The sequence below is a fragment of the Myotis yumanensis genome, unplaced genomic scaffold (genome assembly GCF_028538775.1).
Source record: "Myotis yumanensis isolate MYYU_CA2020_CCGP unplaced genomic scaffold, mMyoYum1.0.hap1 SCAF_11, whole genome shotgun sequence".
In the NCBI taxonomy this organism is placed as follows: Eukaryota; Metazoa; Chordata; class Mammalia; order Chiroptera; family Vespertilionidae; genus Myotis; species Myotis yumanensis.
In genome coordinates, this window is record NW_027223762.1 from 6,802,350 (window position 1) to 6,874,438 (window position 72,089).

The window sequence follows — 72,089 nt, forward strand, 5'->3', positions numbered from 1 at the left end:
AATCCTAGTTCTTTCCTGCTCCTGTGAGCCTTTTACCTGGGTGTCTCCCTTCTAATCACACTCTCACACAGAACACCACACTTCTGATACTTTTGGCAAGTAAAGAGGGAGTAAAATGATCAGGGAAGATGAGAATGGACAAGTCGCACTAACATTTCAGGAAAGAAAAGGGAGGGATGAGGGAATAATTTGTTGTCATTTAAGTGCAGAATGAATGCCAATGGAAGCCAAGAGAGGAAGTGGCATGAAGAGGGTGGGAGAGACCAGCAGGGGGCAGATTTTGCCGGTTCTTGTCGGCCCTGATAAACTATGGATTTCGTTTCTATTTAGAAGGATACGTGATGGAAGATTTGTAAGTGGAAAAGTGACATGATATAATTTATGTTTTAAATAAAGTACTCTGGCTATGATTTAAGATGATTGTGGAGGCAAGAGGCCAGTTAAGAGGCTATCAGGGTAGAGAGCTCATGTTGGCAGGGGCTCGGGTGACAGTGATAGTGATGGAGTTTTGAGCTTTGGGGATGTCATCAGAAGGGCTTGCTAACGGATAGACATGTGGAATGGAAGAAAGCCTTTCCTCCTCATTCATCAAGTATTCAGTGCCCTAGTCTTCCAATACACCATTTCTCCTAGGTTTCCTTCTAGATTACAGATTTCTTTCTCTTTCTCTCATTCTTCTATTATACCAGAATACCTTCTTGTACTCCTTACCTCTCTCTATTCCTTTGTACTAAGTGCTTGATGCTGTTTTCTCTTCCTTCTACATATCCCCCCGAGTTTTTGAAACAGAAGTCATACTTTTTTCACTACTTCATCCCCAAATTTGTATCTTTAGCTCAGACTCCTCTCCTGACAACAGATCGAATTACCTACTAGATATCACTGCTTGAATGGCCCACAAGTGCTTCAAACTCAACATGCGCTACAGTGAACTCAGTCCACTCCTAAGCCTTCTCCGGAATGTCCTTCACTGTTTAATAGCATAACTATGTTTCATAACCCAAGCCAAAAACCTGGGGGATATCCTAAACATGGTTTTCTCAGCTCTCAATATCAGTTGCAATGTCCTATCAATTGTATACCTTAGTACCGGGGCATATCTTTTCCAAGTATCCATCATAATTTTTTCCATCCCTATATTTAATTGCTTAATTCAGACATTCATCTTCTCTATACAGATTGTTTCAAATATTCCCACAGATTTCTCTCTCTCAGTTCTGTCTGTTCAAATCCAGACTCCACCCGGCCTATGACATCTTTGAGTGGTCTATATATTACTCAGTCCATTCCTATTATTCCTTTGCTTAAAGCCTCCGTTAGTTCCATTGCCTCTGGGATAAATACAAGTTGTTGCTTACATGGCATACCGGACCATCTGTGATCTGTACCCCACTTATAGTACTTACTTCACCTCCCACTATTTCTCAATTCACATTGTATGCTACAGTTACAATGAATTATTTAAGTTCTCCAAATTTTCCATATTGTTCTATGCCTGAAAAGCCAAGTATTCCCTCTTCTGAGAAGTTTTCTCTAATCCTCACAGATGTGATCAATTTCTTCCTCATTTCCAAATTTTGCTTTGGACATTTCTTCTTCATACCACTAGTTTTACACTGTACAACTACTAATGGTTTGATCACTGTCTTGAGCCTCTTTTATTCCCATTCTTCAGCTCTTATTCTTCATGCTTTCTCCCAGAGGCACTCATGTGTTTGTATGTGCTCTGACAAAATATAAGTCTTATTGTTTTGTATTGATGTAGTTTTAATTCATGGAAATGGTATTGTGTTATATATCTCATTAAAAAATAACTCTACGTCTTTACAATGCATCCACGTTGCTTTGTTGCAGCTAGTATGTTGCTTCTAACAGGTTCCTCCTAATATCCCAAGAATACACCTACCACCTTTTACCCATATATTCTACAGGTGACACACAAGCAGAATGCCGTCAGCTCCTTCTCATAACTGAGGTGGCGGTGAACATACACATCAATGTCTCTCTCTTCTGTACATAGACTGTAATTTGTCCTGCTAAGAGTACATACACACCAGAGAGACTGATAAAACAGCTTCATTTTTCAAGTCATATCTGCCATCTTTTCCTTCCTGCTGACTAATAAATCATGACCTGCCTGTTGCATCCATCTTTTTTAGGTTAGTTAACATGTTCAGTCTCCCAAGCTGATTAACTGGTTAACTCGTTTTTGCACCTGCACAGCAATGACCTTGCAAGACATCTGTTCTCTGTTTGACATCTCTTTAATTTTATTAGTGGCTTATGGACAAAATCACTTGACTGAAACTTTTTCAAGTTTAAGTTATTTGGATTCACAAGAGCATTTTTCTCCCTGTTATAAATCAATGAACCCAGGAAGATTAACTGCCTGCATGTGAGCTTCAAAAGAGCCTCTATGGCCAGACAGAGTTGAAAGAAACACATAATTCCCTAAAACACTAAATACAAGCTGATCAAAGTTATTGGGGCTGGTTACTTAATGCTGTACTTCCTTATTGTCACACAATCTAATTTGAAGTAGTTTGAATCTAAAGCCTATATTACTAGATCTCAAAAAGTCTTCATGGGGGGGGGGGGGGGAATCATAATTTCTATATCCTGACTGGTCCAAATGTGTGTTTAGACAGATATAAACTAAACTCTGGGCTAAAAATTCCTGAACCTAATTTGTGACAATCCATATGCTTTAGAAATTAAAATTAAAAGAAACCTAGTAATGAACCATTTCAAACAAGAATGATTCCCATACAGAATAATCATGGAATCCTGGAAGCAAACAGAATCATAAATCCTTAATATTTTTGTAGTAAGAGGGGGATTGTTCAAGCCCTTGGAATTCTAAAGAGATTCCAAGGCCAGTCATGTGAGAGTTGAGGAGACCCAAAGGGTGGGGGCTCACCAAAACAGCCTTCTTTTTATTTGTTATATATTTTTTTAATGTTGTGCTTTTATGTAAGAGGTGATTTGGGGGGGGAAAAGTTCCACTCCTTAAAAAATAAATTGAAAGTCATTGGTCTAGCCCAGTCTTGCACACAAATCAATTCCTTCTATGACATCCTTGACAGGCAGTAATTCAATATCTGCTTGAACACTGCTGTCATTGTGAGTTCATTATCCTGAAGCAGCTCATTTCCATATTGGATATCTCAAGTTCTTGGGAAGTTCCTCCCTCCTAGAGTGCCAAGTTTCACCTCCCTATAAATTCTAAGCCCCAGTTAAGTCCTCTGGGATAATACAGAATTTCTATTTGTTACCTCCCTCTTCCATGTCCCTTCAGAACTTAAAGGATGATATTTTTTTCATTCCACATTTTAAGACTAACTTTAATCTCCAAATCACATCTCCATATATCTATTTTCTTTTTTGTTGATTTCACTTAAGCTTAAATGCACAGTTTCTTCAACAAAGACTATAAGCACATATGTACCATGTCTGTTCTATGTTTTATGTAACACACAGAAACAGCTTTTTAAGAGAAATGCATTGACCCCACCCCCTGGGTATTTCATGATTATAAAGACAGGTATCCAAACAATCCTAGCCATATTCTTGATACTACTGGTAGTCAGCATCCATATTGTGTCAAAAATGAACAGGATTTGTGACAATATTCATTGTACCTAGTACTTTAGGCAATCTAAACTGTTGCTGTTTCATTGAGCAAGAAGGATTGAGCATAGCATGCTATTTGTTTTTCCTTCTTGAGATTTTGATTTTTCAGAAACACAGCCATCTGACACTTACTTCCATGTTTTCATCTTGTAAACCTGAATTCTATTTCAACTATTCCACATCTGTGCTTACTGACAGTGCCTTAACAAGGGGGAGGGGGGATTTATACATCATTTTCCCTTTCTGTTACCTAAAAACATAAGTATACATATATTGAACATATTCTTACAAATGCCTGGGTCATGTTTATCAGCTAGAATTCTTCTACTTAATGTGTAGGTATTCTTAGTCATGATAGTTAACCAAGACATTAACATGAATAGAAGGTTGTTGATTTAAGACAAACTTGAGATCCACTAAAATGCCTTGTATGTATGTTTGTCTGTCTGGTGACTATGGAAGCCTCATATGCTTTTTTTTTTTTTTTACTTTTGGGAATCATTATATATCTCAGCTCTTAAGTTAAAATTTAATGCTATTTGTCGGTTTGCTAATACTAGTATGTTCTGTGCATCTACCTTCCATTGGAATTACTTATTCCATTAATATCAATTTTTGTTGCAAATCTAACTGATGGAGGAGCTTCTGAGTATCTGGGTCCACATTCTACTTTCTGGCTATGTACCTTGTTTCCATAATTTGTCTGTGGAGATCCCCATCATTTCCTGTTAAATGAATTATTGATATGTCTATTTTGTACAAATTAGCCATGCCCAGTTCCTTAAAACACACAGCTCTTATAAGCTCTAGTGGAAAAATTTATTCTATTCATATTAGTTGCTCCTTTACCTTTATCATCATATCATCTTAGAGTTGGTCACTTTCTTTCATTTACTTCTACTAAATAAATATGCATCTTGGAGGCATGGATTACATCTTTCTTATTTTGGTATGCCCAGGGCATGAGCCCAGTAGATTATTCTAGGCATTCACCCTATATTGGTTAGTTTTAAATTCAAAACAAAATATATGTTTTCTAAAGTAGAACTGAAAGATGATAGGCAACAAAAACAGACCCTAAAATCTTAATCTTAGGCAAGCGTAACTGTCAGCCACAGCAAGAACCCTTGCCTTCCCAAACTTCACATTCTGGCCTTCAAAAATGCTACCTTTTTCTCATGTAGAAAAGCCAGGAAAACTACCCGAGGAAAATCATGAGAAAAGTACAATACAAAGCAAACCAAGGAAGTAAAAGTTCATGAAAATCTAGCAACTTCAATTACAATTCCAGTGGAAAGATGGAGACCTTTGCTAGTGCCCTCTCTAAGGAACATAATGTCTGGGCACCTTGGGGATGGAGTGCCAGGTGTTGTGCTGTGACCAGTAGACTGAGTTTAATAACCCAGAATCATGTGCCAAGGCAGGTGGGGAAATGAAAAGTAGGTGTTCAACTCCCAGTAAACTTGCTGGAAGAAGAAAAAGTACAACTGTCCAGTAACTGTGGGTGGTGAAATTATGAGAAAATTAGAAGTACAATTGGACTGTTTAAAGTCTCAAGCAGTAGGAAACCTTGCAGAAAAAGGTGTGAGTTTTGCAAACAGCCAAGAGTACAAGAGTCAGGTTATGCCCCAGAAAAAGACACTTCTCTCCCTCTGTTTTGAAAACGTTGGCAGACTAGAGCGTTAGAAAATGAAATACAAACTTAGTCCCTGGTACCTTTCCAAGCCTGGATTCACAGAATAAACCTGTACCCATATACACCACACACACACACACACACACACACACACACACTCCTGTTTAATTTGAAGAGAAGCCTGCCAGGACTGAATGACCTGAAGAAGAAGCTTCCATTGTGTGCCTGGGAACAATAAGCTTGATAGTAGAGGCAGAGCAAGACTATCAGCAGAAAGATGCCCTTTCATATCACTGATTTTCATTCACGTTTCTGGCTTCATCAGTGTTCGTGTCACCTATGTAGCAATGACAACCAAGTTTACGTGTTTAGCTATGACCTCTCCTCTGAGCTTTAGTCTCATGTATTCAAATGCTTACTCTTTGTCTACAGAGTGATGGCATAAGGACGCCTGAATATCAACATATGCAAAATGAACCTGTAATCTTTCCTTACACCTGGTACTCTACCAGGGTTCCTTATCCCGCAACCCAGCTGCCTCCTGCACACTCCACACTGGGAATCGAGCCCGCAACCCAGGCACCTTCACTATCCAATTGTACAAGCCCCAAACCCAAGAGACATTGCATCCCACCATCATATAAATATCCAACTGACTCTAAGTTCTATCAATTCTTACCAAGTTCTTCATTCTGTCCACCTCATTTTTTAGTCTTTCTTAGCTACCATCTTGACTACTGGTTTAGCCTCCTAACGGGTGTCCCACATCTACTCTTACCATTCCAAGCTGTCCTTCATACCAAGCTCTTCAAATTCTTTTATGTGTTCTGGTCATTCTCAGTCTAAGAATTCTTATCCTGGCCACAAAGTCTTTAATGGTCTGGTCCCTGCCTACCATCCTAATATCAGCAAGTATTACTCTACTTCTCATTTGAATGACACACTGCACAGTTTCTTCAACTCTTCAGAAAACCTTGCTTTCTCCTTTAACAGAGTTTTTTGCTCAAGCGACTGCTTCTGGTTGGAATCCTCATCTAGCTGACCTATCCTCACTCTTCAGGTCTTAGCTCAGATGTCCCTTCCTTAGGGAAGCCTTCCTGTACTCAGACTGATTGGTACCTTCCCTTATTAGCACTTACCACAGTGGTGATTTTATATTTGAATATGTGTCCTTTTGATTCACGTTTCTCTACCCTTATAGACTTTAGGTTCCCAAGGTACAGGAACCATTCCTGGTGTTGTCAGGACCTGATGCTGCTGCCTGATCTATGGGCATTCAGCCAACATTTTTAATGAATGAATGAATGAATGAATGAATGAAGACTAACACCTAAAAGCTCAGTGTGTGAGAAAAACCAATAGGCTGCTATCTTCTTATTCATTCATAACATCTAGTATTTGTATACTGAGCACTGAGTGACTGCTTGATTGTTTGGAGACTGATATATATATATATATATATATATATATATATATATATATATATATTATTGATTTCAGAGAGGAAGTGAGAGGAGAGAGAGAGAGAGAAACATCAATAATGAGAATCATTGATCAGCTGCCTCCTGCACACTCCACATTGGAATCGAGCCCGCAACCCAGGCATATGCCCTGACCGGGAATTGAACCATGATCTCCTGGTTCATAGGTCAATGCTCAACCACTGAGCAACACTGGCCAGGCAAGACCATTCTTGGTGGGCTGAGCCACGGTTTGATCTGTTGACATTAATTCTATACTCTAACCATTTAGACCATGGGGTACACTGACTAGTTGGTTAGTAATTTACCTTTATTCTGCATACTTTTCTAAAAATCCAGCTGAGGCAATGTGAGTGAGACAGAACCCTGGCTGACCTGTGGGCATGCATAAGCTTAGGGAGGTCATGGTGGCCTTGGCTTGGAGGGCAACTCTTCCTGGCCTCAACAGCCAGGATGATCACACCTGAGCCTCAGTGTGTCCATATTTACAAAGAAGTGAGGGAGAGACCTGGTCATGTGAGTCAGAAGTCAGCTTGGAGAGCTCACAAGCTCTAGTTGTACCAATGAGAGTGGGAGTCATGACTTCTCACTTGGCTCCCACATAAGAAGCCACCTCCTCAGTGAGGTTTTCTCCCTTCTACACCACAATAGGAAATTACTTCAACAACGTTGGCCACCGACTTTCTATTGTAAAGGAGCTTGGGCTAGTATAGTCTCAACAAATTCTTTAATTAAGTTGAATATAAATAGGTTCACCTGATAACTACATCATCTTGTACATGAGAAATATTTAAAGACTCAAGTGTCTAGGCTGGGCTGAGATAAGAACCCAGAAAATGCATGAAAAGGTCCAAATGACTAGTGTCTGCAAATATATCCCAAAAATATTTTTTATACTCTTTTGGTATGTCTAGTTCTGATCGAATCAAAGAAACCAGATGTTAAGAGAAAGAAAGAAAACACCACAAAACAATTTGTCTGACGATTTTACAAAAACAAAAATGAAATTAGATCATTCATTTCTCAAAATTCCAGCATGTCTACTGTGATCTTAAGTGGGTCTGCTTATCTGAAATTACACAATGATCATGGTTAATGCCAGTTCCCCTTTCCACAGAAGATATGGAGAGCTTTGTTTCATCTTTGTAATAATATTAACTAATATAGTGAAGCACTTTAGAATTTATAAATCATAGTTGCATGCACTGTATCACTAGGGTTTCAAAGCCTTGAGAGGTGTTGTGGGCCTACTTTATTACCATATTGATACTGTAATTGAGGACACTGGGGTTCAAATAAGTTCAGTAGGGACAGTAGATAATTTTCATGCCTGAGACTTAAAAGCCAAATTCAGTCTTTTTTCCATTATTCCATACCACTGGGGTTTTTTGTTTGTTTTTCATCCTACTATTTAAAAATTGCAATTTATTGAAAATTTTGATAATCTGTCAAGTAGGTACATTTGTGTTATGAAGAGAAACAGAGGTTATCTATTTTCCGCAATTTTTATTGTTCTATCATTTAGTGTGGATTTAGTCTACCTGGAGTTCATAGTAAAAATGATAACTCCTGCTAGAGAAATGCGAACTATGAAACCTAAATCTGGAATGCTTCTACTTCTGTGTGTTTGGGAGATAAGCTAGTAGTTCCTGGCCAGTGTAGTCCATTCCAAAAGGTCATGCCACTGTTTTCTTTTTGAGCTGAAATTTTGCATTTTTATTATTAAAAGTATTTTTATTTACCAAGCAATTGATCAAAAAAATGTTTACACTCAGTCCCCCTGCTGAAATCTGAGGCAGACATGGATGGATAAGATACAGTACACTCACCCATTTAGACTTGCTTGGGGAGCTGGGTACAGGGAAGGGAGAGGAAGAGTGGACAAGGATAGTCAGCAAAAGCTACATGAGATGGGAAGGAAAACTGAGGCTATTTGTGGAAGCTCAAATCTCAGTAACTTGCTGACCAGAGCAGAAGTGCACAGCATAAACAACAGAGCATAAAGCAGACTTGAGCGGGACTTGGGTCATCAGAACTGTTTTATCCTTGTAGCCACAGCTGCTCTATTTCTGTCCTATCTAAAAGATAGCTAAGGCTATAGAAAGTGTCCTTGGACATGATTTTTTAAAATTGGCTGATTATAAAACATTTCATTTTACACCTGTACATCCAAAATGCATAGATTTCAGTCTTCTCATTCATTCTTCCCATCAGCCTGAAAAGTGGGGCAAGGCAGGGTTAGTGTTCCCTCTCCTCAGCTGGAGAAGCTAAACTCCTGGGAATGCATCTGCATGTTGGTCATTGGGGCAACTGGCCCCTCTCCTAGCTTTCCGTCTACTCCAGGCTTCTGCTCCATTGCCCTGAGTGGTGTGTGTGTGTGTGTGTGTGTGTGTGTGTGTGTGTGTGTGAGACCTCATCATAATGCTCTGTCACTCTTCTGATTCATACTTTTACACAATGGGAATTGAGAACAAGAACTTGGACAAACCTCATAGAACAATGACCTTAAAATCTTGATACTCAGTACAAAAACCTCACAATTTCTCTCAGGTTTGCATGCAAAATTTACAATCTTTGTTCTTAACCACATGACCACCTTATCAAAAAAAAAATCTTAATTTTAGAGCAGTTCCAACACAGCTGGACTGTTTCTAGGCTGCAAAGAATTCCTAACAGTGCCTGTCATTGCTGGGTTTGGGGTAAGGTAAGTACATTGGCATCCGAAGTGGAGAGCTTCCCCGAGAGCCACACAGTTTCATGGGCTCCTTCAATCCAAATTTACCTCCAACCTAAATCCCTGCAACATCATTTGTTCTCTTATTGTCTCCAGCAAAGACACTCTTGGGTCATGCCTGGGGCAGTAAAGTGTGAACAGCACTTCCCACTTGGCTCCTTAGGAATTCCAGCCCAAGCAACAAGCTAGCCTGAGTGGAAGGGTATGATTTCCTGTCCAGACCCCCTTCCTTTCCATCAAACCCATTCATCTGAATCTCTTTTCCACCGCGAGAGGTTTTGTTTTCCAGCCGTGGGTCCTGGGCACCACAGACAATTGTCTTTACTTGGACACATAGTTGGCCACCCAAAGACCTCTGCTTCCAAGGGGAACACATTCTCTCCTCTACCTGGTGAAACTGCGCACCTTCCACTAGGGAACTGATGAAGGTCCTTACGTGGTAAACCTAGTCTCCTCCCTGTTTAAGCATTTGGGGAAAATCTCTATAAGAGTTTTGCTTTTATTGCTCCACAGTAAAGTAGGACGGCTTAGCCTCCCTTGCTTTTGCCCACTTGGTCTCTGCCACTTACTAGATGAGAGAGAAGCCCTCAGCATTGCAGATTTCGTTCCCCTCCATGGGGATTATCACACATCCTCCCTGAAAGAACTTGCTGTGTGAATTGGCAATTTGAAAACTTGGGTTTTCCTCATTTGAAGCCAGGAGATTGGACTTAGACTCGCACACTTCACCCTGGCTTCTAAGAACTGCCCTCTATGTCAAGAAGTCACTTCCACGATCTAGAAAACTCACTCTCCTTTTGAAGGAGATCCTGACTCCATTTCCTCAACCAGCTCCTGAAGCACACATTTGAATAATCTCCCGTTACCCATCCCTCCCAGGTGGCAGGCAGAGTCAAACTCACAATTTAAGCTTAACGTGCATCATGAGTTTGTGTGCTCAAGGGATTATCAAACTGTGGCTTTAAAATGGGTAAAACAACTTCTCTGAATCTCAGTTATCTCTCTCCCCCTCTCTCTGTGTTTCTCTCTCTCTCTCTCTTTCCACACACATGCAGTCATTCTAAGAGGAGGCTATTAGCTGGCTCAGTCCCACATTGATAAAGTCCAAATATCTTCATCAGAACTAATAGGTCCTACATGATCCAATTTCTGCTTACTTCCAGAATCAAATTCCCATGGTCTCTCCTTGAGGAAAGAAATCATGACTTCTTACTGTACCTGCCTGATACACAGCAGATAGTCAAGACACATTTATTGAATGAGGAAATAACTGAGTCAATTAATTAACCAACAGGTTTTATACAGAGAACCTGAGCAAAAAGCACTCTTCTTAGTCTTCTGTTACAATGTCTATTCTACATTTTAATCCCTGCTGGGATCATGCTGTCTTTGCAAGGATTTTTAATATTAGAGATGCTCAGCTCACCAAAGCATTGCATGTTTCCTTCGGGACAGAACAACATTCTTTTTATTTCTCTCATTTTCAGCTTTAACGGAGCTTTTTATTTATTTTAACATGTATAGCATGTAGTGATTATAAAACACAAAGGCTGACCCCAAAACTACAGACTTGCCTTTTTCAAGTTCACCATGTTTCTCTGTTGTACTTCCCTGCATTCTCATTTCATAGGTGAATACAATGGTGTTCTCCATCTTTGCTCTTTCATCTGATTCAGCTACATTTTCCTTCTCAGATCGCTAGTAATCTCTCCTCCTTGCATTTTCCTAAAGCCACCATTCTAGATGGGTTCGTAATAAGTCTTTAGATGGACATCCACAATTCATTGATTCAGTCATTTCTTATTTCAATAAACACTGACTACCTACTACATGCCAGAAAGCCACTGTACAAGCCCTCTACTTGCTTTCAGTTTTGGTCCTGTAACCACCAGGCAAACTCTCCCAGACCAAGCTACCCAAATACCAATTTCATGATATTCAACCCCTTCCAAGACATTATTGTGTCCATCTTTGGAAAATATGATCTGCCACAGTCTTAAAGCTTGAAAGTGGCAGAACCAGGCTGTTGCATATGTGTTAGTTTTTTCTCTCCTTTAGATAAAGTGTAATGTCTTTCAGAGATGAAATCATAGCTTAAGTTTCCCACAGAATAGGACAATAATTATAAGCCAGAATAAATGTTTTAATTATTTAAAATAAACCAGAAAGAGTGAAAGTCAGATGGTATGGGATATTTTTTAAGATGATGAAAATGTTCTAAAATTGACAGTGGTGACAGTTACATACATACATATATATACATATTCACAATGATTGACTTGTACACTTAAATGGGTAAGTTGTAGGATATTGGAACTATATCTCAATAAAAACATTTCAATAGAGAAGTAGAAATTAAGTCATTCCCATATAAACAAAAATGAAGAGAGTTTATTGCTAGCAGACGTGCTCTACAAGGGAATCTTTCCAACATCCTTTTATGCAGAAATAGACAAACTGATCTGAAAATTCATATGAAATTGCAAGAGATTCTGAGTAGTCAAAACAATCTTGAAAAAGAAAAACAAAGTTGGGTGACTCACATTTCCCAATTTCAAAACTTACTATCAAACTATAGTCGTTAAAAATATAGTATTGACTTAAGAATAGACATAGATCAATAGAATAGAATTAAGAGCCCAGAAGTAAACTCATGTACCTATGGCCAATTGATTTCAACCGAAACCATTCAATGGAGAAAGTATAGCCTTTTCAACAAGTGGTGCTGGAATAACTGGATATTCACATAAAAAAAGAATGAATTTGGACCACTATCTTATACCATATATAATATAAAAATTTACTCAAAGTGGATGAAAGGCCTAAATGTAAGCACTAAAGCCATTCATCTCTTAGAAGGAAATATAGTTATATACCTTTATGACCTTGGATTAGACGATAGTTTCATAAATATGACACCCAAATCACAAGGAACAAAAGAAAAAAAATTGATCTTGGTCAAAATTTAAAACTTTTAGGCAAAGGACAATATTAAGAAGGTGCAAAGGCGTTCTCAGAAGGAGAGACAATATCTGCAAATCATATATCTGGTAGGGTTCTCATACCCAGAAAAGTATTCTTATGGCCCAAAAACAAAAAGACAACCCAATTTTTAAAAAATAGGCAAATGACTTGAATAGGTATTTCTCTAAAGAAGATATAAAAATGGCCCCACAAAATGGCCAATGAGCAAATGAAAAGATGCTACATCATTAATCATTAGGGATGCAAATCAAAACCACAATGAGATACCACTTCACACCCACTAGCATGGCTCCAATGTTTAAAAATTACCAAAAAAACAAACAAAAACAAAAAAAAAACAGAAGTATCAAATGTCGGTGAGAATATGGAGAAATTGCAACCCTCCTACATTGCCAGTGAGAATGTCAAAATAGTGTAACCACTCTGAAAAACACTTTGGTAGTCCTTTAATAAAGTTAAACAGGATTACCATATGACTTAGAAATTCTATTCCTAGGTAAACCCAAGAGAATTGAAAACAAGCTAACAAAAATTCAAACAAAGACGTGTACATGAGTGTTCATAGCAGCATTATTCATCAATAGCCAAAAATGAAAAACAATCCAAATGTCCATCAACTAACAAATGGATAAATAAAATGTAGTATAAACATACAGTGAAATATTATTCAACCATAAAAAAGGAATTAAGTACTGATACATGCTACAACATGGATGAGCCTTGAATCCACTTTGCTGAGAGAAGCCATTCATAAAGGGCCACACAGTCTATGTTTTGTTATATGAAATGTCTAGAATTGGCAAATCCATAGAGACAGAAAGCTGATTAGTGGTTTCCAGAGGCTCTGGGGAGTGGGGAGAGTGCTTAATGGGTACAGAGTTCTTCAGGGTGATAAAAAAGCATGCTGGAATTAGATAGTGGCAGTGGTGCACAACATTGGGAATGTACGAAAATTCACTGAGTTGTAGGCTTTTAAATGGTTAAAATGGTGAGTTTCAACTAATCTCATTAATTATAAAAAGTAAAATAAAGACTGAAAAATCTTTATTTTATAGTACATTGCTTACTCATGTTCTCATTTGTTTTCATAGAAATAACCACATGTAAGGAAAACTATGCTTTGATTACGGATTTAGGCTGTGTGATGAGCTTAAAAAATACAGAGATTTCAGAGTTAGTTCTAGTTTTGATATTCAAGAACCACATGACCTTGGGGAAGTCCCTCCATTTCTCTGGGCTGCAGTTACCTCAGATGACATGCTGGTGTCTACCTGCCCAATGTATGGGCCAGGCCTGGTCTGGATCCAAGCACTACATAGAGAGGCCATGAGTCAGTGCTGAGCCTGACTCATCACGAGATGTGTTAATGGTAAAGTGGGAGGAGAGGGGAAACAATCCACAGTTTTTCCTAAGGTTTCCCTGAGTGATCCTCATTTGTGGGCAAAATGCTCAAGACTGCTATTTTTAAAGGGTGACGATATTTGGTTATAATGTTCTCAGAGGAAGGGGAGGTAAGGACTGGGAGAAGTTTGCCCAAACCACAGGGCCTCCGAACTGCAGTCCACATCACCAGCAACAGCCCTAATGAGCTCTGTGCTGGACTCTCCAAATTGAATTACATAATACATTTCCGTTTCATTTCATGAATCACAGCTTGGGATACAATGTTCCTGGGTTGCAGTTGATATATTTCAGAGATTACCAAAGATTTCAAAAAGAAAAATCTATTTTATTAAATTCATATGTAAAATGTCTGTATGTCAGCCAACTTATTTATTTTCAAATTTGGGATTTTCTTAAATGCCATAGTTAGAGCTCAATGTCAAGAGAGTTCCCGATAAACCCATTAATGAATGGTAAGACTGCAGTTGCCCCTGGATTTTTCATTTCTTTTGACAGCTTAGTTCCTGGTTGATGACGGTGGGTTTGATTTCAGCTGCCCCTGTTGGAGTCCCTTTGCGGGTAAGAGTAAGAAAGAAGCCGTAAAGCCTCAGAACATGGACCAGGGGGGAGTGAAACTCAGAGAGAGAACTAGGTAACAGTGAGTTTAGTTCCCTGGGACTCTCAACCCCAAATTCAAACATTAACCCCTTTGTGGATGGCAGTGCTCAATTCTCTTTGCTCAGTACAACAAGGAGTCAGAGCTCGGGTTCCAGAATTAGAAACCAGAGGTTCAAATCCTAGGTTGGCCATTGTTAACTATGCAACCTTAGGAAAGTTATTTGATCTAAGACTCAGTGTATTGACCTGTAATATGGGAGTAACAATAGCATGTTGTAGAGTTGTAAGGACTAATGGCCTGAGGTAAGTACACGATTAACATAGCGCCTACCCATAGGAAGTAGTTGATAAATATCAGCTGGGTATTATTGCTGCTATGCTAGCTTAGAAGCAGCGACTTTGAATTATAAATTGAGTTTGGGCGCATCCAGCATCTCCTGCATCATCACTTATTTTCGGGTTCCCTTTGGTGACAGTACATACTCTTTAAGATGTGACTTGGCTGTACATCATTAATTCATCCGTCATTTATTTAATATTTAGTGACCACCTTCTATGAGCGAGACAGAATGTAAAACATACAAATACAGTTTCTTCCCTCAAAATTTTAAGTGGGGCAAAGATGAGACTGAGATGAATCCAAGCTGGTTTGGTGAGTACTTAAGGCGATGAAGGTGGTGTGGGAGCAGAGAGATAGGGCCCCTGAGCCAGAGTGGCCGCTGGGAGAACGTGCCTTCCCTACCAGGCTGCTGCATGGGTGAGGCGGGAGCCGGTGTGGAAGTGGAAAGGGCTATGGGTGGATGGGGTGGGGGAGATGGAGACTAGTCACCACGAGGCAGCTGAGAACGGGTGCAGGGAACTGCATTATTCAATGTCTTCTCTAAGCCCAGAGTCTTTACAGTCCAACAAATGGAACCCCCATTGTTCAGAGGAGGAAATGGAGGCCCAGAGGGGCTCTGTACCTGGTCCAAGATCATACAGCCAGAAGGTAACAACAGAGACAAGAGTCAAGCCCAAATCTGTGTGGCTCTGTCCACAGGTTCACACCACTCCATTACTGTACCACACAGTCTGTAATCAAGACTAGGTCATTGGTCCTGATTAGACATCCAGAGATGCCTCCTTGGCCTTCTGGACTAACATACATTGCACCAATTAGCATTTAATAATATATAGATCATCTAATCACAATTTCTTTGGGAGCAATAGTGAGCAGCTGATAAGTCACTTGAGCACTGCCCACAATTCCTTTTGGCCTACATTCTCACACCCCAGCTTAGTTTTTTAAAAAATAGAATGCAGGTGTGATGGGGCCCTTTTCAACTTTTACTAGGGAAGACAAAACACAACCCTTAGTTTGTAAAAGAATATTGTAGCACTATTAAAATGGCTGATTTTTCTTCTTCTTAACCCCTAAACACCTATCAATAGAGTAAGACTTGTTATTTCTGCAAACCCATTGTTATTAACAACCATGATGATCTATCTTGCAAAGGACAGAGCTCACAGTGCTAAGGGTGGCTGTGTGTGCGTCTTGCAGGCTCAGTCCCTATGATATATTCTGGGTGACACCCCCACCTGACACATGCATGGCATTTGTAATTTGTAAAGCCCTGGGCTTCCTCTTTCTCCTTTGGTGATCATACCACTGCAGAAGCAAAACAGAACAGGTATTCCCACACTCATGGTGCAACAAGGGCCCGAGTCTCCCCCAGTTCTGTTCCCTACACCATCCTCTCTCCTAATTGCCCTGTTCATTTTGTACCCGTGAGGGTTAACTGGGAACACAGGAGTTCTGTTAAATATCACGGTAGTTAGTACATTTTAATCCTGATCCCCTAACCTACTGTAGCTGCTGTAAAATATATGGCAATAATTTCCTGAGGCAGGGTAATGTATAAGGAATGTCAGGCCAGCCTCTGGGCATATTTGCCTTAGCTCAGTTTTATTAAAGTGAAACTTTTATTAAGGCATGTGGTGAATTGAGCAATCGGCATGATTCATGCCGTTATAAACCCATTGCTACACTCACAATAAATCAATGAGCCATTGTCGTACATTTGCTGTGGAGTTGGTAGAAATGAGGAAAAAATCAATATGGGGATATTATTCAGACCATATGAAAGTATTAAAGTGTATTCTGTGTGTATTAAACCTGGCCAAACCATATTTCATGTGCACTTTTTCCCTGTAAATATCTCCGTTACTATCCTCTATCCCACACTATTTGCTAATCCATATGCTATTGTGAAATAATTATAGAAAATACTTCAAATTCCACATAGGTCTTTATAATTTTAAAAATTTACTTCATAAGGATAAATTTGCATAGCAAAATTATCCTGAGGAGAGAGCATTGACAATAAATGTAGAACAATGAGCCACTTCCTTTGCAAACACAGAGTAGCCGTTAACTTCATACAATTCAAAAAAAAGTCAACCAACTGGAGGAAGTGATTTGAATCACAGAAGGGGCACTTTTCATTATCTCCCAGCTTGATAGGGACAATCACTGAGCCAGCAGCAATCTCCACGTATCTGGAAACTATTACCATATCTCCGTTTACCTGGAACCATCACCAAATGTTGAAATATGGATCGGTGACAAACATTTCCCTATGGTGGCCGTGTGTGAGCACCTGCATCTCTGCAGTAGGAAGTTTCTGGTTCCTCTGGAGACTGATGTGAGTTGGTCACACACACAAAAAAGGTGCAGCCACATCTGGCTTCAAACATGGGCTGCAATACCACTGAGATCATTCTCTGTTTGAGGAAGTGGGGAGCTGGGCCATTTATTGCCATCAGAGTGACTTAAAAGGGGTTCCTGGGGCGCTCTAGTGCTCTCTGAAATGAAGGTTGGATTTCACAGAACACCTATGCAATGCCCATGGGGTTCAAGGCCCTCCGCTGTGCCTGAAGGGAAAGGCAGAAGTGAATGTGCCAAGGTGTGACATGCAGTAGGTCTAGACAAGTGCTCTAAGAAGAGATGGGGCCCAAGGGGAGGCGGGGACAGTTTCAACAGAAGGATCCAAGATTCCTGGAGGAGGTTTGGAGGATGGTTCTAACTTCAACAGGCTTAGTACATGAACCAAAAATATTTTCCTGTCCTTAAGTGGGTGGCTGTTTGTAGCTTGCCACCCAAGGGCTATCTTTTGAAGAAAGAAAATCGATTACTCCACATAATTGAAAGTCAATTGGGAAGCTATCTATGTGACGTCATTTTACATTTTCCAATTGAAAAAAGAGATCCAAATACATAATCCAGGCACCAGGGGCATCAGGGAGTTTTGAAATGACTCTAGTAAAGTTTAAAGTCTTTTGTGAGCAAAAGGATTATACTTATCCCCAGGTGGAAACCTTTCTGCCCTACTTTGTTCTGCTTTTCTGTGTGACAAATTTAATAAAACCAACATTCCTTATTTAACCATGTAAACTAGTTAAACTATGGGATTTATGATAAATTTAATAAAAATAATATTCCTTATTTATCTACTTAAACTATGGGATTTAACTTTTCTTGAATTTAAATGAAATAGGTGGGGGAGAGAGCAGAAATAAACAGGAAGGCTGAGTAAGAGATTTGACCCCCCCAGTATTGCGGGGTCGAGGAGGTGGGAACTAAGTTCACGAGTGTAGTAACTTCGCTGCTCCCAGGATGCAGCGTGAATGTGCTGGTCTCCTCCTGCCTTCCATGCTTCCATTTGGACCCCAACCTATTGATGCTAGGAGCTTCGATGGAGAGACCAGAGTGCTTGTGACATAATCTTTGGCTTTAGTATGGTATGTGTGTCTTTCAGGGCATATGGTCTGAGATGATCCATCATGGCCTATGATGTCAGATTATCCACCGAGACTGAGGTCTCTTTGCAGAAATGCAATTACATTCAGATAATGGTATTTCCAGTTGTTGTGATAGACAAGACCGATGCTGGGAAGAAGTGACTGGTAGAACACTGGATGATATACACCCGGCGCAGGCACAAGAACGAGGCCTCGCGATCCCAGCTGTCGGTGAGTTCTGCAGCCCTTTCCTGTACATTTCTCAGCAGTCAGCATTGGTTGCCATCCAACACCCCATGGTCAACCATTCCACAGAGCTCCGCCCAACAGCCCGGTGAAGTCCCAGGCCACTGCACTGATTACCCGCCTTCCTCCCGCCATGGATCCCTTCTCCCTCCGCTCCTCTCGCTTCATAAACCGAAAGGACCATTTAGAGGGCTGCTCTTTCCTCTTTGTGCTTAATTACCCCAATCATGCTACTTTTCCTCTAAATCTGGATTTTTGTTTTACTTTTCTACCTTTCATTGCTTCCCTTTTTAAAAGATTTTTCTAGCCTTTTTTCTGTAGCCTGCTTTGAACCTTCTGTCCTCCCAAACAATGACCTCCCAGCGATGAAGGAAGAAAAGCTGATCGTGTTGGTTGAGAGTATGTTTCAGGAAATGCGTGAATTGACTTTCTTCTCCCAAATGCCTATCTTAACAAGGGACATAATAAGACCAAAGTGCTCTTCAGACTCTAAGGAAGAGAGGATTCCTGGCAGATCTGCAGGCTGTATCCCATCTCAGGCCACGTAAATCAGAATCTCCAGGAAGTGGCATAGGAATCTGTTTTTAACAAGTATGTTATCATCAGGCAAGGTGGAAATCCTGATCTGAGTCATTGATAAAACCCTGATTGGGTATCCCCACATCTTAAAACAGTGTTGCATGAGGTAAGACGTGTAAATCAGGACATATGCCCTCAGGGAGCCTGTACTCTCCTTAGAGATTGTATATATGTATATATGTACACATATGTATATTTGTATATCTATGCATGTGGGTGTCTATACACATACACATATACAGCACTTTTGCTTATATGTCATTTGTAAAATGAGATGCAGGGTAGAGTTGGGGACATGAGGAGATGAAAAATGTGATCTCAGGCTGGGCAGCCACTTCCAAAAAACACTGTACACTCCAGTTGGGGAACACAAGTTTTAGTTGACCCCCTCAGCCACAGGGCCTTGATCAAATAAGGTCTTAATGCCAGGCGAGGTGTCAGGGTGTCACGGAGCAGGTGAGCTGGCCCTGGTAGGGTTTTGAGCAGGGGAATTTTGTCACCAAAGGTATACACTTTGGAAAGGTCAGTCTGGCAACAGCATGTCTCTGGAGGATGGGAACAATGTAGGAAGGGAGAACACTAGGAGACTATTGAAATAGTGCAGCTAAGAAGTGGGGGCCTGCTCTGCCAGCATGATTCAGTGGTTGAGCATTGACCTATGAACCAGGAGGTCATGTTTTGATTTCTGGTCAGGGCATGTGCCCAGGTTGTGGGCTTGATCCCCAGTGTGGGGACATGCAGGAGGCAGCCAATCAATGATTCTCTCTCATCACTGATGTCTGTATCTCTCTCTCCCTCTCCCTCCTCTCTGAAATAAAATATGTATTTTTAAAAAAGAAGAAGAAGAAATGGGGGCCTGAATGAGGATGGCAAGGAGGCAGAAAGAACACATGGAACAGGACTGAATACAGAACAGATGGAGCAGTTGGTCAGAAGGGGTGAGGCGGGGCCACATGAACACCAGTTTCCATACAGGAAGAAGCAGACATTCCGAACCCGCAGGGGGCCAGGCAGGTAGGAGGCTTTCTGTTCCTACATGACCGAAGAGGTATGAGCCTGTGCCTGCAATAAAGGGACAGGCCCCAGCACAGATCTTCGGCTCCATTTGGTTTGGATGAAGCCAAAAGAAACACATCAGATCCCGGGTTCCCGGGCAGACCTTTCCTGAATGTGTCTCACAGACAGTGTCGGCCCAGGCTTTCTTTGCACCTGGGCTGGGGAGCATCTGAGCCTCGAGAGCCTGCTGGTGCACTGTGGACCGGGCAGTTGCCAAAAGTGGCCGAAGGTGCCACTGGAGATCTGTTTTCACAGGTTCTGTTTGGGAACTCAGTGTGGGGCTTGGGGACAGCTGGGAGTTTCTGAGTAATTGCGTACCCAGGGGTGGAGAGAGGCCAAGTACAACAGCAGCCATTCCCCAGGCCCCAAGTGAGGGCAATGCAGGAAGTCAGGTGAGGCTGCAGGAGAGTCTGAGGCCCTCGCCTGCTCCCTAAGGATGAAGCACCCCCCAGAGGCAGACCGGGTAGCTCTGATGAGAACAAGCCGGGCACCCCTGAGTCCAAGTGGTCACTTTCCATATCAGGGGAGTTGGGGTGTTTGATGGACATACAAGTGGTATCTTTAAAGTAACAGATCTGTATAACCTGAGACTTAAATAGACAAGAGGATGATCCAACACAGCAGCAATGTGTTTCCCTTTAAGGCTCAGATCGAATATCAGCTTTGAAGCTTTCCTTGACCTTGTTGTTTTCCACACCCCAGGAAGATTGATCGCCCTTCCACTCCATACTCAGAGCAATTCTACCACCAACTTAACATTTAACCATCCATATTCGATCACCAACTGTCGTTTAAATACTTTCTGGAAGCTCAAGATTGTGGATATAACAGTGGAGAATCTTCAATCCTTGCCTCCTCTTTGGATCATGGGTCACCTCTGGGCTGGGATTGTCTTCCTGGTTTCTGACCATCTGCCTACCTCAGTGGTTCTTATTTAAGACGGACAGAATCAAAATGGTGCGCCAAAGTGTTCTGCACTCTCCAGTGGAAAGTTCCAGAGATGGACCAGAATAGCTCTGCTAGGATCAGACTAGCTGTGCTAGTACCTTTGAAATCAGCAATTTGATTCATTGCCCAGGAGGCGACCCTCCGATACAGATCTTGAGTGGAGTCAGCTACCATTGGAAGGGGGCCATAGCCTGCCTCGTTACATAAAGTGAGGTGTCGCTGCCGCATCATTTTATCACTTAGAGTCACTACTGCCAGGCAGTGTGAAAACCTTGCACTTCAGAGTGGCCTTAAGAGAATATAACAACTTGCCTGGCCAGTGTGGTTCAGTGGTTGAGCATTGACCCAGGAACCAGGAGGTCATGGTTCAATTCCAGGTCAGGGCACATGCCAGAATTGCAGGCTTGGTCCCCAGTAAGGGGCGTGCAGGAGGCAGCCACTCAATGATTCTCTCTCATCATTGATGTTTCTATCTCTCCCTCTCCCTTCCTTTCTGAAACCAACAAAAATATACTAAAAAAAGAGAATATAATAACTTGACCATTATCTGTGATATCACAGCATATGGTTTATTGATATGAATCCAAACTTTATTTCAGACATCACCCCCTTTCAATTCTTTAAGCAAAATCTTTTATAAGTGTAATTAAATATTTAAAAATCCATTTAAAAAAAGAAATGACTTGTTATCCAACAAGATGGAAGATTCCTGGTGCCAAGAAGCCTAAGCCTCAGTCCAGCCTTGAAGACAGAGCCCTGTGATCTGGAGTGGTTTCAACAACTCTTCCTGCTCTTCATTTTTTCGCTTCCTCCCCGATAAAATGAACACTTGCTGCCGAAACCGGTTTGGCTCAGTGGATAGAGCATTGGCCTGCGGACTGAAAGGTCCCAGGTTCGATTCCGGTCAAGGGCATGTACCTTGGTTTCGGGCACATCCCTAGTAGGGGGTGTGTAGGAGGCAGCTGATCGATGTTTCTCTCTCATCGATGTTTCTAACTCTCTATCTCTCTCCCTTCCTCTCTGTAAAAAATCAATAAAATATATTTTTTTAAAAAATAAAATAAAATGAACACTTGCTTCTCAAGTTCAAAAGCTCGCTTTTTCCCTAACACTAAGATCTTATCCTTGATCTGACTTTTGTTGTTTGATTTAACATTAAGTTCCTTCACAGTTTAGAACCTCTGTGCTTATTTTTATCATATTTTTAATCGAGGAATAAAAAGACAGCCTTTTAGACCAGACAGCCAAAATTCCCAGGTGGGCCCCTCTCTGAGAGAAGCACATATGTCTGTCAAGTTTCTGAAAAATGTATCCTCTTCAATGCCTGTGTTTTTCTTTAGAGGAAAATATATAGAAACCACAAACATATTTGTGCCGTTCCCACACGATGCCTTCATACTTGAAGGAAGGGTTGGATTTTCTTGTTCTTTGGCTCAAAAAGCAATGGGTGACATCAGTGAGCTAAAACTGCAAGTTCTACTGCCCTGTCCCTATTAAACTTGAATGTTTACTTCTCAAGAAATTGGCCAAGAAAAGTCCATTTGAGCTGGAACACAGCATATTTAGTCTCAGAATTAAGGTAATTTCTTTGGAGGAGTTTCAACCAAATCAATTTATTTCAGGGATGTTGGTGTTGGTTCCCTTTTTAAAATTCCAAAGTCCAAGGCCTTTTAACTGTACCTGCTCTGCAAACACAAGTCCATGCTGGCTGACACTCAGGGAGCCATCTACTCTGGGTAGCAGGGTTCAGTGATCAGGGCCTTGACTGCACCCAGAAAAGACTGTGGTTTTATAGGGTAGTACAGAGATATAGTCGCCTGGGCTCTCTGGAGGCTGAAGACTCACAGGCTTGAAGGATCCAGAGAAGATCCACCCCTCATAGCCATAAATTTTCTTCAACAATAAAACATTCATAGACATTTTTTCATTTCATCCTGAAAACAATTCTGTGATACAGAGTAGGTATCATATCTATCTTTATAAAGGTATGAGTAGTGCTCCTTCCACAAGGCTGTTCTATCTATCAAATCAGGAAGAATTGTAATAAAGAGCTGTTATGAAGTGCCTACCCTTGTAGACATCCCACTGGGAAGACAGGAGGTAGATGTCTAAGTGTGACTTGAAGACCATCTGCCTAAAATTATTTCCTCTACTTGCTTATCAATGATGTGAAACATTTTACCATTGAAGGGCCACTTCTTTCATAAAAGGACCAGAACTCTTAAAATACCCTGAGTTTTAACATGGTCCAAAACCAAGAGACATCAAAGAGCTAATGGCATCATCTAATATAGTGGTTCTCAACCTTGGCTGCACATTAGAATCACCTGGGAATCTTTTTAAAATCCTAATTTCTGGGCCTCATCCTCCAGAAATTCTGTTTCTTTGTTATGGGGTGGGGCCACAACATTAGTAACGAAGAAACAGAATTTCTGGAGGATGAGGCCCAGAAATCAGGATTTTAAAAAGATTCCCAGGTGATTCTAATGTGCAGCCAAGGTTGAGAACCACTGGTCTAATACTTCTTGAGCAACTTTTTATGATGGTGACATGAGTTTTCAGTCTTTCCTTGTCCCTGATAGGCATATTTTATCGTGTTAAGAAAGTAACTATTATCTCTATTTCACTAAAAGTTGCAAACATAACTCATTACTCTTAGCCAAACTGGCCTCTCCGCTGTCCCCACAATAGCTAATAACCATTACTCCAAGCATTACTCCATTATTCCAACCATTACTCCCTTGTTACTCCAAGTCTGTGCTCATTCTGATTGTTGCCTCAGAATCTCGTCTGCCCAGCTCCAGAGCTGGAGAGTTTATGGATTTGCTTAGAGATTATTGTTCTTTGTTTAACAGATGAGTAAGGAGGTTGTACCAGTTGCCAAGACCACATAGTGAACTTGTGTCTGAATGCTACAGCTTAAGACTTGATCTGTCAAATGTTATTTTTCTGATGCCACTTTCATGTGTCATATCGAAGTAGCAGCAGCAGCAGCAACAATAACAATAGCAACTTGGAGACTAGTCCATCGCTTCCTCTCCATTCCTTATTCATTTTTTAATTTTTTTGGTATCAAAACCCCTAGCACCCTTTACCATCGTATTAAAAAAAATCTATGAGGATTTATGCAACTGAAAACTGTCCAGCTCTGTGTAGATCAATTTCTCTGGAAGAGAAAATAATATCTAGCTTAAACTTTGCTGATATAAAGATCTACTGATTCAGATGTGAACCCCAACTCTGCCACTAACTAGTTGTGTAACATGGCAAACAACTATTTCTCTCTGCATCTCAGTTTTTTTCACCAACAAATTAGTAAGAATTATCAGTGACCATTTCAATTTTAAAACTCTACTACTCAACCATCTTAGAATATTGGACTCTCTGAATGGGTATTAAGAGCAGAAAATAGCAGGCATTATCTGAGAGGCCTTGGGAATGTTTTCATATCCTACTTGCTGGTGACCAAAATCCCTTTTCCCATGAATGAAGCTTTCCTTTCTCCAGTGAAATACCATACTCATCCACTAACTGACATTCACATAGAAGAGTAAATAATTGGTAGCTGATTCTTTCTTAGAAGTCAGGTATGGAATGGAGCAGCTGTAGACAAGTGGGCATCAGGTACCCAAAGGAGGGGGATGAGCAGAATTAAAGTCCAAGAAGAGGAAGGAGAGAACTCTAACGGTGGTCTTTGCTTTGGGGTGGCCCTGGCAGGTTAGAGGGCAAAGGCAAGCCTAAGTTTAACCTTTCAAAGCTTAAAATGAAACACCAGGGCATCTGGCCTTCCTCCCTGTGCCCAAACAGCCTCCCCTCAGGAGTGCAGTGCTGCCTGAGATCCATCAATCTCCAAGGTCAGAAGGTTAATGTCCCATCCTGACTCAGGTCACCTCTCTACTCCCCTCTCTGAAACTCCAGCTCTACATTTTTAAGATGCATATAATAAAACTTGACCCTGAGGTCCACCCCATTAAAGGATAAAACGGTAATCCAGATACATACAACATTGCAGATACATGGAAGCTCCATTTGCCTCTGTTCTGAAATGGAATGCCGACAGATTTATGATAATTTGGATATTGTCTTTCTTCATGTATTAAAATTACTGAGGAAAAGATTGAGGAAAGTGGAAAAGAATCCCAACTGTCCTAGTAAAAATATATGGTAATGCCTACTGAAATCTAGATAAGAAGGAGCTTTCATTTCTACCTATGACCCACCGTCTTATAGAGACTATAGAAGTCAGTTACAGTCCTATTTAAAATGTGGTCAGTTAACCCCTTTTGAATGTCATGCTAGGTATAGGTTGTGAATTACTTGAAGAAAGGGGGATGCTTTATCATTCATTTTTGAATCCACCAAAAGTATCCCAGTATACTTTCCCTGGCATGCAGTACATGCCCAATAATACTTATTGTGGATAATGAATGAATTTGAAAATGGCCATCAGAGAGGCGTGTGTTACAGAATGAACATACCGGTAGCCCTCCATTCAGGGAGTTAACATACCTACGTTTTCATCATAATCAATGCATTGAACGTGACCTTGTGTGACTTCTGAGACTAGTTCTTGAGAGGCCTTGCAGCTTTCCTCCTCTTAAGATACTGCCTCGAGATTTCCCTGTATGGGAGCTGGTCTACTCTACTAGAACAGGAAAGGTCACATGGAGAATAAGGGCCCCCAACCAACAGCCAGCATCAACTTCCAGACATGTGAATGAGGCTATCTTAGACCTTCCAGCCAGCTGACCCTATAGCTGAAAGCAATCATGAATGAGCACAGGGAAAGAGGAAGAGAAACAACTGGCCCCCCTACAGAATTATGAGAAATAATACATTATTTTTGTTTTAAGCCATTACATGTTTGCATGGTTTGGGACACAGCAAAGACTAACTGAGCCGGGAAGGTAGACCAGATGACTTCTGAGATGTTTTCAGTTTTATGATTCTAAAACCTTAGTATAGAGCGAATCATAGTGTCAATAGAACAATGTCACTAAAAGCATCTCTATCCTACACCACTGTTTTGCCAAGGAGGAAACTAATGCACAGAGGAGAGGTGATTTCCTCAAGTTTGTCATGAAATACTTGATTGTGTCGTAGGGATTCTGACAAGGGAGGAAAGCAAAGCCTGGCCAGGTCCATGCCTTCACAGGTCAAGGAGCACACCTTTCTGAAGAGTTGCCTGTCCATTGATTGTCAGAGCTCCAAGAAATAGCCCACACCATTAGACCATCCTCCCCTTTGAAAGACCCTGTATCTCCCTATCCTTGTCTTAGGACGAAATTCAAATGTCCTTAAAGAGTTAAGCTTAAATTTGGAGAGGCTCTGGCTTTCCAACACCTACTTCTAATATTCATCTTGTATTCAAACAACGAATCTCTCTTCTTTCCACCACATCGTTCCTACTTGTCTTAAGTAATGATCGCTATAGTCTAAGTGTGGGTTTTCTGCTTCTTTTATCTGCATCTCTGAAACTACTCATGAAAATTCTTCTCCCTGAAGTATGAGCCATTACTAACATACCATACAGTCTGGCATTGATTTAGGGCCAACCTGGGAATTTCAGGGTTGGGCTTGGATTTATCTGAGAGGAGTTAAATGTTTGGGGCAGGGGTGGAGTGCTGTTCCAACAAAATGGCAAAAGTAAACTTCAAGATGAGTGTCAGTAGAGAGAATTAGAAGAGACAATTAAATAAATACCTGGATGGAAATTCCGGGTCTGGTGCCATCAGTAGAGCACACAACACCCATTTTAGACACATTCTAAAGACAATTTCAATAAGTCATCTGAGAAGATGAATCAAATAAATTCCAAATCTTAAGAACAGATTGGTTGCTATGTGGCTTCTTGCAAGTGGACCATTAAATCAACTTTTTAAAAACTAACAGTTTCTCCTGTCATCACCCAGTGAAGAAGTGGAGAAAAAAAGTCAGTTAGCCAAAGGAATGACATTCAGATGTTGAAAGGGTGAAACCTGGGGAACATGACCAACCCGTTGCTAAAAAACAACAGGAAGCTGGTGGTGAAAATGAAGACACAAAGGAAGGAGTTCTTCAGAGCTTAGCACATGGTCTGTGCCCACACGTGCTAACTGGCACCAGTGATTTGGCTAAGAACACACGGTAGCTGTATTCCCTCTAGCACCTTCTCACCTAGGGTTCTAACTCTAGGTGACAAGGGTGGAATTGGAAGGGGAATGATGGCTTGCACCTTCTCACACACCACTGTCTCACATTTCTGGAACCAGCAGTCACCTAAACCTCTATTTTTTTTCCAACCAGTTGATTTGATAACATACAATGATGTTGACTGTCACAGCACTGCAGACAGACTCACTGGTCCTGGGGGTCCCACACACCGAGATAATGCAACTGTTGAGAGTGAAAGCCACCATCCCCAATGGGTCCAAGTACATAGATTTGATAATTAAGGATAGTTAGTCCCTGGAAAAATTGTGTGACTGTCCTCAAGGTCAGAATTGTGGAGGGAGCACTGGAATAAGAATAAGGAGACTTGGAGATTAGCCCAGCTTGCTAATACCTGCCTGAGAATCTGTGAGTATCATTTAAGTCTCAGTTTCCTAATACTGAAACAGGATGGTTGGGCTAGATCAGAGGTCCTCAAACTTTTTAAACAGGGGGCCAGTTCACTGTCCCTCAGACATTCCACACATGCACACTGCAGGCCTGGGATGAGTCGGCTGCTAAGCAGGACAGCCAGCGGTGGCAAAAACACCCGGCGGGCCGGATAAATGTTTTAAGTGGGCTGCATGTGGCCCTCGGGCCGTAGTTTGAGGACGCGTAGGCTAGATGGTCTCTCTAAAGTCCTTAGGAGTCTACTAAAGATACAATAAAAGTCTTCTTTCACCCAAAACCATTCTGCCACATATCAGCTGTGGGATCTTAGCCAACCTACTCTCAACTCCTCAATTCCTCATTTGCAAAATAATGAAGTTTTGAGGATAAAATGCATTGAATTTAGGTCACCACCTGCCATGCATAAATGAAGTGTCTAATGTATGTTAGTAGAAATAAATCAATTCAAATTCTATTGTTCTTTCCATTTTCCCCATAATATGTCTGCTCATCTTTAATGTGCTTTGTTACTCTCGTGGGGCATTTTTAGTATAGATGAGTTTTTCCCTATTAATCTTTATTGAAGAATAATAATCATAAAAGTAAGCATAATTTTATTTACTTCATGAAAGAAAAATTATCTTGTGTGCTTATTACTTTTGATTTCAGTGGTGTCTTCTGACCTTTGACCAAGTTTTAATTACTATACATTTAGAGTCATGTTCATCAAATATGTGTTAAAACACGTGAATACCAACTTCTTCATATCTGCTCAGAAAAAGAGAGAGCAGGAACAAGAAATTATTTAGGAATTAACTATTTCTTACATGGAAGAAACATATCATGAATTAAGTAGTTTTTTTTACATTTTTATCTTGCTAAATTCAAATAAAATTAAATTTCTCTAATGTAGAATAGCTCTTGGGTGGAAGGGTTAGGGTAAGGTTTTAAAATTTCTTTCTTCATAATATTTTGTACTTTACAAATTTTCTAACATGGGTGTTTATTACTTTTATAATAAGAAAGATACTGTTGGGTTTTTTTTCAAGTTCTCATTGGTCCAGCTCAGCCAGACTGATACCAATAGCTCCATCCACCAAGTTGAAGGCATCTCTTCAGGGGCCTAGAAAACTGCCAGGAAGATAGGACCCTCCCTTGGGACCTCACAGTTCATGGAAGAGACAAAATATGTAAGTAAAGTGAACTGAGATACATTTAACACCAACTTGGATTGACATAATAAATAAACTTAACACAAGAGAAGGAGCTGGGTTTGGGGGCATCTTTGGAACCATACCACTGCTATTCTGCATTCACTAAATTTACTGCCAAGAACTACTGCTCCCCAGACCCTGAGGCAGGCTTCAGGTGTATAATCATGAAGAAGATGCCCTTCCTGCCCTCATCAAAGTCATGGGATAGGAGAAGATACAGAAACATAAAAAGATAAATTCAAGTGGGTTATTTAGGGATGGTAGTGATCTTTCATATACCTATTCATTCATTCAACCAAAAATGCACCGAACAGTTTTTCTTTGTCAAGAGAGAGGGGTAAATAGAAATTGAACCATGCCCTCAACGAAGCTTCTCTATGAACTGTCAACTACACCTTACAGCCCCCAGTGAGATCAGCAGAGTAGATATTACTGACTGCATTCAACAGAAAACTGAAACTTGAGCTTGACGTGTCCAAAGCCACACACCACTAGGGGTACATCAGTGTGGAACCCAGGATTCCTAATGTCCAGTCCTTGTTCAGCTTTGACCTCTGAATATTTGGTTTTCAGAGGAGCAGAAGTTTTTTCAACCTCTTATCATTATAGCAGATATGAGACTTCTCTTCCAAATGAATGGGAAAAAAACATGGAGCATGCTAAGGAAACCAAGAAAGGTTTTTGTACCACTGTTCACTCCATTCATCCACCCAGACGTACACCTGACAGGTATTTCCTAATGCCACCCGGCTGCCCTGGCCCGCCATAGGCCAGGCCCATTCTGAGATGTTCACATCTCGCCATCAGCACATTTCCTGCCTCCCTTGGGCACCGGGAGATTATCAACCACCAAAATGGGAAAAATAATGTGATTCATCTAAATGAAGGATAGGTAATCAGAGCTCTGAGTCAAGACCCACAGAATTAATTTCACCAGTCTTCAGGCATGAACTGTGGTTTGGGTGATGAAAGGTTCAAACCATCCCTTCTGGGAGAGCAAACCTACAGCCCCACCCACTCTGGGGAAGGCCACCATGCAGAGGTGACCGCATTTCATGTACTAGGCCTGCTGCTTCTTCCTAGAGGGTAGTAGGAGTGGGGAAGGCCTGAAGAGGGTCCGTGCGGCACACTCTCCCATCCGTTCTGCCACTGCCCCAGGAGTGGAAGGTTCTAGAAGATGCTTCCCCAAGTGACTCTCAGAGGCAGGACTATGGTCAGGAAGCATGAGTGCTCACCCTCTGGGCTTGTGGGGGATTAGCCTGCATTGAACATCAAATCTATTTTTCTGTTGTTTGCTTCTCCTGTTTCAACTCTTCCAAGTCCAGGTTTAAGTGGCAAAGAGAAGAGCACAAGATGACTCCCAAAGCCAGAGCTGACATCCATAACTCAGGTGCCCTCAGGCAAGTCCACTGTCTCTCAGAGGTTCGTTTGTGCTCAATGGAAGATTTTAGAAAGCTGACTGTTGGGAGTGCTAACTAGTGGGCTGGACACTCGGTTCAGCATATCATATGCATCACCTCACTTTAGCCTCACATCCTCATCCTCATTTTAGAGTTGAGAAAGCCGAGGGACAGAGATGCAATGTGCTGATTATTAAAGAGTAGGTTAGAGGAGGAACTAGCCTGGGGCCTCTGACTCCAGGACCTGAGTTTGCAACTAGACGGTCAGAGTTAAGCCATAATGATCGTGGCCATCCCCGTCTTGCTCCTGATTTTATGGGGAATGCTTCTTCATTAAGAAAGATGTTAGATATTGTGCTATGTGGATGGGTTCTTTAAGAAATTGCTAAAAAGAGCCCTTCGAATTCGTTTTAATGTTATTGGTTGCTTTGACTTGTGAGGACGCTATGATTGAATGCTGCCAATGTTTATAAAAACACATGAAATTTACTAAATAAATCCAAACTAATAAAGTCTAAAAGTCCCAAGCCTTGCTCTACAGTGTTTCTCAAATTTTCTTAATAATGATCATCACCTGGGATGTTTGTTTAAGAAAAAAAATCGCCAGGCTTTGCCCTGTCCAGTTTGGCTAAGTGGTTAGAGCATCAGCTTATATAAGCAATCAGATGTGTCTCTCTAACATCACATTTATCTCTCTCTCTTTCTCTCCTTTCTTGGGAGGGCTAAGAACCCCCAAAAAATACCCTGATCAGTAACTGGACTAGAAATTAATTCTCAATACTGAAAGGTTGCCATGACTTTAGTAGAAACACTGATTTAATAAGCTGAGGGGGATGACTCAGAAGTATGGGATACCCTCAAAGACACATGTTCATTCATTCCTCCATCCATCCAGAAACATGTGCTGTGTAACCCCTATATGCCAAGCATGGCGGTAAAGCTTCATACTGAACAAACCAGAGTGTCAGGAGAAGAGGAACCAGCCGTGCTTTGAGGAAACAGGCCGTGAGAGAGCATTTCTGGCTGGTGGCATCCCAGGAGCTGGGCTTGAGAAAATGAACAACACTTTGATGAGAACAGAAGAGGGAAGGCCAATCCTGATGGAGCACCAAGGCTGAGCAAGCCCTGTGGGTAGGAAACCACAAAGGCTCAATGCACTGGGCTTGTTTATAGTTGTGCTGTGGCCAGGATTCATGTTTCCCAAATTGCACTGTCCTGTGTCACCATTCCAAATGCTGTTGGTCAATGGTTTCAAACTTGCCTGCATATTGGAACACCTGAGGAGCTGTGCAAATTACTGGCTCCTGAGTCCCACCCCCTGAGGGTCTAACGAAATGATGGACTGGGGATGTGAGCCTGGCATCAGGATGTGTACAAGCTACCCAGGAACTTCTAATTCAACAAAGGATGAGAACGTCTGTTCTAGGTGACCTGTACTGCTCCAGGTACCAAGAGAAAACACCCGGGCTGCACCCAGCCTCCTTTGCACACCTGTGCAGTCTACTGGGTGACTAGTGTTTCTAGGAAATGTGAAGACCGTCTCCCACACTGGAGGGGCAGGACAGCATGGTTCACAGCCTGCACTCAGCCCATCGTGGTTTGCTTCCGGGTCACAAGCATATAACTTTCTAAGCTTCGGCTTCCTCCTAGTAACAATGGGATTGCCACAGATAACCACCTAGAGAGATCTGTGATGGTGGATTTTTACCTCTTGTGGGTCCCAGATTTTTTGAGAATCTCATAAAAGCCCCAAATCCTTTCCTCAAAGAATGCACGTGCCTGTACACGAGTTCAAATCCCACATGAGATCAACAGATTCCACAAAGATTGTCCTCAGATCCAGTTAGGAATGATGCCTTCAAAAGGTTTGACAGGCTCACATCTCCCTGGCTACAGGAATTTTTTTCCGGTGAAGGCCTGATTCATACCCTAACTCTTCTCAGCCGTCCAGCTCTCTTCAGATTCCCCTTGGATGCTGTTTTCATTACAGGGGGCAAGAACAATTAGGAGCTGTGAGTTTCAAACAGGCAGTGTAACCCACACGCAAACAGAGCAAGGTGAAAGTGGAGACCGAAGCATCAGGACGAGAATGAGAACCAGATGCCCCAGCTCAGGGAAGAGAGGGAAGAAAGACAGCTGCCCGAGGGTCCTGCTCCGTGGGCTTACCTCTAATCAAGGCTCACAAGGAACAAACTAGAGGGAGGCGAGACAGGAAATGGCAGCTTCGGGAAGATTGGGAGTGGAAGGTAGAGGTGAGGGAGTGCTGGGTCGGAAAGAGAAGCAAGGCGGTCTTTTCAGAAGCCTTTACAGAAGGCCTTGGGGACCAGGACAAAACATGTCAGTCAATGGGAATTACTGATTTTCTTGCAGAATCCCAGGCACCGTGGATCAGCTAAGCAGGAAAGCACCCTCCCTGAGGAGTCATTGTATAAATTCCTGTTGTGTCCATAAATGCAGGGGGCACTAATTCAAAAAGACAGTCTGCTTTATGAATTTACCAGTAGTGATGGCAGGTTATTGTTTCTCCTCCTAGGCCTCCGGATCGCTGGTACCCAGGCTGCTCCACTCCAGTTGGGTTCGTGTCCCCTGGGTCCTCAAGTACATCCTATTCTTGCCACCCCATGTCCATCCACCTCTCAAACTCTTGTTCATATTGTTTGCCCTAGAGCTGAGCAGATCATTTTCCTCCTTCTAGATGGATTCTGTGTGTTCCTCAAAGTTCAATTTCATCACCTCTCAGAAAACCGTCTTGGATACTTTTCATGCACTCTGAGAACACAGTGTTTTTTCCATCCTCTGAACTCTTATGACATTGACTTGTCCATAATGCTCCTTTGGTAATATTCATACACATTTTTGTCTTATAAATCTCACAAAATAAAGGGGGGTCATTAACCACAGCTGAGTTTTATAGCAAAAAGCTTGTATTGAGCTGAAGTCTGTTTGGCTCTGCTGAACACCTTTGGATATGCACATTTGGCAGCAAGACATGAGGCAAATTGAATTGCCTCACGTGCAAAGGTGTGGACTGCAGATGCTGGCGTAAGAATCACCCTATTGCCTACTAAAAACACAGAGCAAAGTTTTCATATCAGGAAGCAAGAAGTCTACAAAGCAGAATAGAACATGAATTACAAAAAAAAAGTACCAATACAAGTAAAAAAAAGAAAGAAGAAGTCCCTGGGAGTTTACAGAAAAGTTGGAGAGGTAGTTGGACTTCCACAAGCTAGAATTCCCAAAATGGGGTTCAGCACAAACATCTCCACTGACCCCTGGGTGTGCACTGCATTCCCTGCACTGGAAGGTGAGCCTTAGGGGTCTACAACTTTTGTAGTACAATGAACACCTAGTTCCATGACCTACACTTAAGAGGTGCCAGAAATATACCTGAAAAGTGAGGCTATGGGAATTGCCAAACAGCTCAAGAAGAGTGTAAAATAATACACAATGGGTTTTCAGACAAGCCATGTAGAACACCAACAACTTGGAAAAGAAAGAAATAAGAAAGAAAAATATTCTAAGGCTATTGATTCAATTTTGGGAATCAGTATCTCAGCTTTAAAAAGTTATTTTTTGAATATCAGCATGTGTGTGTGTGTGTGTACATATATATATATGATACATATATCAGCCTTTATATCTACTTCTATATGTCCTTAGCTATATCTGTAGATGCATCATTATCTATAGCTAAATCTATATCTCTATCCCCAGAGGACAGAATAAGTTAAAGTGACCTACTAGAATATATGAGTCATTTCCCATAAATTTATAGGTTCCAATTTTGATGACTCTGACCCATTTTGCAGTATAATTTGGAAGTGCTTACTCATCCTTATATTTGGAGATGAATAATTAACTATTGGAAACTTAGACTTTATCAAGTGTCTCAAACTGCTACCTAAAATACATTTGGTTTCATATCACAATGGATTATAGTCTGATGTTGTAAAATCTGAGCCAGATTTTAGATGTGGCAGATATGCAACCCTGGTCACTTCCAGAATTTTCATCTTAAGTGCCCTTGAGTGTTGACACATTGGAGAAGTTGAATCTTCTATGCTGGACAGTGATGCTTTAAACCCCATACACATGCTCGTGTTCAGTATAGAGTACAGGGTTCCTGGCATAACAGGGTGAATCAAATTCAAAGTAAGGAACCACCTTTGAAATTCCATCATAGGCCCCACCCCACCACCTGTTACCTGAAGGGATAGTGCCTCACCAGTGCTGAGATCTCTGATATGGCTTGTGTATTAGCCATGCCTTTGTCTACATGTTGCTGATTTGTTTGACTGTCATATTAGCACACTAGCCCTTTTAATTCAGAAGAAATGTACAGGAATAGAATTGAATTTTGTCATTAAAATTCTTGAAACTGCTTAAATGAAACAAAATAGACTCAAGGGACATATCGTCATAATTCCTTGAACGTTGCTTCAAGGTAATATTAATATTAAAGTAATATCAGCATGTTTATGTGTAATTCAACTTTTTCAGTTTATTTTTATTGTCAACTAACCATCTGTAATTTAAAAAAGGCTTTGAATCACTGAGGAACAGGATTCTTTATATGGAAAGTTCAATCTGGACCTTATCCGAGAGGGTGGGAAGAACTTTTTACCCCTCAGGTAGCATCTCTGTCGAGATTAAGGCTCTTCACTAAAGATTCGGGAGTGTCCACTCAAGATTTCCTCTGAGCCCTTGGAGTGAACCAATGCGTGGCACTCTGGTCTTGGTGACCACAGTGTTCATGAGTGCTCAGCCACCTGTCCCAGGGTTCTGTTCACTTGTTCAACAGGGTATTCCTTGCCCTAAGATATTCTAAGCATGGTGGTACACATTGGAGCTGCAGACAAAAACCAATAACACAAGGTGTTAAGTGCTACAACAGATGAATGCACAGATGCTATAGCTCTCCTTCTGCCTAAGCAAAAGAGGTAAGGTCGGGCTGGATGTTAAAGGATGGGTGATGAAGAGCCATTGGGAGCTGAAGGCACGGCATATGCAAAGGACTACAGGCGCACGGTGTCACTGCAAAGCACAGAGAGAGGAAGCAGAAAGAGAGGGAGGAGCAGTGGGACATGAAGTTGGAGAGATTAAGACCTACATGCTAAGTACTTTAGATGCCAAGCTCAGCAATGTGAGCTTAATGTGGAGATAATGGGGATATAGTGAAGGTTTTTGAGTTAGGATGTGACATGGTCCAATGTGAGTTAAAAAACAACAACACACTGATCTCACTGAGAGGTGTGGGTAGATTGGAGGGGTATGGAATTAGAGGTAAGAAAATATAATAGGGGTTTTTATTTAAATAGACCAGGAGAGAGTCTATGAGAACTGGCTTCGTTTTGAAAAATATGTATGAGGTAAATTTAATTCATCTGTTGACTAGTTGGGGAGAAGGAGAGAGAGAGAGAGAGAGAGAGAGAGAGAGAGAGAGAGAGAGAGAGAGAGAGAGAGAGAGATTCAATAGTTATAATATTATTAAGCTAAAAGTATATGGTGTCCAAGAGAGCAATGCAGTGGGGAAATGGAGGTTGGGCTGGGAGCCTTTGCTAGCCTGTTCATGTCATGGGAGAGAGTGATTGGCCCTGGAAATGGAGGCGAGTTTCAAGAACAGAAACAGAGTGGAGGACATGTCCCTGGGAGGAGGCTGATGAGGGTCAGAGGAGTCCAAGGTGACCCAGAAGAGCAAAGGGACAGAAACCCAGAGTGCAGGAGGAAGCATGGCTGTGAAATGCATCCAAGGGTCACCATCATAGGCCACTTATGCTGGACATAAATGACATTTATTCCACTATGGATGATGACCCCTCATGACCCTGAGGCAGAAGAAACAAATACTTTTAACAAGTAATATACACCAAACACAGCACTAAGCTTTTATATAACAAGAATCACTATCCCCATTTTACAGATGAGGAAACTGACACCTGAAGAGGTTAAACATCACAAATGAAAATGTAGTTGGTCATGAATCCAGGTCTAGAAACGATCTCAGTCTTGGTGCTGGACCCTTCCCATTGTGCCTCTGCCCTTCCCGCTTCCTGGAGCAGATCACCAGTAACCACCCCCTGGGCACCCTGGGGAACAAGGTGGTGGAGGCAAAGAGAGGGATTGGCCCAAAGTCTTCATTGTCTGTTCTTCCTTGGTACCCCCAGAAGGAACATGCACCCCCTAAAGCAAGACCCGACTGCTGTGATCTGACAGCAGTGTGACAGGTATTCCAGGTGTCAGGGCTGACCCAGGAACCATCTCTAAACAGGTTCTTGGTTGTGGCAACCCCAGGAGGGAAAAGGAAGGTCACCACCACCTCTCTAAGGTAATCAGACATAAAGCAGGAACGTACTTGAACTAGGAAACCCAGGACCCAAGAACCAGGGCAGCCCAGAGGAGCAACTTCTTTGTGGGTCAACAGTGAGAACCAGAGCCCAAGAGCTGATGGGAAATCAGGCAGGCCCCGTCCTTCTCTGACCCTCCTCATCGAAGGGGACCTGATTCTGACTCTCCCAAGGCCAGGCCAGGACGCTTAAGGAATTTCTTGGCACAAATGACTAGAGCTGACACCTATCCCAGAAATGGAGATGGGAGAACAGGGGCCTTTGCCATTTTCATGTCAGCCTGCTGATGAGCACCCCCGCCTTGTGAAGGTACCAGAGCCTCAGGGCAGGTGGGGAGAGGGGGGCGTGCATTTCTGCCCTGTGACGCTCCAGCAACCTGAGGGAGCTGAGGGGGCCCCCAGGGAGCTGGGTGGGCACAGCATACTGCTTCTCCAGGCTCTGGGCCACGCTTCTCACCCGCAGACCCTCCATCCTGCTCAGAGTGAGCGCTCAGTGGATGTGGGCTGAGCAGAATTAGATTCAAAAAAGAGGACTGCCCTGCCCAACCCTTGTCTTGGAAGACGTTTCCTCAAAGACCCAGTTCCTTCTCCCAAGCCCACAAGGGCACCCAGAGCTCCTCTGCTTGGTGCTCCCCAATCTGGCCCCTTTATACAGGTCTTAAAATTCTTGAAACTGCTTAAATGAAACAAAATAGACTCAAGGGACATAGCGTCATAATTCCTTGAACGTTGCTCCTGACCTCCCACTACTCCCCACCTCTTGGGCACTTCAGCCAGGGTAGATGACCACTGTTACCCACACGCATCACATCCTCACCGCCGCTCGCCCTTTGCATAGGCTGTTTTCCTTGCCAGTATGCTCGCTCTACTCCCCCCCAAAGTAACCTGCAACAAAGAACAAGTAATGCTCAAGAATATTTCAGATCAGAGGGGGTTTTCATTCATCTGTTTGGCTTGCTGAGGAGACCCCGTTCTCCTGTCTTCCCGGGTGATGAAAGGCATTGCTTGTGGCTGGAAAACCCTCAGCCACGACCAGATCTGCTCGTCTCCCATTCTCCTGTTGCCATCCTCTGCCCTGGTCCTGAGGAGCCCTGTCCTGAGGCCGAACTCACCAGGAGCTGGTTCTGAGAACAGAGGCCAGTCTCCTGGCTGAACTTCTATGGGCTGTTACACCCCCCGGGGGGCGGTTGCTAGAGAAAGGACCCATCTCTAGAAGGCCAGAGGGAAGGAGGACAGGGAGAAGAGAAAAGCCAGGAGCAGTGACTTGGATCTGGCGCTGTCCTAAACTTCTCCCCAGGCAAGATTTGTGTTTCAGAGAAATCAAAGAATGCAGAACCGCTTGTCTTAAGGCAGCTGGCCTGGGAGCCGAGCAAACTTAGCAGTTTGAAAGCAGAACTGTCTCACGTCAGCTCATCTCCTGACCCTGCAGCTGGTGGGGGAGGGGGGCGGGGGGGAGGAGTTGGATGATGCGCTCTTCTCTGAAAACTATAAATTGGGAGAGGGTGGCTCTCCTGATACAGGCGATGCATCCAGGGCTCTCTCTCCCAGTGTTTACTCTTCTTTCTAACCCATCAGAGAGAAAAAAAATAAATTTAAAAACACCAATTAGCCCTGACCAGTTTGGCTCAGTGGATAGAGCGTCGGCCTGCAGACTCAAGGGTCCCAGGTTCGATTCCGGTCAAGGGCATGTACCTTGGTTGCGGGCACATCCCCAGTGGAGAGTGTGCAGGAGGCAGCTGATCGATGTTTCTCTCTCATCAATGTTTCTAACTCTCTATCCCTCTCCCTTCCTCTCTGTAAAAAATCAATAAAATATATTTTAAAAAAAAAACAAAAAAAAACACTAATTAAAAAGCCCTTCTCACCGCCTATTTGGTTACAGTAGTCTACCCCATACCCACCTCCTTACAGATGTGTAATTGCCCAGCAAGCAGAATCGCCCAGCAGTGAAATATTAAACAATTCAAACCTCAAATGTTCCAGAGGTAGAGCAAAGAGAGCAGGGACGGATAAGTGATGTAGTATGTAGAACCAGGAAAAACACACGCACACACATGCACACTCACACACGCAGTGTGCAGCTCACTTCGGTGACTGCTAAAACTATAACATCTGGAATGCCATTCTGGAAAACTTCCAGATGTTTTCCACGAGGAACACTTTGTAAAAATTGTTAGCCTTCTAGGCATTTGTGAATTTTGTAAGGCGAGTACACTCCCAGGCCCACATAGGAGCAAATACGGGATTATAAAGTGCTAAATGCTTTTCACAACTGTATAAGCAATAATGCGCTTTGGGTAAATATTCAGGGAAAATTATTTTTACAGACTAAGCGAATGGACATGTTCCAATCTGCAATTAGATTTGTGTTTCAGAGAAATCAAGGAATGCAGGACAGCTTGTCTTAAGGCAGCTGGCCTGGGAGCCGGAGCCCCTAACCTGGGCAACACCACACATCCTGGTCGTTAATTTCCTCTTTTGTAGTCACTCCAACGCTGGACGAGGCTAACGCTGTTTCCTAGCTTGTTATATTTATCTTCCTTCCCAAGGATTTTTATATTGCATTTTATAAATCCGGCTTCAATTTATGTGTAAGCCCCGTAATCATTAGTATTATGTTTTCAAAAAAAAAGAAAAAAGAATGAACGAAAAGGCTTGGGGGGGGGGGGGGGGGGAGGAGGGGAGGTGGCTGCAAAAAAAAAACCCACCACTCCCACAACAAGGCTTGAGGAGCCCAGGGAAGAATTGTTAGTTTTTAAAATGCATACTATATACACATCTTAAAGGAATACCCAGAGTTTCTTTTGAAATCAGAAATTATGTGAAGCAAGGAAAGAATCATAAAAGCTCATTGATTTCCCAAACCCACGGAGTAAAAGTATTTTTAAACCCCGATTCACATACGGGATACATTTGACACATCAAGAGAAACTGGAAACCAGGCTCCGAGCGGCCACATCAGATACTGCTCGGAGCCCAGTTTGTTTACCATTACAAAGTGAAAAGAAATTTGCTTTTCCTCCCCTGCTTCCTTTCCCTCGAGGACGGCGATTTTTATTGATTTTGTCTTCCTTCATAAACCGGCCGGAGTTGAAATGCCTGCGATACCCTAATGAGAAGCCCTAGCGTTTTAATTCTGCACCGGCTGCTGGCCTCCCCAGGCGGGCTTGGCCCCAAACCCAGAGAGTCTTTGCTCTGGGAGCGGTTTTTTATTTTGAGGTTCCAAGGCTTTCTACTTTCTCAAAAAATCCTTCACCAGGAACCTGCAGGCTACTCCCAGGGAAGATCTGGGAAGGCAGAGCACCTGGAGCCTTCTTTTTAAAAAAGTATATTTTTATTGATTTCAGAGAGGAAGGGAGAGAGATAGAAACATCAATGATGAGATAGAAACATCAATGACGAGAATCATTGATCAGCTGCCTTCTGCACACCCCATACTGGGGATTGAGCCTGCAACCTGGGCATGTGCCCTGACCAGGAATCCAACCATGACCTTCTGGTTCATAGGTCGATGCTCAACCACTGAGCCATGCTGGCCGGGCCTGGTGAATAGGTGAGATGCTGGAGCTGGAGGCCATGCTGCCCCACAGCGGACAGGCCCCAGGCTGCCTGCGGGCTGTGGGAAGCTTGGCCAGAGTGCAGTCATCTCCCTGCCTGTCACTTCCTTGTCTCTTTCTTCATCTGCACTCATCACCACCCTCATGGCATGTCCACCATGATGGTTTTTCTTGAGTAAAAAGAAGCCAATAGTAAAATAGATGCACAATCACCGTGGAGACAGAACAAGACTCTCCCATTATTTTATTCCCTCGACCCCTGGCAAGCCAGCTCTGGGATCTAGTGTCTGACTGGGACTCCCTCATTTTTGGGGCCATTGAAACTCAAAGGAGAAAGGGACACCCTATTTGTCACCTTTGGCTGTGGCACTCCCAGCTCACCTGGGACACAGACGTATCCTCAGATGGTTGGTCTCCAAACACCAGGCTGGGCTCAGGTTCCTCTAAGCCAGTGGCTCTCAACCTTCTGACCCTTTAATACAGTTCCTCATGTTGTGACCCAACCATAAAATTATTTTCGTTGCTACTTCATAACTGTAATGTTGCTACTGTTATGAATCGTAATGTAAATATCTGATATGCAGGATGGTCTTAGGCAACCCCTGTGGAAGGGTCGTTCAACCGCCAAAGGGGTCGCGACCCACAGGTTGAGAACCGCTGCTCTGAGCTCTTGGTTACCGATACATGGAAAGAACAGAAAGCGAAGGAGATGCTGATTCTACCCCAGGGCTGCTTCAAAGACAAAGGGAAAGAAATGAGGAATGGGAAAATGCCCCAGGAATCAGAAAGCATCACAAGGTCAACCCACCTGGTATAAATCAGTGAGCCCAGTTCCAGAGGGTCGCCTGGCAACCTCACGCTCAGGTGTAATTTGCCCATCCCCAAGTATTTTTCCTAGCAGTGCCAAATGCCATAATGCTCTGTGTCAGTGATTTGAAATTATTCTATAAGCTACATATCGGGTACACTATTGTTAATGAAATGCACACAAGAAGATGAACAACTTCCTTTTCCTGCTGGAGCCCCAGCTGCAGCCAGTGCCTGGACCCTTCGTGCTGTAAATCAGCCCTTTGTACTCCAGGAGGATTCAATGAGCTGCAGGTGTGGGCTTGGGGAAGGCCGCCTGGGATTAGGTAGCAGCATTTGATATGAGATCCCAAACAGCACTGGCAATCTACACGCCACATGCGGCCACGGGCTTTGGAGAAAGCAAAGGAAAAACGCTGATGAAATGTGGCACGGGACCATGGAATGCAATGTCAAACTTTCACATCTGCAGGAAAAGAAAGAGAGTTCCTAATTTTACAGTGATGATGTCATGGAGAATTCATGACAGTGGAAATGATGGGCCAAGGTTTGCAAACTTAACCACTTAGGAGGTTGCTAGCTGAAGGCTGAGATTTTCAAGGGACAGTGCCGGGTTCAGTGTAATGCTGATTTGTCTTCCTGGCCTGAGGCATCATTGGTGTGTGTGTGTGTGCGTGCGTGTGTGTGCATGTGTGTGCGTGCACATGCATGTACACACACATTTACATGCAGTCTCTGGAGACAGATGGGGACAGAAAAAGAAGTTGCATTTGAGAGTTTATACTTTGCACAGCCATAAAGTTGGTACTTCGCATGTCAAATGTGTCCTTAAAAATGAACTATCCTGTGTAATTCAGCATAAAACACTGCTAACTGTCCTTAACAACAATATATATTTTAAAGATTGATTTCAGACGCTCTAAAAATTCACCCGCCAAGAAAAACTATCATAGGTTGTTCACTTTCTCCTTAACGTTAACCATTGCAAAGAGTTTCCTTTTAAATATATTCTTTTTATTTGGGGCTGAAGAGACATAAAAACAAGTCTGGTTTTGCTATTAGCATACTGATCAAGTATATATTGAAGAAAACATACCCTTAATTTTTGAAGAGTCTGTTTTTCATTAGCTTATCTTGATAGTTTAAGTTAATCATTATTTTCAACCATATATGATTTAGATATTATGTCATTAATTCATGTACAGTCCATCTGAGTAATGATTGTGGTTTTCTACTTTACAAATTCATCTACTTCACCAAGAAACCCAGAGAGTCAAATTCCGTGCAACATCTGGTTTCCATTGAATGTAATTGCCATTTGCAGAGTTATAATCATGTGTTATTGTAAGGACCACGGTGTCAATCACTTCCCTAATGGGGAAAATTCAATGCCTAAATACCTGGGAGAACAAGAAGCTGACTCAAACAGGTGCATTCAGACACTGGGTTTTAAGTAGAATTCTAGCCTACCCATTTAAATAAATCATTTTAAGGAGAAACAATATTCTTTCCATCCCCTGTAGCAAGGGAAAGCATAATACCCAGGGCCCCAATCGCCCATGCTCAGTTCCAGTACTAGATCACGTTTAATCTTCTTAAAAATGGACAACTTTGCCCATACCCTACCGCCTCCTTATGTTCCATATACTGGTGGAGCCCCTACAGGCCAGGCTGGGGTTTTGAAGACTTCTGGGAGAGGGCCATCCCCGCTTCTTCCTGCCTGCGTGAAGTCAGGCACCTCTTTCACAATGAAAATGGGCCAAGTTTGATGTGAAGAAAATACTAACCTGCTCAAAACTCCCAAGGCCATTATAGTCCTTTCCAGCCCCTGGGGCTTTTGTGGGCATAATCACATAAGAGGTTGAAAAAAAATCATGAAGCACACTGTGTTTTTGTGTGTAATATGTAAGCACTTCATAGCAAAAATGAACCACATTTCCCTGACCTCAATCCTCATTGTGTTTACAAGCCAAGCCTGGTTTGAATTGGTAAGTGTTTGGCCATTCATTCAGGAAATATTTCCAAGGGCAAAAGGAGCATGCCAGGAACTGCCCTGGACATGCAGGATGCAAAGAGGAATAAGACAGAGTTGGGGCGGGGGCGCGGGGGGAGAGCACAGGTGAGTACAACGTGATGCATGCAGTAGGAACTAGCCCCTGTATGCTGACAGCAGAGAAGGGCCATTGTATCCAGCCTGGCTGAGGAGGACTGGTGAATCCAAGAAGGCTTCCTGGAGGCGGTGGCAGCTGAGCTGACTTTTAACCCTTTGTATGCCATAAGCGTCTATAGAACGCAAGGATGGTTTCTGTTTTGGACGCGCGGCAGTTAACCGGTTAAAGGATGTGTAGGAGATGAAGGCTTTCGATAGGTTAGCTATAAGAACATACAGATGTGTCGTTTTGGTTCCTGCTAATATTTCTGGGAATTAAGTCCTTGATTCAATAAAAAATACTGGAAAAGGGTAGCTTACAACTCCTTTCCGTTCATTCATTCTCATATTTATACACAGGCCATTTACTATCCTATTTATCGAATGTATGCTCATCTGCACAGGATATAGGAAGCGTGACAGAAGTAGGGGCTCCCATAAACAACCTCTATTTTCTTTGGCATCATCATCCCCTAATACCTGCTTACATCTGAGGAACAGTCTGCAATCCACAAAAGACCTTCAAATTCATTTTATTTTCTTGCCACAATAAGGTAGGAAGTGCAAAAATTAAATTAGCCTCCTTGTGATTCACAGATCTTAAAAGGTCCTGGTGAAGAAAGGTCTAGAGTTCAAGTCTTTAAGCTCCACCCTGAGTCTGGCTTCCAACGTGCACCCTCTCACCTGGAGGAAGAGGCAGGAGGGAAAACCTTAGCCCCTGGCCCATAGGCGATGCTCTCCATGGCTGAATGAATGAGTATGCTTTCAGCTCTTCGTTAAGCGTGCACATGGAGAAGACTTTGGTGCAGAAAATGTAAACCAGAGTTAACATTCAGCACCATATCTATTGGGCTTTATCATGCATTTCGTGGTCATATTGGCAACACATTTGTTCTCACAATTTTCCTGCTTTTCAAGCAACTGGTTGAGGGATTCCACATCCCCTGAGCACTTGCAGACTCACAACTGGTGAGACAACCGAGAAAGGCTCGAAAGGATGGCAGGAGGAGGCCGGCTGGAATGAGCAAGTGGTGCTCAGTAAACGTGTGTGTAATGAATAAGGAGCAAGATAAAATAACCTTCAACATAGGGAGGCAAGGTTCAGGGAGACGGTGAAGTCAGCAGCATGAATCAGGACCCAGGGGTCCTGGCTGGTGGGTTGTTGGTTTAGCCTCCATGAGCCCCCGGTTTTATCCTGAACTCAGTGATAACTGCAGCCTCTACCCCCCCTCCCCACCTCCACCCCAAGCTCTCGTCAAGAGAATTGATAAAAATATCCAATACGAAGCCGAGCAAACTATGAAGCAGTGAGCAAATACAGGGAAGATGTTATTATCCCTGACAAATTCAGAGGTGCTTCCCTTTCCACCGCGGCTGCCAGAGATGGGTTTATAGTAATACCATCTGGCGGGCTGAGGCCCCATGGGGGATCACAGGACCCACAGAGGCAGGAATCCGGTGTCTAGGTTCTCTGAAGTGCAGATGAGGGCTGCTTCTCAGAAAACTCCTGTTGCTTTTCTTGTTTTTAGTTTGTTGTGTTTTTATTAAAAGAGATGTAATGACCGCATGCCAAGGGGCTTTAAGGCGCATAGAATCTATAGCTAACAGATTGCCCAGGTGCGGGCTGTGACAAGGGCAGAGCAGGTGACATTCACACGAAGCTTCCTCTGATTTGTGTTCCAAGGAAGCACCTAGCGGGTGGCTTTTCGGCCTCGGGATTAGCGACTGGCCACCTCTGTCTTGGACTCTGGTTCAAGGAACCGGTCAGTAATCGCCGGGAGAAAGCATGCTCCTCCACATACACAGGACAGCATTTGACAATGGCTAAGCACAGGGATGACGGACAGCCCCTGAACGCACCTTGTCCCAGGAAATGCCCACTCACGGAGTAGAGAAGAGAGCAGAGAGGCAACAGTGATACGGCAGCACCTGCAGAAAGCATGTCCTCTAGGATCAGTTATGGGGACACCTGGCAATTATCAGCTGTGGGATGTGGGGGGCAGGGAGAGGAGGGCTTAGGTAAATTTCCTGCCTTTTCCTGGCCTCAGTTTACAGATCTATACAATGGGGGCAATATTTCTTGCTATTATTCTTTATGGGATTGTTGTAATAATTAAATATGTAAATTACTTCTAAACTCTAAATTGTTCCTGTAGATGGCGGGTCGACAAATGTATATCTTCTCCATGCCTTGAAACTAAATAATTACAAGTCATTATATATGGCTCTACATTACATAAGAAGAGCTGGCATTTATTCCACACTTGCCTTGTGCTTGTGCTGTTCTAAACATGTCACGGGTTTTAACTCATTTAATCCTCACCGCCAGCCAGGTCGGCACCAGTTACCTCCCGTGCTATACAGGCTCAGGTTGCTTGAGTAAAACGTGGCGCAGCTCACAAGGGGTGCGTCTGGGGTGCAGACCCAGGTCCCTGGATTCGGACTCAGGTCCCTGGCTGCAGAGCCTGTGTCCTTGACCCTATGCATGCTGGGATGTGCACACATACGCACACAGATGTACAATTTTAAACTATTTTGAAAAGATTTCAGATGTACAGAAAAGTTGCAAAAGTCATACAAAGAATTCCTACATATTATTCACTTAGATTCCCCAAATGTTAACACTTTAGCACATTTGCTGATCATGCTCTCCCTCTATATATATATATCTATACATACATACTCACACACATACGTACTCACACACATATATACTCACATACATGCACACATCCATACTCACACACAGTGATTGTTTTATAAAACCGCTGAGAGTAAGTTCCAAATATGAGGACCCTCTATGCCCCAAAATCTCTCTGTATTTCCTTTAAGCAAGGACATCCTGGAAATTATTAAAATGAGAAATTCACATTATCTAATCTACATACCACACTCACATTTGGCTAATTATCTCAGCAGCATCTTTTACACCGAGTTCTGTGGCTGTAGTGGGTTTCTTTCCTGTTACTTTTCCAGATCCCATCCAGGATCACATGCTGCATGACCTTGACATTTTTGAAGACGACCAAGTTGGGGCCCCTCTGACGTTCCCCCTGATTGGATTCAGGCTGCGCATTGTTGGCCGGCATACCACAGAAGTGATGATGGGTCCTCCTCCGCGCATCGTATCAGGGAGCATCTGATATCTATTTGTCCCATTACTGGGGATGTCAAAACACATACTTTTAAACCATGCTCCTTGTTTACCATGTAACATGTCTCCCCCCAGCTGCCTGGGAAGGTCCCTACGGGTGGGGAGGGCCTGCTCCGTGTCTGCGTCCCCCACCACGCCTGGCACAGGCACTCCGTCTGCTCTCGGTCAGCGCCTGCTCTGCTGTCTTATTTTGGACCCAGGCTCGCCTGGCGATCAATGGCCACTCCCTCTGATGCCAGAATCTAGGACAAGCCTACCTGTTTCCTTCTTCGTTCTGTAGGCAGAGAGCCCAATCGGTGTCTGGAGCACCCTTTCCATGTCAGGCCAGATGCTGGAGAATGCAGAGGTACAGCCTACCATCCTCGGGGACATGGCATTGCCTACACCACCCCCACAGCAGACAGGCAATGACACCCCACACCTCCTGCATGAGAGGGTCTCTCCTCCCTCTCGTCCACTTCCATGCTCTCACCTTATTTCCCAAGAATCCGGGTCCTGTTGTCGGTATCATGAACCACCCCCTAGTCAAGGGTCGGAGGCTTGGGTAGGTTTCCTTCCTAATCACATGTTGGCTGGTTACTCACGGTGTGTGCGCTAGAAACAGGACCTGACCCAAAGCAGTGAATCTCCCGGTGAGAAGGCCACGAGGGAGGAAGGTTCCGGGCAACCATGCAGTTCAGGAGCCCCCATACCACACACCACGTGGCGTGTCCTCTGTCCCTTTGCTCTGCGAATGCAACCCCTATACAGAGCTCACCCCATAGAACGCAGAAGTCCCAACACCGACTTCATTCCTGCGCTCTGCAAGGGGCAGTTGAATTAGGCAGAAAAGGAGGGAATGTGATGGACCCCACCTTTATGCCACCAGCACTGTCTTTGACTTGTCCCTTGGACCGAATTAGAAGATGCAGAATCAGATCACCTTGTCATTTACTGAGAGGCTGGCTCGGGGAGGCGCCAAGCTCCGGGTGACCCAGCAAGAAGCAGGGAAAACATGCCCCTGACCTCCTGGAGTTCAGAGTCCCCCTGGCCTTCCCCCGGCCCCCGCCCTCCCCAGCCCACAGAGGCCACAGGCCCTGGGCAACTTGTCAGCATGTCATCACCGAAGGATACATCCTAATGGCCTTGGACAAGTGCATGTGTCAGCATCCACTCAGAGCTGATGATGAAAGAGAAACAGCAATCAAACTGCTGCTTTCAAAGAAAGTTTTCTCGCTCTTTGGGACAGGGCAGATGCTGGGCCCCCGGTGGCACTGCAAACTGACAGGAGGTGGGCGGAGCACATTAACATGGGCTCTGGGTCTGAGGGCTGGACAGCAGTGCCAGCTCTCACACTTGCCAGCTGGGGACCGCAGACAGACCATCTAACTGACTAGCTAACTCTCTTACCTGTAAACCTGGAGTGTTGGTAGAACCCATCTCATGTTGTGGAGACTAAACGAGACCCTTCTTTATAGATTGTCTAGCTCTGCTGCCGGGCGAAAACAGGTCTCAGGAGCCGAAGGATTGCTTGGATGCCCTTGCCTTTCTGCAGCTGGGGGCTGGGTTCCCCGTGTCTCTCTCCCCACCCCCACCTGCAGGTGGGCCCCGTATTTCAGTACACTAGGTGTTGGGGGGCAATCGTCTATGAAACTCATACCCATGATGTGTTTTGACAGAAGCTTAAGAAAATTCGAAATCTCTACGTCAAAAATGGGGGGATGGGCCAGTGCTCCTTGATCCCCTAGTTCCTAAAGAAATCTTACGTGAGAGCCCCCTGGACGAGGTGCTGGAATGCCCAGAGGATGAGCAACCAGGACGCCGCTGCCGCTCCTGAACCCTCGCCGCAGAGACGGAAGCGCTCGTCGTGGGAGCAGGGCTTTAAACATCTAAATTGGTTTGTCACTTTTATTTTTTCCACTTGAAGCATTTGTCACTTTTATAAAAGTGTATACTTTGCCTCTTTCTCACTGATTTCTAGGTAACTTTATTTTCGATCATGAGAGTACAGTGTGGCTTTTGAATGTTACTTACATGTTTTACTTTCTAGCTAAACGTTTACTTTCTAAATGTTCCATTTTCTTTCTTTTTGGGCCCCTCAGCTCTTTAGCTACATTTTAGGTTGTTTGTCTAAATCTCTTAATATTTGTTTATTTCTTATTTTTGTAACTTCTAAGCTATTTTTTTAACTATCAAACCTCTTTTATCTCTTATCTTTGTATAACCATTAATAATGCTACTATAACTATCCCAACATTTCACTTATCATTCTGAATTTAAAGTCTTTCCTCCTTCTACTCACTTGATGCTTTTAGCCTTTACTTTCTAAAATGTCTATCTTTTATCATTTTTCTTGTGCTTTTATCTCCTTTAAACATTTTTTGTTGGCATTGGCCTAGAATGCCAGGCAGAAATCTTCGCCTTGTCGGGGTCACAGTCACGGACAGATATATTCAGGAAACGATTCAATACCCCTGCCCTGTCTGCTCCTCCACAGCTGCCCCTCCCTCTGGAGCCCCTTCATTGGATTCCTATCAATTTTTAAACCAGTCCCAAAGTCATAATCTAAGTATCGTGTGAAACTCGCAAGTTCAAACTCCATCCTCGAGACAATAGTGCTCCTACCCATGCACGTGTCACACACAGTGTCCATTCCTGCTAAGTTAGAGGCAGCCATGGTCATCCCCAGCTAGCGCTAGGAAAGCCGGCAAGCCAGCTGAGCGGTGAGCTGCCCACCAGGCATGAGAGTCAGAGGCAAGTGGTTTCAAAATCACTCCTGTCCATGCCCCCAGGCCGAGCGCCCCCATCAAAGGGCTCTGTCTGCTTTGGAAAGTCCTGGTGCAGCCTCAAGCCCAGAGGAGAACACGCTCGCCTGGAAGAAGGCCATGCTGGCTCATGAACGAGAGTTGATAAGCTTGTCTCCATCTCAAAATAGAAACACCAATTCCAGTGTAGAGTGAAATTGGGCAGGACAGGCTAAGCCTTGCTCTGAGGCACCCCTGGTAGCATCCAAATGATCATTCTTGGTAGCCAAAGCAATGGAAAGAATCGTTTTAATCTGAACAATACGGTAAGTCTTCCCATACCCTTCCTTTCACATTCCTTATTCCATATGATCCTCATATGCGAGGACTAATCTCAAAGAATCAATTAATAGACTCGGGGACTCATAGGAGGGGGCAGAACCAGAACTGGGACTGAGGACTTCCATTCGTTCCTCTGTGGGGGGGCAATCTTCTATGAATCTTGTACCCATGATGTGTTTTTACAGAAGCCTAAGAAAATCCGAAATCTCTACATCAAAAATGGGGGGATCCTTCTTCCTGTATCGGGATCCCTCTGAATGTCACCTGCAGCAGGAACCTCCACACCAATGGGAAGAATGTGTCTGTCTGCACAGTGTTATCTTGGGGCCAGAGCCCACCTGCCGGTTGGGTGCTGAAATTATTTTCCATCTTAAGAAGAGACCAGGGAACACAGAGACTTAAATCGATTCTCAAGGGCAAATGACTACAGCAGATTCCTTCTGGAAACCAAAATGGACAAGGGAAAGGGTAAGAGAGAATAAGGTGACTGGTCACCTGGATAGCAGTGTGACATGGAGACATCTTAAGAAGGAGAAGCGCCTGGGAATATGGAAGCTGAGCAAAACCATGCCCCTCCATTCTCCAAATTTATCTCCCTGCTAAGTCTTGCCCCATCAGAGTCACAGGGCCCCATCATGAGCCACAGCTCTTATAATTCCATGTTAAAAAGTGGCTACAGCCCAGCCAGAGTGGCTCAGTGGTTGAGTATCAAACTATGAATCAAGATTCCAGGTCAAGGCACATGCCCAAGCTGTGGGCTTGATCCCCAGTAGGGGGCATGCAGGAGGCAGCCGAATAATGATTCCCTCTCGTCATTAGTGTTTCTACCTCTTTCTCCCTCTCCTTCCTCTTTGAAATTTTATATATATATATGTTAAAAGTTACTACACAGGTCCTCATTTTCCAAACTTGGACTTTTAGCAATATATCTATGTCCAGTATCTGGGACAAAACTTAGCCTCAGGGCTCCAGGTCACTGAACATGTATAACATTGATTGAAACATTTTGTGTTACAAACAAATTAACTTCCGGAATGAAAAAAAAAATACAACCCTGCCTGAAGAGAAATTCCCAATTGTAAAATTTATCTCTAATAGTCTATCAGGAAAAAAATCTGAACTCAATACCCCGTTGCTTATTGAATAACACTAATCCCATGCAATCACTCTTGTAACCCTGCTTGTCTCTAGTTGGAGTCGAGCTTGTTAAAACGAACCCATTTTTCTTCTCTGAAAGATGTAATCAGTAGTAAGGAAACTAGAAGTTTGGTGATCCTGCTAATCAATCTATGTTCCACAAATGAAAACACTCCCCGATTGGTAATTAGTTTCCAATGATGAAATAATTAAATATTTCACTCTGAATTCCCTCTGCCCCACATCTGGGGCTTTTATAAATGTTGCATTTCCAAGCCCCTGTGTGCAATCTTGTTTTATTTATGGCCGGGCCTTTGCAGGCATTCTGAAACTCTGTCTAAACCACACAAAGGCAGGGGGGAAACCTGACAATTAAGTGTTGAACTTGATTATTATAGTCAACCAGGCCAGGGAAGCAGCGACACCGGATCCACACTTGGCCCAGAGTTATCAAGAGAATGTGATTGCATAGTTCAGGAGAGTTTTCGGAGTTCAGGATATAAAAGTGGAAGCCAAACGGCCTCTTATTTAACCTTGATGAGGTGCTTTGGGGAAATGAGAAATGAGCCCGCGTCTTCCAAGCAGATGTCTGTCTAGGTTTGATCCCTTCACAGTGGCTCCTCTCCTGGTCTTGTCTCTGTCGCTGAAATGCAGCATTCATGTCTAATGGAGGCTTGAAAGATGCCAGTGCTATCCTGATTCAAAGATTCAAAAAGCCGCCTGACCAAGGTGGAGCAAGACACACTCCCAATGTCCACGTCTTAAAATGTAACATTTGTTCAAATATTGGTTGTTGTAAAAATGCATGTTAGAAGTTGAGGCCAAAAGGGTTGGGTTGTTTTTTTTCTTGCTTTGCTTTAATATATATATTTTTATTGATTTCAGAGACAGGAAGGGAGAGGGAGAGAGAGAAACAACAATGATGAGAGAGAATCATTGATCGGCTGCCTCCTGCACGCCCCACAATGGGGATCAAGCCTGCAACCCAGGCATGTGTCCTGACAGGGAATTGAACCATGACCTCCTGGTTCATAGGTCAACACTCAACCACAGAACCACGCTGGCCAGGCAAGGCCACAAGGTTTTGTTCCGGACTCTCCAAGCTTACTCTTCGCGTGCACGGTTAACCACCAGTTATCATCAGGAGGCATGAAAGGCCGCAGCGTGAGCAGCGCTCCCCTTGCAATGCCCACGCTGGAAGGCCGGAGGCGCTGGTGACGTGGAATCCTTAGGACTGCCTCGAGTGCACTCCTCACCCATTTGCCTCTGGAAACCTGCCATCAGCAACAGGTAATCATGTGCATTTTCAAGGTCCCCATTATGGTTCAGACTCGTCTAGTTTTATAATTTTAAAATGGCAGGCACAATTTCCTGCCCCTGAAGGATTCTGGGCTCCGCAGGGTGGGGGGAGGAGGCACGGCCCCAGTCTCTGCGCCCTTTCCAAAGGTCATGGAGAATCAAAGTTCAAAATAAGGATAAAAATTCTTTCAGGAGCTTGGTCACAGCAGCATCCGTTCAGTTTAAGAATTCAGCTACAAACTGCTGGCGTGGCTCAGTGGCTGAGCATCACCCTATGAACCAGGAGGCCACGATTCGATTCCCTGTCAGGGCACTTGCCTGGGTTGCAAGCTCGATCCCCAGTATGGGGCGTGCCAGAGGCAGCCAATCAATGATTCTCTCTCAACATTGATATCTTTCTCTCTCTCTCTCTCTCTCTCTCTCTCTTTCTTCCTCTCTGAAATTAATAAAAATATATTTTTTAAACTTCAGCTATAGGGTCCGTTAACAATTACGGTGAAATGCTTCCCAGCACTGGCCACCTCACTAGGCTAAAAGATTGTCAGCGCGCTGGGGTCAAAAGAGTAAAGAAATAGGGAAGGTTCTGCTTTCGATCAATACTGTTAGTAGATATTCCACAACATATCAAGTGACCCAGACACTAACATAGGAGATCATTGAATTTAAAACGTTTTTACTTTAGGTTCATGGATCCACAGATGTTCGCAACTAACACTTGATTAATAACACTAGTTAGTTTCCCCGAAGAAAGACTAGTTGGAAAATTCCATTTGTTCTGCGGAAAATAAATTATTGGAGGCAACAGCAACATCTAAAGTGTTCAAGTCAACACTCTGTATGTTTGTAACAGGTGTGATATTAAGGAAACACACTGCTGGCTTGTCCTCTGGCGTGGCCTCTGCAGCCACAGGACAGGAGGGCAGCAGCCTTGCATCTTCCTGGGCATCATGGGCCTCCAATAATGCTTTACTCACACAGAGGATTCCTACGTAAACATCTGCATTTCATTGCAAATCACATCATCAGGATGGGATCCTAATAAAACCCACTCACCGCAGTTTCTATGAAGAAATTGGATCAGAATACAACTCTATGTTGTTTTATTTTTTTAAATATTTTTATTGATTTCAGAGAGGAAGGGAGAGATAGAAACATCAATGATGAGAGAGAATCATTGATCAGCTGCCTCCTGCACACCCCACACTCATACCCCACACTGGGGATTGAGCCTGCAACCCCAGCATGTGCCCCTGATCAAATGGAACCCAGGACCCTTCAGTCCACAGGCCAACGCTCTATCCACTGAGCCAAACCAGGTAGGACACAACTCTATGTTGTTTTAAATAAAATTATCTTGGCCATCTAGAGGAAGAATATTAAAGAAGTTATGAGCTAATAAAGAAAGATCTGAGAAATCAGTGGGGGGAGGGGTGAAGGAGAGGAATACATTCATTTTTCAGATGAGCATCAAGGATAATTACTAGCTTCAGAAGGTTGCTTAATTGACTGGCACTTGAATAAACATCATCTAAACTTGCAAGGTGCCCATGAAAATACACTACTTATATGGTTTATGGATGCAGAGAAAAAGTTCAACTTCACCAAAGTGAATTTAAAAAGGTTCACTGATAATGTTTAATAAGTTATTTGAATATGAGAGACCAAGACCAATAGAGCAGCAGCTGTGAAAAATCAACATTTTGAAATAATTTATGTGAAAAGTTCAATGTAACCCTATTACATTATCATAAGAAATTTCAACATTGCATAAACCATTGAAAAAAGAAAAGGTAAACCTGTTAGACTTAAAGACTAGCTCACACTCTTGATGTGTAATTTAACCTTAAAGAGATGGCATCACCTGTATTCCAGTTAGGGAAGAGTCTCCAACCTCTACAGGACAGTAAATTGATATGTCAATTCTTCTTCCATTTGCCATAACACTGAGCCAGCATTACTTCTTTAAGAATTTTGAGACCATCCTATATGTGTAATGGTGACTGCTAAGAATTTGAGGGGATCATCATTAAAAAGCACTGTTGAGCCCATTTGGTGTGGGTCAATGGTTGAGCATCAACCGATGAACCAGGAGGTCATGGCTCAATTCTGGTCAGGGCACATGCCCAGGTTGCAGGCTTAATCCCCAGTAGGGAGCATGCAGGAGGCAGCCAATCAATGATTCTCTCTCATCATTTCAAGGATAAAAATATATTTTTAATTATGTTCAAAGAAGCAAATTAAAAAATAAAGTTTGTTATGTTTTCCCTAATGACTCATATATTAATATATTTTATTATAAAGACAATGCTTTTATAATAAAGTCAATGTGATAAATGTTCTATCCAAATCCTGTCTAAGTTATTCTGTACACACATATTTCATTTCCTACCGTGTGCTCAAACTATGTGTCAACTTGACTGTGTCAGGGGTGCCCAGATACAAACACTATTTCTAGGTGTGTCTGTGAGGGTGTTTCTGGATGAGACTAGCATTTGAATCAGTGGGTGCTATCAAGTTGATTGCCCTCCTCAGTGTGGGTGGGCACCATCCCATCCATAAAGGACTGGATCAGAGCAAAAAAGAAGAGGAAGTATTGTTTTCTTCCTGCCTAAACAAGTTACTTTGCCTGTCTATGCCTGTTTCCTCATTTGTAAAACACTGATAAAAAATTATCTCTACCTTGTATGGTTGTTTGAAGAGTTAAATAAGATAATGCTTGTTATACAAAAGTAGATGTAAAGGCTCAAAAACACATTGTTACTCCCTCTTTCTGCAGGGCTAGCAGTTTAACTTTTAGTTGCTGCCTCTTGCAGGAACTGGTCTCCTCGCAATCAGACTCGAAGGCTGCAGAGCTTGTCCTCCCTGTAACAATGCAACCCTCCAAGGTCTTAGGACTTCAGCCAGGATGGCCGTAAGGCTAGAGGCCCTAAGGACCACAACAGTCCCATGGCTGCTTGACTGCATGGTACCCTATGATTTAAAACCCCAGGAAAAGGGAGAGCTGTGACTCAGTGGTGCACCCCAAAGCCCCCACAGGACTGACACAGCAGAAGAAAGCACCACCGCACAGGATCAAGCCTTGAGAGAATAACCTCCTTACCCTCCAACACAATAAGTTTCTAATATGATGGACAGATGAATATTATTAACTCTCGCAAATCCACAGCCCTCCGATCCCTTGAGAGTAGGGAAGGGACGCGTTGATCTGGAGAGTCTCCAACAATAATTTCACATGAAAAATATTTCTCTTGGATGGTCCGTGCAGAGGAAGTCTGCTAAGTCAGACAGTACAATCTGGAGAGGTCAGTAATGGCATGGATGCTCTTATTGGTTGAAAGGTGTGCATGCCACATTCTAAAATGAGGGTAATGAGATTTGATTGTGGAGGGACTATGACTTGAGTAGGAAGATCAAAAGGCAGCTACAGACCACATCAACCTGGATGAGAAGCATGACTTCAGTTGCAAAGAACTCCACCCATACAGCTTGTGAGGAGGTTATAGAAAGACCTCCTGCATGTCTTTAAAAAAGGAGAAGCTTCAAGGGAATGAGGAGAAGCTCTGAGCTGTGATGGATAAGACTGAAGGGTTTTACCCTGAACCACACATGGAGACCAGAGGACCAGCTCTAGCCCACTTCCTGAGAAAATGTGGGCCTTTATCAGTACAGCCAACCAAGTTTGGAATAAGCTATCTGTTCTACTCAGAAGCAGCTGCTCATCTTTAACAAATTCTGAAGGGCCAGAGAGGTCAGGAAATCTCAGAAGAGATGGAACACATCCAAGAGATCACCTTATATATCCTCCTGACAGTTGGATGGTTCTGTCCAAGCCTCTGTGTAGTGTTTCATCTACCTCCTGGCAGAGTCCCCTGGGAAGAGCCCCATTTCCCTGGAGACTCATGCTGTCAGGAAGTGTTTCATGATTTCTGGCCTACTTGCTTCTCCTCTGACTTTCACACTGCAGGTCTAGTCTGGTGTGGCCAGATGTTTGGCTGGAGATATGGGATTGAACCAAGGAAGAGAAGGTTGGGAAGACCCATGGCCCTGTGCACATTCCAACAGCAACCAACAACCAGGAGTGTTTAGACAGAGATAAAGCATAGGCAGGAAGATCATCGGGAAGCCAAGAGCAGCCCCTGAGGGGCAGGGCTTGTGTTACCTGTTGGAGGAAGCTGCTGCCAGGAGCTCAGTGAAAGTTTAGAGATCTTTGGAAGTCCCTCCTTGAGCCTTCTCTCCTAATCCCTCTCTTCCTGCTGTAATCCTGCCTCCAGGAATTAAAGTCTTTTATCTCACAGTGAGAACTAAAGCTAATAAAGGAAAGACGGTGGCTGATACTGTAAACCAGGAAAAAACAGCCAAAATCCACTCCCTTCCAAACCCAGTTCTTGAGAGAAGAGCTCACTGCAAACTCTGAGAAGAAAAGATTATGTCTGTCTTGTTTATCACAATGCAGCACATGGCAGGGCACCACGCACTCAGTAGATCTTCAATAAACATGTTGAGTGAAAGTGAAGCGGGGAGGCATCGGACACCTAAGGAAGAAGGAGGCACTTCTACCTTAGGAGGATAATCTATTCCTATTTCTTTCCACCTCCATCATTGGGTCTGTCTTAGTTCAGACCCCAAATTTCTCTTGCTGGATTATGTAATAGTATCTCTAGGCTCCTGGTCTGTCCCCCTCCATTCTATCTTCCACAGTGCTTCCAGAATGATCTCTCAAAAACAGAAATCTGATCAAGCCATTCTCCACTTAAATCCATCAGTAGTTTGCACTCCCCATAATTTGTGTTGGCCCTTCAAAACTCAGAGAATCTATTCACTAATTTACACACTATTTTTCTGAATAATAACAAGCACACAGATGACTTCTAGCACTTAGGACACTTCTTTGTCTCCCCCACTAGTCTGTCACCTTCTTAAGAGTAGCACCATGCCCTTCACTTTAATTCCCTAATGCTGAGAACAGGGCCTGGCACGTCATAGGTGCTCACATATTTGTTACTTAGAATGATAAATGGATGGCACAGAAGGAGAGGAGAATCCTCCAAAACACTCATCAGACCAATAGGGAGACAGTCACAGCCAAGATTTCTCTGCAGTGAAAGAAGAACCATGGCTCTCCCCTTGTCCCCAGAATCATCTCATATATGAGGCAAGTGAATATGGAGGAAAGACTTCGTTTCAAATAGGAGACGTTGGCAAAAACAATCCCAACAAGTAACACAAATAGAAGTGAAACCAGGAATGAGACTCAAACTATCATTATTAATTACCCTGTCACTGTAATTTATTGTGTTTTAGCATAAGCCAACTAATTAGGTCTTATTTTGCAAACAAAATTTTCATGGCCTGCTATATGAAATTCTTCTCTAATAGGTAGCATCTGCTGTATTTATTTCATCCATTAATTTTGTAACCTTCTCCAAAACAAACACTAGGCTCATGTGATGTGATTCAGAAAGAAGAGATGAGATATGTGGCCTGGGGGTACACAAGCAATCTTAGTCCCCAAATCCACCAGTCTTCCTGGATATGTCTTCCCAAAGAGACTAGACACATGATGGCCAGCCAGCCCAGTCCCTTGTAGGCTGTGCCTATTGAGAAGAGACCCTAGTGGTCTTCCCATGAAGTGTGCATTTAGAACTTACTCACCTGTTATTGGGTGTGAGGATCCTAGAGAAAGGATGGTCTAATCCCAGGCAGCTTCCTGGGTAAGAGAGGACTATTACAGGGCCTGGAAAGATGACAGTACAAGAACAGTGAGAAGCCTTTTTGAACAGGAACCTATAAGAAGATCAAAGGGCAACATGATTCTCTTTCGACATACCTACTTCTGGTCTTTCCAAGATAGAGGTCCTTTCCCCCAGGCCATGAGCAAATTTGAAGAACAACAATGATCATAGTTCAGGAGACTACCATTGTCACCAAATGCACTGTGTCTGTCTACACACCACATGACAAGGGCGCAGGCAGCAAAGTTGCCATGTATCTAATGTGGCAAAACATCTCTGAGGGTACTTAGCATGTCCAGCCCTATGCTGACCAAGCTGCAGGGATAGAGAGAGAGGCAGAAAGCCTGGTCTTTGGCCTTGGCAAAGAGACAAGTCTCAGAAATGAAGTAAACATCTCTAAAGGAAACATCTCTGAAGGAATGGACTCCAGCCCTAGAGTGGACCTCCTTCAGCCTTGCTGAGTCCTTTCGGGTTTCCAGCAGACTCTTGTGGAAAGCAGAGAAGCTTTGCCTTTGCATTGACTTGACCTGCCTCCAGCCTTGGTCTAGCTCACAAATGTGGGTATGTGATGATCTTTTGGGGACCTGACAGCCCTCCTTTCTTCTCCCAGTTACCAGCGTTTTCCTTGGTGAAAGAGGTTGAGAGGGCTCCTTACCCCTGGCCTCACTGGGCCTCGCTGCAGTAGTCTTGCTATCTAGGAGGTGATGCCCTTTGCCTTTATGATTCCCTGTCTCACATCTTTTTGGGTATTGCAACCATTTTGTACCTGCTGACTCACCAAACACTGTCAGCCACAGCCTCAGGAGCCCATGGGGCCAGCAGGCCTGTGCAGCTAGGAGTATGGTGAGTTCCTCTTCAAGGAGACCACAACCAATGAGCAAGGGGAGCCCATGATTCCACCTCTCCTGGCCAACCCTTAGGCGCAATTGGGAGTGTTCTTTATCACCAAGCTCCAACTGCCTTCAGCGGTACCCTTGATCATGTACCCTCCTGTAGGCTTTCCTTCATTCCTCACGCTGCCCAGTCCTCACTCCTGTTTCCTGGAGTGAACTAACCTGCAAGGCCTTGTTTGGGGCTCTGTTTTCAAGGCAAAACCAACCCAGGCTAAGCCCCTGCCTCTGCTGCTGTTGGAAACAACATCACAGATGCAACTCTGCCCATGGGCATGAGTCACTCATCTACGGAAAGATCAGTCCCTGAGTGACAGACCCAAACTAGTCCAAATCAGCCTGGGAGAAAGCGCCAGTGATCCTTCCCAGATGGTCAACCTCTAGGGCTTGCCAGTTCTTTTGTTCTTTCCTAATAATAGCTTATATTTTTTTATAAAAAAATTAAAATAAAAGAAAGATCTTTCTTGTGATTTTTTTGCTTGGCTTTGATGTCAAAAGCAGTAGAAGTTGTATTAAAAATCTTATTGTCAATATATGGCAATCAAATGCATGGCATTATTAGGCAAACTACTGTAATAATGATAGTTGTGTCTGCGATAAAAAGCAAAAAAAATTGACGTCAAGTTTTATTTCAGGATAATAGGCAGTCTGCATGTCAGAAGGCCTGGATTCTACAACCAGACGGATTTTCACTCTCTGTATAATCCTGGGCTGGTACCATTATGATTTCTGGTCCCTTGGTTTTCTGTAGGTAATTTGAGAAGAAAAGTGCATGCAGTAATATATGTGAGGACAGATAAGTGATTGTGAAGAAACGCAGCTCATTGTCATTGTCTCTGTTAGAATCCCAGGACTTTGGAGCTAAAGTACAGCCCCAGATGCGTTGACAATTGGATTTTATACACTGACTCGTTCTGTCAGCAAATATGACTGAGGAGGCAGCTCTGCGCCAGGCCGTCTTCTAAGTGCTGGGGAGTCAGGGGTGAAGGAGATGAACATAGGCCTTGTCTTCACAGAACCAGCCTCCTAGTGTTTGCTCACCAGCTACATAGCGACTCACAAGGCAGACATCCAGAAGGGCAACTTTCTGCACGAAGTTCCTGCTTCAGAGCCCTCCCATGAGCTGCTGCATTTACTGGGAATAATTTCCTCTGCACACACACACTCCTACACACAGCCTTCACCTGGAGACTTCTTTTGGTCCTCTGATCGGTTTATCTGTCTTATCTTCTTAAGTGGAAAGTAAGAAAGCAGGATGTATAGCTCTGTGGTTTATCATTATGCTCTCAGGGCCTTAGAGAGAATCAAACACATCAATAAGAAGCTGTTGGATGGATGGATGGATGGATGGATGGATGGATGGATGGATGGATGGATGGATGAATGAGGAGTAAATAGCATATCTAGTGGCCTGAAAGCAGAAGTGTGCGTGCATATGAAGCAATTATAAGAAGACCCATGTGGTGGAGCCGAGGAAGACTCACCAAAGAAGGCCAGGCAACTGTCTTGCTGACAACACTGTGCTCCAGCTCACAGTTTGAGCAAATATGACCAGTCTGTCCCTTTTGAAAAACAGAAACATTTTCAAGCTCACAGAGAAAGATAAAGGGAGACCGAGACAGACACAGAAAGAAAGAGAGAAAGATGGGGGTATGGAGAGTTTTTCTGCTAGAACCTAAGGCCATTCATATCATCTGTCATAGTCTTCTCATTCATTGACATAAAAACACCATGTCTATTAGAGTATTGAGTATAAACAAATACCACTGTGTTTTAAGGACACTGACCACCATGGTAGCCAGAGGGTGACCAGGTGAAGATCCCAGAATTCATGTTTTGGCAAGGGTGTTTGGTTTACCTGGGGAAGAGGAAATGCAAAGGATACACCACACCTGCTGTGAAATTCCTGGCATGCTGCCACACATGGCAGGAAGTAAACTTATTAGTTATGGTTCAAAACCAAAGAATTAGAACCAACAAGACACAGATTTTTTGCAAAATGTAAGGACAAATTTTCTAGCAACTAGAACAGTCCAACCATGGATATGACTGCCCTACAGGCAGGGTAAGCCAGTGTTGCTCAAAGTGTATACCCTGGCTGGTTGTTGAGCTGTTGTTAGTGTCTGCGACAAGGTACATTTAGAAACTGAGAGCCACATTTAGAAACATTTACAACAATAGGTCATTGCCATGACATCCAGCCATGAACGCATCTGGTAGAACAGCGTAGAGATTGATTCTTGTCACACTCCTATGGTGAGTCAAACTTGGCCTGAACTGTCAAGTGCACCTGAGGCCATGTTGTACTGTAGATATCTCAACATTAGTTTGTCATCTGAAAATGTCATACAATCTAGAATACCTAGAATCTACTGCTTTTGTCAATTAAAGATTATTTTTAATTTACCTTTAACTTGCAGGATGAAATCGTTGCAACTGGCTATTGATGAGAAGTTGAAGATAAATTTTGAAAATAATATCTCTGGTTTCAAATCAGGAAGTCATGGTTGGATTCCTGGTCAGGGCAATGACTGGGTTTCAGGTTAGAGCCCCAGTAGGGGGTGTACATGAGGCAGCCCATAGAGGATTCTTTCTCATCACTGATGTTTCTACCTCTCTCCTTGTCTCCCTTCCTCTCTCTAGAAAAAAATCAATAAGAATGTATTTCTAAAAAAGGAAATATCCTTAACCAGCTGAAATTGCTTTAAAAATCATCTCCGTTCCCTCTAACCTAGCTCTGCTTTGCCTATGTCCAATATTTTAACAAGACATGGAAATGATCTAGATAAGCATTACCCTCTGAGTAGTACTGTCAGTCCAACCTTACTTAATTAGCCAGCAAGACGCTAATTTGTTTGTCGCACTGAAATGTTCATTCCTGGTGTCCACTCACGCTGCCTGCACAGGGGCTGGATATGGGGACTCCCATTTACTCACAGCTGGCTGTGCTTGCTGTACTCCAGACTGGCAAATATTTATTAGTGCAAAAGCCATTCTTCATAGTAACCACCTCAGTGCACATCTATCACAAACACATCCAGTTTCTATCACTCGTTTTTCTCCTGTGTTATATTTGTTTTGGTGACATTTATTAAAACACAATTTTATGTCTGTGAATTAGAGTAAAAAAATTATGGCTTGTATCGTATGTGTGTTTTTATTTGTTTTTCCAGTAATTTTAGTCACCAGTAATCATCCTTATTACGTTTTACCAGTGTTGGTTTGCAATGGGCTGGAATTTTTAAAAACGGGCCTCAGCTAACAGATGTAACTGTCCAACCAGAGCTGGGGGACGCACTGACAGGACCCTGATGTGGGGACCATCGCTTCAGGAGGGGGTGATACTAATTCTCTGGCCCCTCAAGGCAGTGTCTCAACACAGTAGGCCCTGAATCCATGAACATTGTGTAAAATATACACAACTGTAAATACCAAATCTATGAATAGTATAAATTGCAAATTGACTTAAAAAAGAAAAAAAAACTACATAGTCCAGGGGAGGCGAGAGAGATTGTTGGAGGCTCCAAACTATGCAAATGAATAAGGCTTGATGGAAATAGAGCTTTTTAGCCTTGAAAAGTTGTAACCTCAAGTATCACTGTCTTCTAAGAAAATCTTAAGGTTGTCCTGGCAGAGTGTAAGTGAATTCTAAGAAGTATACTTGAGAAGATCCCAATGATAAAATTACAGCTAATAGGTAGAAGGTACAGAAAGGCAGATAATGATTCAAAAAAGGATTTCTTGACAATCACAATTACTCGGAAACAAGGAGAGCTGCCTCGTGCGGTAGTGAGTTCCCTGTCAAGGTCACTCGAATTCTCTAATAGACCGGAGAGTTTTGAGGCTGCAGAGGGAATCCCCTATACAATGTGGATGAGCTTGCATTTTATTGGGGTTTTGGCAATTTTTCCAGGGCCTGTCCTAGCCTTTTACTATGCAGTATTTTTATTCTACCCTCATAGAAAATCTGGGAAATAGGTGTCATTTGCTCACTTTATGAATAAGAAATCAGAAGCACAGAGAAGTTTAATATGATCATAGACACACAGAAATGGTAGTCAAGAGGCACCCATCACTAGCTGGCTGACTCCATGCACTCACCAGCATGTAATACCATCACCAGTTCTGAACATCCATGAGTCTATGTACCTCAAAACACTGAAATGAAATGAGACACCTAAAAGGAGAGATATCTCCACGATGAAACTGACCACATGTTTTTTCTTTCATTAAGTGCCTTTTTAAAAATATATATTTTAAAGTATATTTTTATTGATTTCAGAGAGAGGAAGGGAGAAGGAGAGAGAGATTGAAACATCAATGATGAAAGAGAATGACTGATCGGCTTCCTCCTGTACACACCATACTGGGGATCGGGCCCACAACCCAGGAATGAGCCCTTGACTGGAATCCAACCAGGGATCTTTTAGCCCTCAGGCTGATGCTCTATCCATTGAGCCAAATGGCTAGGGCCATGAAGTGATTTTGGAAGTTACTTTTGGAGTCTGGGGCTCTTCATTCTCTAAAGACTTCCAGAAGGCAGCATACCAGTGCCTCCCTTCTTCCTTTCTGTGTCTTCTTCCACTCCATAACCTTCCTCCTTCTCATCCCCAAGTACCAGAATTCCCATCCTTCCCAGGATGGAAGACATCTCATTGGTTCTCTGCAGCCACCCTGGCATCACCTGTTCTCCAGGAGATTGTACATTAACACAGGTGACTAGAGACAGTAAGATTAGCCCAAAAGAATGATCTGAAATGGTGGAATTTCTAGCCTAGTAAGAAAGATCCTTTTATATAAAAGACCTTCCTAGCACTCTCAACCATACCATAGAGGGCTCCACTGAGTTCCCTGTGGCAAAGCTGGCCCTTCTCTTTAGTCATGTCAATACAGACACTTTTCAGCAGTCATTTACCCGGAAAATACATGATTCCTTTACTCATGCTGTGGAGAAAGATTTGCAAATCCTTTTCTGTAAAGAAACGTCTGTTAAGTGACTTGACTTAGACAGATCATCACTGCTTTGATCCTCGCAGAAACAGAAGAGAGGTCCCGGGATTCTGACTCACCATCCGATGCCCATCCTGAGTAGCCCAGCCCAGTCCAGGTCCTAGAGTGGGTTGGCGCTCTCCTGTCTGCTCACTCTCTCTGTGTTGCTTGGGATTTTGCACACCCTGAGTCATCTGTACAGATTCCAAGCAACCAGTTGGGTGGCCAGCATCCAGCTCTGTGTTGCTTGCCTTGGTGGATGTGTGTCCTCTTAAGCATCACCTCAGGGCACCTGTCTCCCCATTCTCCTGGGGAGGGCCAGCAGTGACTCTCCATCTGCCCTTACCTGTCTTCAAGCACTTGGCCCTTGGGCTATTAGTAGCAAATCTTTCCTTTTCTCGTAATGGATCTGTCTGATTGAGTAACTGTGTCCATCCACTTCTGACAGCATTTTCGGCTTTGTGTAATCTCCAAACAGATGAATAATTTTCATCTTGTGCATTTCAATGAGCTTGGGAAACATTCAGGGTTCAGAGGTACAACTAGAAATATTTCCAGAAAGATGAGTCAAACAATGTTGGAGGTGACTGGGAAAGAGAAGAAAGGGTCCTGCCACGCCTCTCTTGTGAGCCAACGGTTCTGCCGTGCACGTTGGGATCACTGTTTCCACTTTGCAAATCCTTGGCTGTGGAAATGAAAGGCCCGCCTCTTTGTTCTGCCTCCCACTTTCTCCTCCTCCTCTTCCTCCCACTTCTCTCCCTCCAAGTTCCCACCTCCAGGCGGGACATTGCCTAATGCTCACTGATAACCCTCTAAGCCCTGCTTAGTCTATTAGAAGGTTCCTTTTTTGTAAGCATTCAGAATCCCATGCATTTGCCAGTGGTGTGATTGCTTTCTAAGTAAGGATGACTATCCCCTCTCCAACATGTGACTAGGAAAATGCCCTGAGGACACCCTTGACCTTTTTCCTTGGGACCACAGGGTGCCTTCAAAGAATGCAAAATTCCCAAAATATCCAACCAAAATATTTCCACCTCTTGTCACAATACCATTCTAGAGTGTGGTTCAAAACAAATTGAGGATTCACCTATACAACAGCTTCAAGATGTCCTGAAGGTGTCCAAAATGGCACATGGATTTGGCACTCATCAAGGCATTCTGCTAACCAAACCCAACTCCATGGCTTTAATAACAACAACAGCAGCCACAGCATCAGCAACGGTGAAAACAGACAGCAGCTGGAGGGTTGCCAGGCCCCTCGGGCAGTGGCCTTCTGCTCCCCCAGCCCTGCTTGGACATGCCCTGTCAGCCATCCCCTAAGCCTCTGCCTCCTCCTGCTCTAGTCCCCCCTCAGGATCCTCTCCACCTCACGTGTGTTCTCAAAAGTAGGGGAAATATCTTTACCTACCCGCAAGGAATCCCGGTGTAAGACAGGAAGTTCCAATAATAATAAAAAACATCAGACGAAAAACCCATTTCTCCACTGACTTCTCAAAAAGCTCATTTCTGAACCTTCCTCTGCTCTCAGCGCTTGAGTAGATTAGTACAGCTGCACTGGCTCCAGCCCCCAGGATGGCGAGAGAAGCAGGAGGCTCCGTTGGGTTTAAAAGGGAAAACTGGACAGAGCATAACTGAGGACAGCAGAGATGTCCCCGTAGGCTGGACATGCTAGCCTTCACTGCAGAGCCAAGATCTCTTAAATGGGCCTCACTGTCCACCAGAAATCAAAACCTCAAAGAGGAAGGATGTCCTACAAGCACCCTAATGTTCCTCAGAAACACAATAGAAATGTCCATTGTAACCTTAGAAGCATTTTCTGGGTCTCTGTATTTTCATTTCTTAATTTTGAACACGCATTGAACGAATTGGATTGCTTAACTTTTCACCAGCTTATTTTTCTCATTTCGGGTAATGTCCCCTACCCCTTCATTCCAGAACTCCATGATTTTATGAACAAACTTGTGAATGCCACCCAAGCCTTCTCAGAGACCAGCAGGCTCTCCACCATCCTTATCTTTTCCATGGCAAGAGCCATGCCCCAAGAAAGCACTGCAGTCCTGATTTACCTGGAGCTTAGCCCAGTGTCAGAGCACTGAAGCTGATCAACTCTGCGATATGGTACCTGACTGTAGACATCAGCTAAAACAGTGCTCCCCAACCTTTTTCTCTTCCTGCTACGCATAGAAAATGATACCTTTTGCATGACTCCCTGGGGTAAATAGATGCTGCTGCTCACAGCTGGAGGTAACTAAGCCACTGCCCTGGAGGGCCCCAGGACCTGCATGGCTGCCCCCATGAATTAAGGGGATCAGTATTTCAGACACACCTGTAATCCATTTGTAGCGGCTCAGCATGCCCTGGCACCCCCGTTGAGAATCTCTACGTAAAAGATGGTCTTATTGCCTGAGAGACCAATAGAATGTTCATTCCTTTAAATAAGATCTTCTCTTCAGAAAGTCCCCAGCCTATTTTTCACCTCGGTGTTAGCTTCCCTGAAATGCATTTCCCATTCAGTAGTCTGGGCTTTGTCATGCTCAGCGAGGAAGATGGCGTGGTGGCCGCGGTAAAGAATCAGGAGCCATGTGGGTTGTGAATTTATGATTCAGCAGCCACAGCTTCTGACTCCCTCGCACAAGATGACCTGTGGGAAAACACTGGACCTCGGTTGGCCTGAATCGGATGAACTGGAAAGTGATAGCAGAATAGGCTTCTGCTGGAAACCAAACACTGTGTGAAAATTGAGACTTCCTGAGCAGATAAATTAAAAGCAAGCTCTACAGGAGTAGCATGACGAAAGCCATATGTTGAACTTCAGCAGATGCAAGACAGAAAATAACCATAGCCTATAATATCACACAGTGTCACAGTCTCGCACTCCTATAAACTGCTGAACTGTGTCAACAAAGGCACCTGGCAACTGTCCTTTCTGTGTCACATGCATTAAGTTGTAAAGTCTGTGGACTCTGAAGCCAGGGAGACCTGGGGTGGAATCCTGGCTAGAATACATCCTGTGTGATGTTGGGCATGCCACTCCACTTCTTTGAGTCTCCGCTGTCTTAGCTGTAAATTGGGGATAAGTGTATTCTCATAATTTATCCGTAGATATCAAAATAAAACATTTTGACAAATATTCAGCAATAACTCTTAACCTTTAAAAGGCACCATAAAATGAAAAAGATTCAACTTAACAAAAGCTCAATGGATAAACAGTAGAGGCTCTACTTCTGAAGTGAAGAGTAGACATAGATGCCCTCCTTTACCACCTTAATTTCACATTACAACAGGAGTTCCTCAGAAAAAAATAGAGACAAAAATTGGAAGGGAGAGTTCCAGCTTCAGATCAACATGTAATAGACTTGCTTTCCCTATTCTTCTTGTTAAAAACACTTTTCACTCCTGCTAAAATGTTTCTCTCATGCCTCCAGCTAAAAATCCTTGCTATTATGTATAGAACAAACATAAGAACTCTGAAAGGTAGAGAGAAGAATTCAGACTGGGGAGGGACCTTGGAACACAAGGAACAATATGATAATGAGTTGTTAAGTTCCCTGGGCTTTGCTTTTCTTTGTTTCTTTTCTTTTCTTTTCTTTTTGTTTTTTTTGTTTGGTTTTGTTTTGTTTTGTTTTGTTTTGCCTCATGTATCCCAGACTGGGTGCTAGAGAAGCCAGCAACCTAGGAACATCAATGAGAACCAGCAAACAAACAAAAGCCAGCTCTCTCTAGGGAAAGGAACAGGAAAGGGATATCTTAGCAAGACAGAAAAGTCAAGAAAATAATCTCTCCATCCTAGAGAAACGCTATAAAAATAAAAATAAAAAAAACCCACCATGGCTACATTCCCACTCCCATCATCGAAGGCTGGTTAGGGAACCTAGACTTTAACCTTTACCTGGCTATCAACCTAGAGCCCCCAACCCACTCATCCACATGTCTTCCACTGAAAGTGTGGCATGAGAGTAGACCAAGTAGAAAGTCAGAATTTTCATCCATGACTGGCTATAACGAGCACCCTCCCCATGGAGTCAGTGAAGGCCCTGTGGGAATCCTGACTTCCACCCCCACCTCCTCCAACAAAATGTGTGAGGTGGCTCTTCCCTTCCAGCTTAGTGGAGAGTTAGGACTTTTAGCACCATCTGGCAGGTAATATGAACTCCACCTGTGTGGTGTGAATGGAGGCCACAGAAACAAGACATCCCTCCTGTCCCAACCAGGGTGATATCAACCGGGGCCTAGTGGAGAGTCTTAATTTTCACTCCTATCCTAGGAGTAACAAGGTGCCCTTTGCTCCTCACTCCAGGATGTCAACAAAGGCCACATGGGGAATTAGGATTTCCACCTGACAGTAATGTGGTGATACCCTCATTTCCCTTCTAGTGTGATGTCCAACAAGGCTTGCTAAAATAGACTTCAACAAGATCCAGAGCCTCATAACATAATACCAAACGTGTCCAGGATACAATAAAAATTCACTCAGCGTACCAAGAACCAGAAAAATCTCAACTTGAGTAAGATGAGACAGTCAACAGGTGCCACAACCAAGATGACACAGATGTTGAAATTATCTGAAAAATATTTTAAAGTAGCTATCAAAAAATACTTCACTGAGTAACTATGAGCACACTTGCAACATGTGAAAAAAATAGTAAGTCTCACTGAGAAGTAGAACCAAATGAATATTTTAGAACTGAAAATACAATAACTAAAATAGAAACTCAATGGGTGGGCACAACAGCAGAATGGCAAAATCAGAGGAAAGAATCAGTGAACTTAAAGATATAACAGGAGAAATTACCCAATCTGAAAAACAGAGAAAATAGACTTAAAAATTTAAGAGAAATTCAGGGTCATGTGAACAATAATGAAAGATCTAACATTCGTATTCTCAGAATCCAGAAGGAAAGAGAATGTGGTTTAAAAGTACTCAAAGAAATAATGCTGAAATTTTCCCAAATTTGACCCCAAAAAATGTAAACCTCCAGAGTCAGGATTTTGAAAAAACTCCAAACAGAATATACCCAAAGAAATCCACACCAAGAGACATCACAATGAAACATCTGAAAATTAAAGACCCAGAAAAATACCATGAAAGCAGTGATTAAAAAAAGCAACATCTTTCCTGTGCAGGAAAAGCAATTCAGATGACAGTGGATTTCTCATCAGAAAACATGAGGGGCAGAAGGAAGTAGAAAAACATTTTTTAGGTGTAGAGAGAAAAGAACTGTCAATCCAAATTCTATAACCAGCAAATGTATCTTCCAGAAACAAAGGGGAAATAAATACATTTTCAGAGGATGAAAAGCTAGGAGATTTTGTTGTCAGCAAATCTATCCCAAAAGAATGGTTAAGAAAAGTTTTCTAAACAAAAGGGAATTATTTTATAAAAAAGGAATCTTAGCCCATTAAGAAGGAAGAAAGGACAATGGAAAGAGCAAAAATATGGGTAAATAACATAGATTTTCCAAACAAGGTTTTCTAAACATTGTTTGATGCAGTTCTCAATGCATGTAGAAAAAATACTTAAGACAATTTTAAGGGGATGGGGGTAAAGGGATTTAAAGAGAGGCAAGTATTTATACTTCACTCAAACTGGTAAATTGTATGTTATGTATATTTTAATGCCTATAGCAACTACTAAAAATTTTACCCAAAAAGATACACTCCTACAAACTATTAATCAAAATAAAATTATAAAAAATTTAATCCAAATTTAGGTTTAAAAAAAGCTGTCTACAATAAACTCACCTCAAATATAATGATATTAAGTAAGTTATAAATAAAAGGATGGGAAAACTATATCATGTAAACCTTAATTAAAAGAATGCAAGAGTGGCTATATTGCTATCAGGTAAAGTAGGTGTCAAAGTAAAGATAATTACTAAGGGGAGAGAGGGACATCCTTTATAATAAAGAGCTAATATGCTAATTAGACTGAACAGCAGGACGACTGTCCGGACGACCATCCAGGTGACCTTCCGGACGAAGCCGGGGCTGCAAGGGCCAGCTGAGGCAGCTGGGGCTGCAAAGGCTGAGCTCCTTGCATGAATTTCATGCATCGGGCCTCTAGTTGTATAATAATAACAGTTTATCCACCAAGAACAGTCTTATTTATGAATAATTGACATCTTTGTAATTTTGTGTCATATCTTCCTCAAGTCTTTTTATGTGTCCTTTTGTAACAGCATAACATTTATTTTGTCTAGGTTATGCTCATTTCTTGATTTGTGATCATTAATAAACATTTTGAGGGAGATAATTTGAGGTTATACAACTATACTGTTTCATCTTAAAGTTTCACCCACTAATTTTAACATTAATCTGTATGTTGCCTGCAAAAATTATTGCTGTGATGATCTAATGGAGATGTTCTAGCTCCTTTATTTCTCTACTTCTGTTGGTTGGGAATTCTGCTTATGCTTTTTGATGGCTACATACTAGCCAGTAGTAAAGCTGAAACCTCACTTATACAAAAGTACCATTGTGATAAGCACTGGAGTTGGTTTTGCTCTCATAGATAATATAATAAGTTAATTGTGCCCTTGTCTACTACAGGATTTATGGCTCACACTTGTAAAAGTATATCTTAGAATTCATCTTATCTCTACAACTGGAAATGCTGAAACAATGGGAAATGCCGTTGTAATTTTGTTGCATAATGCCAAATTGCCTGCCATCAGGACATGGCATGACAAATTTGATCTAATAGACAAATATAGAGCATTAAGCCCAAGGACTAGAGAATACACATTATTTCCAAGCACATGTACAGAAATATTTATGAAAATTGACACATATTTGGCTGTAAGACAAGCCACAATATACTCCACAGTACTGGTGCCATACACATCATATTTTCTGATCGGCTTGGATCACAATGCAATAGAATTAAAAATGCACTAAAAAGAGAATTAGGAACATCCATAGATTTGATAATTAAGAAACACGTACCTAAATAACTCATGGGTCAAAGATAAAATTCAAGTATATTTAGAACTGTGTGATAAAAAGCATACTATCTATCATGTGGGACATAGAGTATGTAGGATAAAGATAATAAGAGGCTAAAGGCAGGGAGAGCCTGTTGACACTCCTGACAATTAGGTATTAAAGATGTGACAGAGGTTAAACAAACAGGATTTAGCAACTGCTTTTGGAATATTCCATAAACTCAGGCAGAAAAATGTCAGGCAGAGCTCACCAATCTTGGGTAACTGTATATCATCACATATGAAGAAAGGGAAATGTCAAAAAGGCTCAAGAACACCTCACCTCTCATTTCTAGAAGGAGCTAGAGTTTTAACCTTACGTGGAAATATGTGCATAAAAACAGAATTACCGTGCTGAGGATTCCACAGCACTGTGTGCTGCATGCAAATGCCTATCCAGTGTAGCTAAGGCGTGAGCTTCTCTGCTGGTCCACCCTGGGTTCTTCTTGTTTATTTCAAAGTCCTCTTCTTGTCCTACGGGGTTCCCGGCCTACAAAAGTCTGAATCTGCACAGTCCACCACAATGGCGCTTGGCGTCCCTCCAAATCCAGCATGACTTTTCAGTCCTGTGGCCCCTCGGCTGCCATCAGCATGCTCTGCTCTGCGGCTCCCTCAGTGCTCAAGGTCATAGCTCCGTGTCAGCCAGGACAGCCTGGGCTGTGCTGTAGGGCCTCAGTCAGGCCAGGCTTGTGCTGGACAGGTGAGAATGGCAGGAATGGAACTGGACTCCGCCTTCATGCCTCTTCCTGCTCCTGCACTCTGGAGTGAGGAGGAGTCTAGTCTGGTTCTGGGGCAAACTCCTCCCCTCACTTCCCATGGCCTGGCTTGTAGGAGGGAGTAGGAAAGAGTTAACAGCCCATCATTGTGGGTTCCTCACTTGGGGTTCTGGCTTCTTCTGCCCCTGAATGGGCTCTGGGCTGGCCTCTCCCTTGCACCCACTCAGTCACATCTTGCTATCATTCTCCCCATGTAGGAAGGGTCTAGGAGTCCGCACATCTCACACAACGAGTCACAGTAACCACACTGGATGAGGGTCATGTTTGCCCTGCAAGTAACCCCATGCCCTGGAGAGAGGGAAATTAAATAGCAAATAAAAAATCCATAATAGGTTTGAAAAAAGACCATGGAAACAAGGGGAAAAAAAGCTTTTTTTCTGCTACTTGAACAAGGCTGTCTGTCTTTTCATTTTGCACAGGATGCCACAAATTATATAGCCAGCTTTATGGAAGAAAATAATCAAGTTTCAACATACAGAGGTAAAAGAAAAACATAGAGGGAAGAAACCTGGCCAGTTTTGAAGCCCCTGGTTCCAGCCATTCCTGAAGCCCAGGCATAGGGCCTGGAGGATTCTCTGAGACACACCAGCATCCTTATAATACAACTAGAGGCCTGGTGCATGACATTCATACACTGGGGGAGGAGGGTGTCCCTCAGCCCAGCCTGTGCCCTCTCACAGTCTGGGACCCCTCAGGGGATGTTTGCCTGCCAGCTTAGGCCCACTCCCCATTGAGTTTCTGCCCCCTGGTGGTCAGTGTGCCTCATAGCGACCGGTCATTCTGTGTTCGGTCGATTTGCATGTTAGGGTTTTATTATATAGGATTCCTCGCTCACTTAAGAGATTTCAAGTCCGTTGCTCCATAATCTACAACTAAAAGAACCCTAGCTAATAACAGTATGGATGCTATATGAACTTGAATTCTCCACATTTGAAA